Source organism: Carassius carassius, chromosome 48 (assembly GCF_963082965.1).
Source record: "Carassius carassius chromosome 48, fCarCar2.1, whole genome shotgun sequence".
NCBI classification, from domain to species: Eukaryota; Metazoa; Chordata; class Actinopteri; order Cypriniformes; family Cyprinidae; genus Carassius; species Carassius carassius.
Window position 1 is genome coordinate 22,834,918 of NC_081802.1, and position 72,089 is coordinate 22,907,006.

The window sequence follows — 72,089 nt, forward strand, 5'->3', positions numbered from 1 at the left end:
ACAGTGTTTCATGGGCGATCCCTCACCGTAGTATGTCTATGGGGCAACTTTGGGGGGCTCTAGCGCCCCAGGGGTACAACTTATACCCCACTGCGAGGTATGATCTCGCACAGCCTGATAGCCTCTTCAAATGTGGTGATTCACGTGTTTCTGCGAAATTCTCTCTCGAAGCTACGATCCGTCAAAATTTTCCGTAATGCATTGTCTATGCGTTTTTTTCGGCTGATTTTTCGCCCGCTGTACGAACATCGTACACCCGATCGCTTATAAAAGTCATAGCACACCATTCCCGATTAGGCCGCACGATTTGACGCCACTTTTGTAGGTCTGTGACAAAAACTGCGGGACGAGTTACGCGCCGAAGTTTTGTACGGAAGAAAAAGAATAATAAGAATAATAATAATAAGTATGGAGAATAGTAATAGTGATGCCTTGCCTCCGGCAAGCACCACTAACTAGAATGTACATTTCCTGAAGAAAATGTGAGTGGTGCTTGCAGTGGCAAAACTCGCCCCTCTGATGCTAGGATACTCTTGATAGTTGCTAAGGTGTTACTATGCGGTTGCTATGGTACACTTTGTGATGCTATGGTGGTTGCTAGGGTATTTGGGGTGGTTTCTAGGGTGTTGCTATTGCTTTTTTTTGTGGTTTTCAAGGACAGAAATATCACTTACCAAACTATTTTATTTTATTTTAATAAAATAAATAATAAAACAAAATGTTACAAATAAAGTACAGCACAAGCAAATCATGCAATGACTGTGGCAACTTTAATATTTAAAAGAATACCTCATCAAATGTATTGCTATCCATGTTCAAACTGATTGTATTTGATGAATATATGATTGACCTGAAGAATAAACTATACCATACACTTTTATGAGCTACAATTATGAGCTATGTTTATTATTTTATTATTATGTATTACTATAACAAATAACCACAGAGAGAGCCAACGGCCTGATGATATTTCATTTTACAGCGCGATTCAATGTCGTTTAAAAATGTATTCAGTTTGAATATTTAGATCTAGCTAAAATCAGAGGGACTTTTATTTTGAAATCGCGATGCAGAGGTACGTTGTTTTAGTCTCCCGTGTTTGCAAAGATGATTTACGTTACGAATCTAGTGAGATAACCCACAAACACAGACCCCCACCCCTCCCAGATAAACGATAAGCAAGGTGAAATGGCTATTTAACACGCGCTGCATTGTTCATTTTGCGTGAAAATGTTTTTATCCAAACCAAAAATGAACGGTAATTTCATACATGCCTTTTAAAAATTCAAGTATTTTTCAAGGACCTTTAATATGACTGTCTTCAGGGTTTTTACATGTCAAAAACTCAATATTTTATAAAGTACTAAATTTAAATACTATTTGCCTGAATCAAAAAGACCAACTTTTAGCTGAACTGCTTATATTTTCAGTGAATTGTAAAGCTTTGCCACACAGTAACATACGGTCATACATTTCTGCTTCATTACTGATTTTCATTTACCATAAAGTTTTAACATTTTTTTTGAGAAAGTAGGATTGATTGCCAGCCATAGCTTTGTGAAGTGTACCGAGTTGAGGTCACCTGGGGGTCAAACCTGCAGTGGATCTTCTGAGCTTCATGATGGAGGACCTTTCTGTACTCCAGACACTTACCAACACCACAGTGGTGGACTGTTTATTTACAATAAACAGGTGGGATGGGGTTCATTTGTCAGACCAGAGAAATAAAAAAAAATAAAAAAAACTTGTAAGTACTGTTAGTAAACTATGTAAGTCTATCTACAAAATGTGTTTGTAATTTTTCTGTCAGGTGCATATATAGTTAGTTAAATGTGCATTAACTGTTGATTTTGCACTCACAACGTATTAAGAAATGTACTGTCACTGCAACCAAGTTTTATCAACAATATTCAAATATTTAGGCTGACATTTTAAGTCTTTCTAATGATATGCATACAGATCAAGTAAGAGTGTGATCTTAGCAGGTTTAGAGGTAAAACAAAGTTTGCTTATTGGATTTGCTGAATTATGATGAAAACAACAAATATTTACACACAAAGTGGTCTTCATGTATAGAAGAATACAAACCTTATTTAAAAGTTTAACCATCTTATTGTACCATCTGTGAATATACCATTCAATAAAGACATGCAGGATTAGCAGGATGCAGGATTAGCCAATGAGTAAGCAAGGTTTGGGTCAATCGACTGAGAGTATATGTGACAGTAAGTTAACCTTGCTTTCTGGAAAACCCCCTGGACCTTCTGTGAAGTTCACAAGAACACATTAAATGTGCCACTGAAGAAGATTCAATAAAGACAAAAACACTTGATGTGCCAATTCAACCAAAATGTTTATTAAAAGTTTTAGAAAACGCCTGTTGTGCCAAATCCCACGATTCCCACCCTATAATGTCGCAATAGCTCACGTATAAATATTATTTTAACTTCATATTAAAATTATCGAATTATGAAAATAAAAAACAAATATCTTACGGTTGCAATAATAAAAAAATTAAAATCAAGTTTCTATTTTGGCAGAATAGTGATGAAAGTGTTTGAATTATTGTATTAATAAAGTGAACCTTGTGTATGTTGCATTTAAAGCCATCGTTAAATACTCAATTACCGTCCATGATTGCATCTATTACTGCACAAGTGTTTATAAAGGGCATAAGCCCATACATAAGCCCTGTGATTTCAGAAAACAACAACACCCCTTAGCAGTTCTGAAAGCACTGTTAATCACAGCATCACAGGGCTTACTGCTTTACTGTAAGTGACTAAGCCATAACATGATTTCAGTTTTATTTGTTTAAATGTCTATGATTTAATAAAAAAAATTATGAATTGAGTCGCAAACTGTTGTTTTGGAAACCCTGGTCGGCAGGGATGCGAGAGGGACACAGGATTTGACACAACACCCCCAGTGAGCAAGCCAGTGGCGACGGTGGCAAGGAAAAAACTCTTAAGGAGATAAAAAACCTTGAGAGGAACCAGACTCATCAGGGGGAACCCATCCTCTTCGGGCATGGCGTACACATTATAAAAATCTTATTCAAGCTAATATATGAAATAGTAAACTGAGACCAATTATTTAATATAATAAGATCATTTAAAAATATATATTAAAATTGATTAATCGATCATCTAATGATTAAATGCAATCGGGTATTGAAGCATCTCCCGCCATCTAGCCGCTGGATCTGACATGGCAAACAGGCTGGACACCCTGAGGTAGAGAAGGTAAAACAGATATGATCATGTTAGTGAATTGAAATTTTTAAATCTGCAAGACTTACAGAGCATAAACTTTCAGGTCAGATGTATGTCTTGCAAGAGACATTTCTGCTCTCTCACTTCTGAGAACCATCATACACTTTAAAATCTAAGCATTCACATCAAAGCACATGTCTCTGAACAAACACACTGTATGATAAAATGCACTGAAACACTAGACCTTACCAGTGTTATTGACAAACTTTACCTCAGTGCTGTAATGTGCTTCTTCCGTTGCTTCTTTGGTCTTCAGCATTGTCTTCAACTCCAAACGCATCTGGTCCCGTCCTCTGGCAATGAAATTAATAAATGAATAACAGAATCACTGCATACACATTTACTAATAAACTAAAAAAAAAAAAAAAAATAAAGTAAACTAAAACTTACTGAAAGAAATTAGCACATAAGATGGTATATGTATCCAGCTCATCATCATCAGTGGAGAAGCACACTTGATCTTCTCAGACATTCTGACTCGCCGGTTCCTGAAAAACATCAAGATCAAAATTAGATTACAATAATCCTTTAAATGTGGTTATCATGCAGTAGCAGTGACTGAAGTGACATGTTTTAACACTTACCTTTAGATGGTATATTGCATACTCATATCCACTGCTATGGTCTCCAAAATCTTCCTGCAACTTTACAGAAGAGCACATATCAATATTAGAATAGCAGAGGACTGCAAATAATATATCCAGTACACATTGTACAGACAGAACACAAAGTCATTTGAAACAAATGTTACGTTAAGGTCAAAATCAAATACATCACAACAGTGTCTTACTACTTCTCACTTAACCTTACTGTCTTTTATGACTTACTGCTGCTGTTGCTCTCACTGTCTGTGTCTTCCCTGGAGTTATTACACTAATCCTGACTGCATCCTGTATTCTGCTGCCTTCACTTCCTGTCCTGCCTGGAGCTGCCACACTACTCCTTCATCCTTCCTGCTGCTGTACTCTAGGTAACTCAGGGACACAACACCTTTATATTACCACGGACAACACAATATAACCCCAACGTCACGTCGTCGATGGAGGAGGTTAAATGGAACCCCAGTTCTATATGGCTTAAGGCCAAGACACCACTCATACAAAAGCCACTGGGGAACTAAGGCTGGTGTAGCCCCACTGTTGTCGTTAATGCTGATTCAGTGGCCCCAGTGACCTGGTATAGCGGGCAATTCACCTATGAAAAAAAACGCAATACACAGTACACAGGATTGTGGTAACTGTGGTAGGTCTGTAACACGCCCGATTGATGGCAGAAGTCCGAATTTGAAATGTAGATGTGGTCAAGTAGTGTGTGCTTTTCCGTTGTCGCTGATGTAATCAGTTGCGTGTATCCTCGAGATTGAAACAACTCCAGAATAGGTTTTTTTCCAGGGTGTAGGAGGTCCTCGTTGAAGTCTCCACAGATGATGACGAGATTGTTGTGTGTGAGGTCCAGGTAATCCAGCATACTGTTCAGGTTGGTCAAGAAATCTCCAATACTGTATTGTGGTGGCCTATACACAGCTACGACTGCTGCTTTTATTGGGGAATCCAATTTGATCACAGCAAACTCCAGATCAGTCACATTTTGTATATATTGCCTGGGCTGAGTTGGAATGTGCTCCTTGCAATATATTGCGACTCCACCTCCATTTTTCCTTCCAAGTTCTTGATGTGTGGAGTAGGAGACATGCCTGTTGCGTGTGAACAAGTTGTATCCTTCCAATTGGAGATCTGAAGTAGATGATCCAGTCAGGTGTGTTTCTGTTAAACACAGAACATCGGCGAGTTGTAGCTCATGATGGCATCTGATATCCTCCATGTGAGATGCAAGTCCTTCCGTGTTGTGATGAATGATGGTGAGTGTCTGTTCCTGCCTATTTTCCCTCACGTGCTGCAGAAGTGGCATGATTTCTTCAACTCTGGCTCTTCTCATGCTTTGCAAAGAGGTTGTGATTTCAGGATCAGCATATATCTTCTTGTCATCGAAATCCGTAATGTGTAATCCTTGTAGAGATGTCGTTCTGCTGAGGGCAACGTAGGCCATTCCCGGCTCAAAAATCTTCTTCAATGACACTACTGCAGAGTGCATTGTCATGCCTTGAACTTTGTGGGCTGTGCAGGCGTAAGCTAGCTTGATGGGAAACTGTCGACGAACGGCTCCTTTCCGCAGACTTTCTTCAGATCTCTCAATGTAAACCAAGACGTCTTCTTCACCTCGTACCTTTTTGCGGTGTTTCTGACCGGCGTTCGGATTGTCAAGTTGAAGTCCTAACATTTGTACTGTGGCGATTCCATCTTTTGTTTTGGTGACGATGTTTGCAATCGTGCCAAAACATCCATTGACAATTCCATCTTCTACATCCAGGTTCCTGGTTACCATCACACGAACTCCCACTGCAACTTGCATTGTGTCCAGCAAGTCGTCCTTTTTTCCAGTGACAGGTTTGTTTAATCTCTTCATCCTTCCTGTTTTTGGGTCTTTCCTGTAGTCTTCGGCATCAATTGTTATGATGTCAGTGAAAAGGGCCTGTACAATCTTGGTATTGTACTTGTCAACTTGTTTGTTAGTGGCGAATATGTGCAGAGCATCACGTGGACAGTCTTCGGGCTTCTTCACAGCCTGGAATAACAAAGCTCTATCATCTTCCCTGAGAGCTTCTGTCTTCTGCCTCACTCGTAGTCGGTTCAAAAGTTGAGCAAAAGCGAGGTCTTCCTTCTGCCGCATGATCTCTGTGAGTGTGATGATTTGAAAATGGTCCTTCCAGAAGTCCAGCACATCCTCTTCATACACACAGAGCGGTTTGGCTTTACCAAGCGGTGGCAGTTGATAATAATCCCCTACAACGAGGCAAGATATTCCTCCAAAAGGTTTCTTGCTGCCTTTGATCTGCTGAAATCTCCAGTTTACGTATGTGAACAGATCCTTTGAAACCATGGATATTTCATCGATGATAAGAATCTCCACGTCGCGTAATCCTGCTCTCACTTCATCAAGGGTGTTCCCAAGTCCTTGATAAGGTGGCTTCAGACTCCTTGGCAGTTTTAAAAGGGAATGCAGCGTTTTACCAGAGATGTTGAATGCTGCAGTTCCAGTAAACGCAGACAACAGCACCGTGGGCACGGAGAGATCCCCTTCTTCCCGGAGTCGAGGGAGTTGTCGCAGAATCTTAGTTGCTTCTGAGTGTATGCACTTGATGACGTGCGATTTCCCACAACCTGCACCGCCTGACAAAAAGTAAAAAAACTGCTCTGGATTGTGACCCCACACACGCTTCTGACACCACTGGCGGACAGTGTAAAAAATTGCTGCCTGCGTCTCATTTAGACTCCTAAACATCTTCCTCAGATATTCATAAGTCATCTGTGGTGCCTCAATCTGTGGTACGACTCCGTCTCCATCTTCGCGACGAATCTGGTATTCTGGAACATCATCCTGTTCATTTTCTTCTGGATGGACGTCTTGTTGTTCTGCAATACACTCCATCCGATCAACGTCGATTTCAGGTGCAAAAGCACACCAAGCATTCTCAGATGGTCCTTCCCGCTGCAGCTGTTCATATGCTTCGTCCACTTTTTTGCCGTGCTTTTCAAACTTCTTCTGTTGTGCTTTAACTAAGCCACGGACAGGGAATCGGAGATTGGGGTGTGACGGGAGTTCCACAAGTCCCCTTTTGTAAAACTCCTGATACGTTGGAAACCGTTGAGGTTTCAGCTGTTCGTTGACACGATGTGGCACGTAAAGTTTTACCATTGTTCCGCAAAACTTCTCCGGTTGCTTCTCCTCCGAAAACCGAGCATATCTGATAATTGCAGCCTTACCAACAGTTCTCTTCTGAATGAATCCCATATCATTGAGGAGTGGGAGGACATTCTTTCCTTTAGTTTGCCGACCATACACAACACGGTAATTCGACACAAAGTCTGCAAGGCACATCTTTTCAAACTCCAGTGTTTGAGGCCTTGCTCTGTATTTCTCTATGATACCTGACATCCAGACATCCTCTGAATCAGGATCTTTGCTGTGTAGGACACTACGGGGCAAACTCATCCTCAGGGCATCATCATCCGTCGGTATAAACACAACATTTCGTGAACACTTCTTCATTGGTAAGCTGCATGTTCGTGCCACAGACTCCTGAGCACTCACTTGCCTGTGTTTGGAGTAGGCCTGCATTATCTGCTTCATTTCGTCCTCTTCGTTTACGTTGGTTTCACGAACACCCTTGATCACGGTCTTCAGGTAATCATTCATTTCGTGTTCTGGCTTGGAAATGTAGGACAACATATACATGATGCAGCTGAAAGAGTCAAGTACGAACTGTATGTCCATGTTGGCATTCCATGCCCTCAGCAAATCTGGGTTGTATCCATTCACCCAAGCCTCCTTTGGATCACGCTTCAGCAAAATCACGTTTGAAGTGGACAGTGCCTCAGCGTATTTACAGTAATCATCCATGGACAGATTACATTTGGTCAGCAAGTCTGACAAGTTGTCAAAGGAGGCCTGGGGATCGTTTAACAAGTCCCACACTGGCTTGAGTTTAGTCCTGGCTTCTTTCATTGCTTTTCGAGCAGCATCCTGTCTCCTCTTCTTTCTCTCTTGGTGGTGTTGGTCTTCTTTTTCATCTTCCTCAGGATGTTGTGGAGCGTCCTGTCTTCTCTTCTTTCTCTCTTGGTGGTGTTGGTCTTCATTTTCATCTTCCTCAGGATGTTGTGGAGCGTCCTGTCTTCTCTTCTTTCTCTCTTGGTGGTGTTGGTCTTCATTTTCATCTTCCTCAGGACGTTGTGGTCGTGGACGGGTGATGGTGGTGCTTGACATGGGAAGTTTAGGGAACCCATATCTACACAACACATTTCCTTTCTTGCAAGATTTGGAGTGCTTCCTGCTGTGAAGCTGAACTTCGGTGACAATTTTATGAAGCTCGGGATCGGTGGTAGGGTCCGGCAACTGGCAGGTTATGTAACGGTCAATAAAGTCACACACTACTTGGTCGGACTGATTTTCGAATTCGGGTGCCCCCTTTACCCAGGCCAGCAGATGAATGTGTGGGCTTCCTCTGGCTTGAAACTCCACGCGATAAAAGTAATCCTCAACTTCGCCGATGGGTTGAGCAGGTGACAAAAGCAGATGATTCATTAACGCATCCACTCGTTTCTCAAACATCCGCATGACGGTGACGGGGTTACTTCGGAGGATTTCACATTTAGTCGTCCAGTCAAGCTCTGAAAAGACGACCTCTTCACCTTGCTGAGCCTTGATCGCCGTTATCACTTCTGGCCATCGCATTTCGGCTGCACTGAATGTGCAAAAAAAAGTAGGATTCCCTAACTGCCTGATCATGGCCTGTAGATCTCTCAACGTTTTCTCCCAATAAGATGGAGTGCCTCTCAAGGGTTGCATAAACCTTGTGGCGTCACGGCTGTGGACCAATCTTTCGACCTCAAGATCATCCTGAAGAAGCTTGTTGGAGATTCTACGTCCATCTTTTGTAACGGGCTTGCCTTTTCGCAACTGGATAGACATGCTGTTTCTAGCCATGTGCGTTTCAGTGACAAACTGCGCAAAGAAGAGATAACTCTGGTCTTTGGCAAAACGAGTATCCACGCAGAACAGTCTAGCATTGAAATACATGCTTGGTGATAACGCAACTTGTCGTGCCTCATCAATCGTGTTCTGTCCAGTGGGAAACTGTACGGGGAAGGCCATGGCTTCCAATTTGGGAACCTTGAAAAATCCGACTGGCTTTTTCCCTTGAGCAGGCGCAATGCTGAAGATTCCCTCACCGTACGACAGCAAGTCCTGTCCGATGTCGAGTGGCTGCATGCATGTGTCCAGAGTGAGGCCAGGTCTGAGCTCATCCTTTTCTTCCGTGCTGACATGCTGCTCATCCTGTTCAGAGACAACAACTTCCTGTTTCTCCTCTGTGTCATGCAGCTCATCATCAGGGAGAAATTCAAATGTGGTAGCGTCACTAATCAAGATGTCCCTGTATTCTGAATGCATCGCTTTCAGTCTTGCTAACGCTGCTAGCACATTGTGCATATTCACTGTATGGAAGTGTTGGTATCCTCTGAACTTGATGTGTCTTTTCAGCTTCACCTGTAGGAGCTGGGACTCACTGTTAGGCCTTGGGAGACAGTTGACTGTTTTCTCCACCTCAGAGGGCACACACACAACAGCACCATACACTGATCGCTGCTGTCCTTTGGGCAATGCAACTATTTTTGCGAAAGGAACAATTTTGGCGATAAGCTGACGTTCAAGAACATTCAGCTCAAGCAGTTCTGCAGGGATGGGAGGCAATTCAAGTCTGTTTGCCGCTGCAATAGAAGGCATGGATCCTCTCTTCAGATGGCTGTCACAGGTGTGGCAGATCCACTCCTGTCTTCGCTCTTCTGGAACTGCACAAGGAACTGAGCAGGCACTGTCACAAGCATGAACATATTTCCCAGTTAAGCAAGAGGCTGTAATATGAACATTTTTGCGGTATGGTGTTCTATTACACATCTTAACCTGATTTGGAAACAGAGTCCTGTGACAGACTGTGCAGACGTAAGTTGGACCATGCATAATTTGACACCGAAATGCAGATATGGCCTTTTGCATCAAGCTGTTGGACACAGGCTGGTTTGTCGCATCAGAATTAGGAGTATCCTTGCCAGAACGAATGTATGGCTTGTATTTTGTCTTGATCCTTGATGCACAACTCAACTTGTGAAGAATCTGGAATCCAGCATCGGTGAGACATTTCTGTTTCTTCTGCAGAGTACAACGTAAAATGTGACGTGACCTAAATTCTGAATCATTTGCGTATCTTCTGGACATGTGGTCCTTCATTTTCTTCTGGAAAAGATCATCCGTCTTGTACCTAGTGACCATGTAGTTCTTCATTTTCCTCTGGAACAGAGCATCCGTCTTGTACCTTGTGACCATGTAGTTCTTCATTTTCCTCTGGAACAGAGCATCCGTCTTGTACCTCATGACCATGTAGTTCTTCATTTTCCTCTGGAAAAGAGCATCACTGTGGTACCGCTTAATTATGTACCCCTTCTGCTTTTTTTGGAAGAGCACATCTGTGTTGTACCTCCTGGTAATGTATTCCATCTTTTTGTGTCTGGCAAAAGGATCTTGATCATACTTCTTTTTGGTAATCTCCTTTTTCTTCATCTGAAACTTCAAATTGGTGGCATATTTCTCTCTCTCATATTCTCTTTTTTTTTGTTCCCGGACATCAAAATGTGGAGCAGTTTTCTTAAGTCTTGCTTCTTGCTTTTTTCTCACAAGTTTACGCACTTCTTTTCTTCTTCGCTGTTTGTTTGTTTTTAAAACATTTATGACGCATTGGTTTTTGTCATCTGTCACAACGAGATTTGTAGGGATTCTGATGTCAGCAGTTGTTGGTGTTTTTGACACAGGTGAAGTTATTTCTGATTGTGTCACACATGCTGCTGATGAGCATGGTTCCTCAGACTGTTGCTCCATTTCAAATGAAACAGCCATGAATTCATAGCAAGCTTGAGGACCACGATTCCAAAAAAGCTCAAGTAATCTGTTGATCATGTCATGCAGATTGGTGAAAGTTAGCATAACTGCGGTTCCATCACCAGTAGGATGTGGCAAACCCTCAGCAGTTCTGGAATGTGAATCAAAATATCCATATCTTCCAGATCTGTCTCTGAACACAGCAAAGCACTCTGGAGAAACAATAAGCAGTGCATGGCTGACATCTGTTGAGAGACACTGAAGTCTTTCATCAAGAGGAATCCACCACGCGTCCATTTCCTGAGTTCCTCTGTCTCTCAGATACCCCATCACCACTTCTGACTTTTGGACGCTGTAGTTGTGGTTAGAAGTTGAGATGCTCAGAGGTACTTCAGCCATGCTTAGAAGATTCTGTCGGAATCTTCCTTCGGCAATAAGCTGCATTTTAATGCCCACATACAAAGCATCCCCTTCCTCTAGCACCCTGTCCAGATCAGGCTGTTCGAACGAAGTTCCCTCACTGTGGTACGCAAGGAATGTCAGAGCTACACACGTGCACTGACTGTTTCGTGAGAAAACATCATACCTTGCATCATCCTGGCAATGAGACGCCTGCAGGGATATAACTCTAGATGTGTCGTCGCCAGCTTCGTACTGCTGTCCATCAGAAACCGGAGCAACACCTTTACTGATGCTCGTCTGTCCTGTCAGGTCTAACTTTGTCCAACGAACTTTTTGAGCCTGGGATCTCCTACCTTTCCGAGGCATCCTTCAAAAGAACAAAAGACAAAATATGAGAAAACAGACCAAAGACATGAGATAAAATAATCCCTGACATACCTGACTAGCCTATTAATTTGAAAAAGAAATAACTTGGCCAAAGAGTTGGGAATTCTACAACTCCACAAGCATATACAGAAAAGGAAATTCTATAAATGTGATGGTTTCTCTGTAGAGATGCTCTGAAAACACCATAACATGCTGCATGTATGTAAACAATAACAGCAGGTGTTCATCACTAGTGCACAATCATCATTTAATTAGTCTCTTAATTGTCTCATTAATTTTAACCCTTTGAATAAGTGCTTAATTTTCAAACATACTTCATTTCATTTCATATTTTATTTCATTCTTTTAAAAAGAAAAAGAAATGAAAAGGAGCAGAAAGAAGATAAACTTGTAATTTTACTTATGTTGATAAGGGGCAGATATTATAATTCCAAAGAGTTGCGCTTACAACACACTTCACATTAGAACAATTTAATTTACTGTGGTTAAATTACAGCCTTTGGCAATCTTATAATTTATAATAAATAGTCCTGATCATCTGTTATGATTGTTTTTTGATAATAATAATAATAAGCAGATGATTTCACATTGGCTCATAAATAAATGTTAAGCAAATAACGGTCACCTTATCTTTATAATGAGTGTGAACAGATCTCTATTTAAAATTACTGTAAAATGGTTTTAATGCTACAGTCAAATAGTAATGTATTTAATAAGCATTTTTACAATATATTTTCAATCACTTACTTCACGAAATGCTGAAGTGCTACAACCTGCAAAGTATTCTCAAGAAAAAAACAAGTTAGTTAATTGACAAGAAAAAGAACGTCCTACAAATACAGCTAATAAACTTTTCAATAAAAGAAACAGTAGCAGATAAAACTAAATATGAATCTAATATTAATAGAAACAAACTTTTTTTCCAAAGAAAAAAAAAATAGCGGATTAAACACAAATTATTAACCTAGTATTAAAAGGACTGAACTTAAAAGAACAGTAGTATTTGAACACAAATAATCAACTTAGTATTAAAATATATATATATTTTTTTGGGTGGGAGTTTGTGGAGGGGAGGGGAGGGGAGGGGAGGGGAGGGGAGGGGAGGGGAGGGGAGGGGAGGGAATGGTGGGTTGGGGTTGATTGGTGGGAAGGACAATTCAGGAGAACTGCTGGTAAGAGAAAACCCAAAACCTGGAAAAGAAACACAAATTAGGCGACTATGATGATAATAATATTGAAAAGAAATCGACATAGCACCATTTAGGCATTTTGCACACTAACCAGGCGTTCAGCTGCAGTGAAAAATGCAGGTTCTACTCTGAATAGATGGTCTGCAAAACAACAAACACACACACAATTAAAGATTGCCTATGTATGTGAAATAAGATCAATATTAACATAAAAAGTATATGCAAAGGCATCCATAAAGGTTTTTCCATACAGTCAGATTTTCAATATAAATTATGTTCCAAATCTAAAGCTACTGTAAGTGATTGGCCAAAGAGGTTCCTCAGTGTAGGAAAACACAAAAGTAGCAAAATATAACATTGTCAATATAATATACTGACTGTCAAACAATATGACAAAACCTAAATGATTGACAGGCAGAAAACTTTTTTTTATTCTGATTGGTTGTTCAACAAATGATGTTTTTACCTGGTTTTAAAGTTCTAGGGCATTATCTGAACTTGCATATTTCTCTACTATATAGTAGGGTGAAAGGCAGTAGATGAAAAGTACCTGGATGACCTACCACTTCTATTGAGATTCTTTAGTTTAGTCTATCCCATGAGTCCACAGTAGCATAATTACGGTAACTCACATGACAGTGATAACATGACAAATGTAGTACATCTGCATACATACCACACATATTAGACTATTTTTGTATTGCTTGCAAAATTACTTATTCATAAGTAGAATCTACTCCGAGAGAATGCAACTTCGAATGCAGCCGATAGCTATAACATAAGCTGGTTCTATCTTGCAGGAGGGAAAACTGTTTATCTATAACTTACAACAAAGGAATGGTTCCCCACCAAATTAATATCATTTAATCACTCTCTTTTCGACTTTTTGACATGAAAAATTACAAGCAAGGAGAGTCATTGAGGCCTAAAACATTCCCCAGTGAATTTCACAAAACTCCACAAGCTAGTCACAGGTTCTGAAGTGCTATACTGCATCAATGACAGTAGTATTTCATTAATATTAATTAGTTAATATAGCTTCATCTGATCATATTTTATCCATATCAAAAAAATGTATAAAAAAAATACTTACTGGATATTGTGCAGTGGAGAGTTTGTAGTGCTCGTAATGCTGTAATTTGAAAATAAAAAATAAAATGTCAGACATAATTGTTCAAATCGGTCAACCCCATAAACTACAACGTCTCTGATTTACAAGATTTCACATTTTCTTAATCCTCCATAGTGCACCTTTAAATATACAACCAAAAAATGCAAACAAACCTCAAGAATTGCTCAGGAGATAAAGCTCAAAGATCAATCTAAACAAAGAAAGAATGAACAAAAAATGTATACATTAATGCTTGACAGCACACAACAGACACGGTTGATAACAAAAAGCACAGGTCTACGACTTTCATTATACATCTTATTACTTAAACCCCCCCAAAAAATCTAATTTTATTCTTAATATAAACATTGAATATGCAGTCTATGTCCAAATATATTGTTATGGTACATTTTAAATATACTTCACAGATAACAGGCATATGACAAATATATTAGGACACAGAAAACACATTAGATCAGAGATATAACATGTGGATGTCAACCATATCTACACAAAACAGAGGAAACCGACATTAAGGCAACTACAAAAATAAATTACATGCTGGAAGCTAAAACGATTCTGTTATTCCATTTATTTTCAAAAAAGACTTTTATACCCTCCAAAGCTGATAAATTCATTAAAAACAGTAATATCGTCAATTATTATTACAGCTGAAATGTATTTTGGTTAAGGCAAACTGAATTATCATAGTTTCCTCCATTTGTCAGTGTCATGTTATCATCAACATAAAAAAACAGTTGTGCTGCCCCATATTTTTGTGGAAACTGTGAATTATAACTACCTGTATTACGTTATGGTTCAATAATTGTTTTAATACTTTTCCTAAGCAGACATGAACTGATCAAAAGTGACAGTATTTAACAATTTTACATAAGATTTTGAATTTTTTTTTACTTTTTGAAATTTGTTTTGAAAGAATGCTGAAAAAATTCATCAGGTTATTACAAAACTTTAAAATGCATAAGTTTATCACAAAAAAATTCAAACAATAATAAGCAGCACAACCTTTTTCAACAGTGATAATATAAGTTCATTCGTAATAATTACATTAATTTCTGATCTATAATTTATATATCGATTATGTTAAGAAAGGAAATACTTATTTTAATGGGAAATATATCTTACAATATCACTGTTTTAACGGTTTCTCATCAAATGAATGCAGCATTGGTCACCGACAAACAAAACAACTTCAGCTTGCTCTTTCTCTGCATTCGGTGCACATGAAAAGAGTCGTTTTTAAGCTTCTAACACCGTCTCTCCTCCCTGACGCATTCATTACTCAAAATAAATAAATGTATAAATAAATTGTTAGCACAAATCGTCCACGATTCAAACTTCGAGTTCTCACGAGTTCTCACTTACCTACTGTTCTCACAACCTACTGACTTAAAACCATTATACCTTTATAAAGTACTCTAATTATATTCCGATCACAAATTAAGAAATAAAATACATAAAAAGTGTAGCTGACACCGCATCTAAACTGTAACTCAACATTTTCTGTGGCATATCGCGCTCATTTACGATCAAAGCGGGAAGCCGCCGGCACCCGTTAATATCTACGTTACCTCACGCGGACGCCGTGTGTGGATCTGAGTCGATTCGCCATCACTAAGCGTGTCAGACACGGCGGTCTGTGTGTCAGAGCTCTGTCTATTTTTACCTCGTGGATCAGTGGAAAACTATATAGACGCTTATGGAACAGCAGAAAATACTTGCATTAATCACGCTCACCACGCAGCATTAATCAGGCCTCACGGATTTATAATGCATCACAGTCACCTCAAACAAAAGTAATGTTTTAATGGAAGGTTAATAATAAGAATCACTGTGCTAAAAACACATTCAAGCAGGAAACCAGCCACCCCCCCCCCCCCTCCAAAAAAAAAAGAACAGATTTCGCGCTCATTTACGATCAAAGCAGGAAGCCGCCCCCCCCCCCCCCCGCGACTGAGACGAAAAGGAGAAGTCCCGTTAATATCTAACGTTACCTCACGCGAACGCCGTGTGTGAATCTGAGCCGATTCGCCATCACTAGCGTGTCAGACACGGCGGTCTGTGTGTAGTTTCAGAGCTCTGTCTATTTCTACCTCGTGGATCAGTGAAAGACCACTATATAGACGCTTATAGAACAGCAGAAAATACTTGCATTAATCACCTCGCATGCAGCATTAATCAGGCCTCACTGATATACAATTCCTCACAGTGACCTCACACAACATTATTTCTTAAATAGGCGGTTAATATTAGGAAATATCCCAATACTGTCCTAAAAAATGCACTCGTCCATGCAATATTGCGGTAATATTCAGAATTAGCTAATGTATTCACAAACTTCAGTCAACAATAGTAGTATACACCACCTGGTAAACATATTTCATTTCTCAAAATTCGTAATTAAAGGCAGACGTTAGAAAAGTAAACCAGCCCACTCACCTCAGGGAGATTTCTGGAACATCTGCGTTGTTGTCACTATATCAGGCTATTACTCAGCCAATCAGCACAGCGAACTTCACCTGCGCAGCCAATAGTCATGCAGCGTTACTCTTTCTGTCCATATATAGAAGAGAGAGACCATGGAGACAGTGGATATTTTTTTGAATGTGTGCGCCAAGCCTTCTTATTAAAAATTAAAGATCGATTAAAGCTTCCACTATTAAAAAGTGAAACACGGTTAAATGTAAATAATGTAAAAAAAAAAAAAAAAAGATTTTTAAGATCACCATGAGTCATATAATATATAATTTTTTAATAATGAGCACTTTAAAATACAGAGAAAGACACATTGAATTCATCTGATTAACTTGTATATATATTATAATTTTAAGGAATAAGAATCATTACAACCAGAAATATTAAATTATTTAAATGTTAAATATTAAAATATTAAATTCCCAACTCTAATGGAGATGAAACCAAGGAACTTTAAAATATGGATTGATGGATATACATTGATGTGATATAATGATATACATATGCAATGCAATGGTACAGACATAAATATAATATATACACATCACTTAGAAGGATTTTTTTAAAGGTTTTTGTAGATTTATTTAAGATGTTTTATACTAGTAACATGCCACATTATAAATATTTAATATATAATTTCCCTTGTCCAATAAATGAACCCCTTCATGTCCTCATCATAATCAGTAAGCAAAATTCATTTGTGTACTGGTCCATAATGTTGCTGATAAACTTTCTTGTCTTGTTAAGCTTCCATCAACACTGCTCAGCGATGCTGTATAATATGTTGTATCCTTGCTGTTGTTTCTATGTGGTTTTTATGGGTGATTGGCAGCTTTTTGCTATTGTGTTATTACTCAGTTGCTAATGTAATATGGGTAGTTGCTGAACAGTTACCATGTTGTTGCTAGGGTACTTTGTGTGATTGTTAGGAAGTTATTAGGGTGTTCTGAGTAGTTGCCAGTGTTGGGAAGGTTACTTTGGAAATGTAATAGGTTACAGATTACAAGTTACCCTGTTTAAAATGTAATAGTAGTGTAACTTTTTCAATTACTTTATTAAAGTAATGTAACTAATTACTTTTGAGTACTTTTTGATTACTTTTCTAAATATGTGAAAATTAAAGAATAATAAATAAAAGCATATACATCAACTTAAATACAGTTATCTAATAAGCATGTGACGTATTCTGTGTAATAAACTCCTGAAACATTGGTGTTTTTTTGAAACTGCTGTCTCTGTATATGATGATAGTTTTCTCAAAATAAGTAAAATGCACATGAAGTGACACAGAGCAGTTCTAGAAATTATGTTTATGTGCTCATGTACTCCTATATTGAGACAGCAGAGGTTGAAAACACTGCGAGCTTCAGTAGGCCTATGTGTAGAAAATGAAACCATGTCTTTGCCATTAATTTACAGGAGGGGCGGACTGGGAAAAAAAATCAGACTGGAAAATTCAAACTCATACAAACAAATTCATGGACAAAACTATTTTTTTGTATGGACCTGACATAAAAAAGGTTTAAATCTTTTATTTGGGGACATGCAAAATAATTAAAAGTTCTCTCCTGAACAGCACCTTCACTTCCATTTTTCTCTTCAGTCTCTTTATTTTGCCCTGTTATCCATCTCTCTCATGACTTTAATACTCAAGATTGAACAAAACTATACTTTACAATACAATACTCTACAATACAACAATATCTTTATAGAAAAATCCTAATACTGTACACGAGTCATGTTTTTCCCTTACCAAAAATTACCATGCTTTTATTAGCCTATATAAAAGTAAAATAACCTTGTTTTTTTTACAAATGGATTTGTATTTATTTTTAAATAAATACATTTGTAAAATAAATTTAAATTTTTGGTTTCCACATTTAAACAATAGTAACCATTTTCTCTGGATTTATAGTTAAATATTAAAATGTTAATTTTCGTAAGGGTTGTGTTGTTGTCTGTCGTAGTTCCCCCTAAACCTATAAAAAAAATCGAGATTTTAAATTACTACTGTAACATTACAACAGATAATAATGATTCCTTTATATAGTATTTTGAGTGATGACTGATGAGCAACGTGCTGCTGCTTGATTAAATAAATAAAAAAAAACAAAGACAAAAAAAGCATCTTTACAGATGAAACTGACCTGAAACTCTGAACAAAAGTTCTGCTTCTCTGCTCCAGCAGTCCACTCTATTTTCTCTCTCTGTCTCTCTCTCTCGCATTGATTACTCGGAGTCTGATCCAAACCGTTTGGCGGAAGCGCGGAGAGCGCGCGAGTCATGACTAACACTTCATGACTTATTAGAGATTTAATTATCAAATGGCGGATTCGCAAATGATCGCTTTAGTACATTCGCCAGGCAATTATACAATAATGATATTAAATAGTGGGGCAAAATCGGCTGCCATGCCACCGGGAATTGTCCCGGTTCTCCCGGTGTCCAGTCCGCGCCTGATTTCCACAGACACGCAGAATGTGCAAGTCATATATTGCATTTTTGGGGCTTTATATTCACAGACACTAGTCGATGTCATGTTTTGATTCAAGTGTACTGACCTACTTTTGATTTAGTCATCCAAAATGTGGCATATTCCGTCCGCATTTCTACGAAGCAGACTGTATTTCCGCATCCCGGAAATTATTAGGGCGGTATGTCTCAGAATAGTCAGTGCAATTAGGGAAAGAAATCAGTTAAATCTGTATGCGGATGTGTGTAAATATTCAAATGTAATCCCCTTTGTGGAATTTCATAAGTAACTGTAATGTAATTACTCATTTTTTTTAGTAACTGGGTACCCAGGGTGGATGCTGGGGTAACCGGGGCTGTTGCTAGGGTGTTGCTATGTGGTTGCTAGGGTACCCCAGGTGGTTGCTAGGACGGTTGCTAGGGTCCGCATGATGGTTGCTAAGGCCGTTGCTAGGGTACCCACGGTGGTTGCTAGGGTAATCAGAGTGGTTTCTAGGGTGTTGCTATGTGGTTGCTAGGGTACTCGGGGTGGTTGCTAGGGCGGTTGCTAGGGTCCCCATGATGGTTGCTAGGGCCGTTGCTAGGGTACCCAGGGTGGTTGCTAGGGTAATCGGGGCGGTTGCTAGGGTGTTGCTATGTGGTTGCTAGGGTACCCGGGGTGGTTGCTAGGGCGGTTGCTAGGGTCCCCATGATGGTTGCTAGGGCCGTTGCTAGGGTACCCTGAGTGGTTGCTATGGTAATCGGGGTGGTTGCTAGGGTGTTGCTATGTGGTTGCTAGGGTACTCAGGGTGGTTGCTAGGGTCCCCATGATGGTTGCTAGGGCCGTTGCTAGGGTACCCAGGGTGGTTGCTAGGGTAATCGGGGTGGTTGCTAGGGTGTTGCTATGTGGTTGCTAGGGTACCTGGGGTGGTTGCTAGGTCGGTTGCTAGGGTCCCAGTGTGGTTGCTAAGGTAATCGGGGTGGTTGCTAGGGTGTTGCTATGTGGTTGCTAGGGTACCCCGGGTGGTTGCTAGGGCGGTTGCTAGGGTCCCCATGATGGTTGCTAGGGCAGTTGCTAGGGTACCCAGGGTGGTTGCTAGGGTAATCGGGGTGGTTGCTAGGGTGTTGCTATGTGGTTGCTAGGGTACCTGGGGTGGTTGCTAGGTCAGTTGCTAGGGTCCCCATGATGGTTGCTAGGGCCATTGCTAAGGTACCCATGGTGGTTGCTAGGGTAATCAGGGTGGTTGCTAGGATGTTTCTATGCGGTTGCTAGGGTACCCGGGGTGGTTGCTAGGGTGGTTGCTAGGGTCCCCATGATGGTTGCTAGGGCCGTTGCTAAGGTACCCAGGGTCGTTGCTATGGTAATCGGGGTGGTTGCTAGGGTGTTGCTATGTGGTTGCTAGGGTAACCTGGGTGGTTGTTAGGCGGTTGCTAGGCAGTTGCTAGGATAATTTTGGTGGTTGCTAAGGTGTTGCTAGGGTGCTCTTGGTGGTTGCTAGGCGGTTGCTATGGTAACCCGGGTGGTTGTTATGATGTTACTAGGTGGTTGGTAGTTGTCACAGTTGGTAACTATGTAGTTATTATATAGTTCTTAGCCCATTTAAGCACTTAGCTAATCACTATTAGCATGTAGCTATTAACTGCTAGCATGACTAGCACGCTGGATTTTCTGTTTTCTAGCATGAGTCAAAAGAGCCAACCGCCATGTCGATACGATTTTCTGTTAAAAAGATATAAGACCTACTAGTTGGTTGCTAGGCTACTCTCTTTGGTTGCTATGGAGTGGCCCGGCAGCTGCCAATGATGATACTCCAAAGGCTGCTCGCCAATATAATCCAACCCCCACGTCTGTATGATGTTCTGATGCAGAGATATAGATCTTGAAAAATGGTTGCTAGGGTACGCTGTTTGGTTGCTAGGGAGGGGCCTGGATGATACTCCAAAGACTGCTTGCCAGTATGAATGATATAAACCAACCCCCATGCCTTTATGACATTCAGATTGGAAGATATCCCTTCCTGCTTTGGGTTGCTAGGGTGCTCTTAATGGTTGCTAGGGCGTGGCTATAATGTATTGAAGGTGACTCGGGATTGGCTGTTTGCTGCCCCGAGTCAAACAAGCCCACCCTCATGTTTCTATGACACTTCTTTCCAAAGTTATTATTTTAATGTTTTTCAATAGAAGTCAATGGAGCTTGTTGCTATGGTGCTCTACATGGTTGCTAGGGCGTGGCTTGATAGCTTCATAATGATCCTGAGAAACTGATTGGTTGCCTGATTCAAATGAGCCCACCCCCTTGTCTCTATGACACTGTGATCCTGAGTTATGTTCAATACAAAATCCCTGTGTAATTTCCCATAGTAGGAAAAACACACTGTTTCATGGGCGATCCCTCACCATAGTATGTCTATGGGGCAACTTTGGGGGTCTCTAGCACCCCAGGGGTACAACTTGTACCCCTCTGCGAGGTATGTTCTCGCACAGCCTGATAGCCTCTCCAAATGTGGTGATTCACATGTTTCTGCGAAATTCTCTCTCGGAGCTACGATCCGTCAAAGTTGGCCGTAATGCGTTGTCTATGCGATTTTTCGGCCGATATTTCGCCCGGTGTACGAACATCGTACGCCCGATCGCTTATAAAAGTCATAGCACACCATTCCCGAATAGGCCGCACGATTTGACGCCTGTTTCGTTGGTCTGTGACGAAAACTGCGGGACTAGTTACGCGCCGAAATTTGTACGGAAGAATAATAATAATAATAATAAGTATGTGAGATAATAATAGTGATGCCTTGCCTCCGGCAAGCACCACTAACTAGAATGTACATTTCCTGAAGAAAATGTGAGTGGTGCTTGCAGTGGCAAAACTCTGCGCCCTGTTGCTAGGGTGTGGTTACTAGGGCCGTTGCTAGGGTACCCAGGGTGGTTGCTAGGGTAATCGGGGTGGTTGCTAGGGTGTTGCTGTGTGGTTGCTAGGGTACCCGGGGTGGTTGCTAGGGCGTTTGCTAGGGTCCCCATGATGGTTGCTAGGGCCGTTGCTAAGGTACCCAGGGTGGTTGCTAGGGTAATTGGGGAGGTTGCTAGGGTGTTGCTATGTGGTTGCTAGGGTACCCAGGGTGGTTGCTAAGGTAATCGGGGTGGTTGCTAGGGTGTTGCTATGTGGTTGCTAGGGTACCCGGGGTGGTTGCTAGGGCGGTTGGTAGGGTCCCCATGATGGTTGCTAGGGCCGTTGCTAAGGTACCCAGGGTCGTTGCTAGGGTAATCAGGGTGGTTGCTAGGGTGTTGCTATGTGGTTGCTAGGGTAACCTGGGTGGTTGCTAGGCGGTTGCTAGGCAGTTGCTAGGATAATTTTGGTGGTTGCTAAGGTGTTGCTAGGGTGCTCTTGGTGGTTGCTAGGTGGTTGCTATGGTAACCCGGGTGGTTGTTATGATGTTACTAGGTGGTTGGTAGTTGTCACAGTTGGTAACTATGTAGTTATTATATAGTTCTTAGCCCATTTAAGCACTTAGCTAATCACTATTAGCATGTAGCTATTAACTGCTAGCATGACTAGCACACTGGATTTTCTGTTTTCTAGCATGAGTCAAAAGAGCCAACCGCCATGTCGATACGATTTTCTGTTAAAAAGATATAAGACCTACTAGTTGGTTGCTAGGCTACTCTATTTGGTTGCTATGGAGTGGCCCGGCAGCTGCCAATGATGATACTCCAAAGGCTGCTCGCCAATATAATCCAACCCCCACGTCTGTATGATGTTCTGATGCAGAGATATAGATCTTGAAAAATGGTTGCTAGGGTACGCTGTTTGGTTGCTAGGGAGGGGCCTGGATGATACTCCAAAGACTGCTTGCCAGTATGAATGATATAAACCAACCCCCATGCCTTTATGACATTCAGATTGGAAGATATCCCTTCCTGCTTTGGGTTGCTAGGGTGCTCTTAATGGTTGCTAGGGCGTGGCTATAATGTATTGAAGGTGACTCGGGATTGGCTGTTTGCTGCCCCGAGTCAAACAAGCCCACCCTCATGTTTCTATGACACTTCTTTCCAAAGTTATTAATTTAATGTTTTTCAATAGAAGTCAATGGAGCTTGTTGCTTTGGTGCTCTATATGGTTGCTAGGGCGTGGCTTGATAGCTTCATAATGATCCTGAGAAACTGATTGGTTGCCTGATTCAAATGAGCCCACCCCCTTGTCTCTATGACACTGTGATCCTGAGTTATGTTCAATACAAAATCCCTGTGTAATTTCCCATAGTAGGAAAAACACACTGTTTCATGGGCGATCCCTCACCATAGTATGTCTATGGGGCAACTTTGGGGGTCTCTAGCACCCCAGGGGTACAACTTGTACCCCTCTGCGAGGTATGTTCTCGCACAGCCTGATAGCCTCTCCAAATGTGGTGATTCACATGTTTCTGCGAAATTCTCGCTCGGAGCTACGATCCGTCAAAGTTGGCCGTAATGCATTGTCTATGCGATTTTTCGGCCGTTATTTCGCCCGCTGTACGAACATCGTACACCCGATCGCTTATAAAAGTCATAGCACACTATTCCCGATTAGGCCGCACGATTTGACGCCTGTTTCGTTGGTCTGTGACCAAAACTCTGGGACTAGTTACGAACCGAAAAGTGTACGGAAGAATAATAATAATAATAAGTATGTGAGATAATAATAGTGATGCCTTGCCTCTGGCAAGCACCACTAACTAGAATGTACATTTCCTGAAGAAAATGTGAGTGGTGCTTGCAGTGGCAAAACTCGGCGCCCTGTAGCCACCCATGATGCCTGTGTGATGTTGTGGAGCCGAGATATAAGTACTTTATATTGCTATATGGTTGCTATGGTGCTCTATATGGTTGCTATAGTGTGGCTATATAGTTTATGGGGTGATATTTAAAGACTATTGGCCAGCCTGATTCCAAAAAGCCAGAGCTAGTGTTTCTATATAGTAATTTTGCTGACATATAGCTTTTATATGTTGTTAAACAGTTGCTAGGGAGCTTAAAGTGGTTGCTAGGGCATATATATGAAGTTGTTATGTCACTCATTATGGACTGCTTGATAGGCCGAGTCAAAAGAGCCCTCTCCCAAGCCTCTATGACTTTCTGATCCAAAGATATGTTGTCAGATCATTTTTCCAATGTTTAGTCTATGGGATATTGTCACACATTTTCTTCGCCCGCTGTACGAATATCGTAAGTCTGATTGCTTAGAAAAGTCATAGCACACCTCTCCTCAATATGCTGCACGATTTGACACCTCATTCAGGGGTCTGCGACAAAAAATGCGGGAGGAGTAGCGTGCCAAAAGTTTTGTCAAAGCGAATAGTAATAGTAACACTAGAATGTACATTTCCTGAAGAAAATGTGAGTGGTGCTTGCAGTGGCAAAACTCTGCTCCCGGTAGCCACACATGAAGCCTGTGTGATGTTGTGGATCCAAGATATATGCTCTTTATATTCCTATATGGTTGCTAGGGTACTCTACATGGTTGCTATGATGTGGCTATATAGTTTATGGGGTGATATTTAAAGACTATTTGCCAGCCTGAATCCAAAAAGCCAGATCTAGTGTTTCTATATAGTTATTTTGCTGACAAATGGCTTTTATATGTTGTTAAACAGTTGCTAGGGTGCTAAAAGTGGTTGCTAGGGCGTGGCTATGAAGTTGTTATGTCACTACTTATGGACTGCTTGATAGGCCGAGTCAAAAGAGCCCTCTGCCAAGCCTCTATGACTTTCTGATCCAAAGATATGATGTCAGATAGTTTTTCCAATGTTAAGTCAATGGAATATTTTTGCACATTTTCTTCGCCCGCTGTACGATTACCGTAAGTCCGATTGCTTAGAAAAGTCATAGCACACCTCTCCTCAATAAGCCGCACGTTTTGACATCTCATTCATGGGTCTGCGACAAAAAATGCGGGAGGAGTAGCGTGCCAAAGTTTTGTCAAGGCGAATAGTAATAGTAACACTAGAATGTACATTTCCTGAAGAAAATGTGAGTGGTGCTTGCAGTGGCAAAACTCGCCCCTCTGATGCTAAGGTGTGGTTGCTAGCGTCCCCATGATGGTTGCTAGGGCCATTGCTAGGGTAATCAAGGTGGTTGCTAGGGTGTTGCTATGTGGTTGCTAGGGTACTCTGGGTGGTTGCAAGGGTTGTTGCTGGGTTACCCAGTGTGGTTGCTAAGGTAATCGGGGTGGTTGCTAGGGTGTTGCCATGTGGTTGCTAGGGTACTCGGGGTGGTTGCTAGGGTCCCCATGATGGTTGCTAGGGCCGTTGCTAGGGTACCCAGGGTGGTTGCTAGGGTAATTGGGGCGGTTGCTAGGGTGTTGCCATGTGGTTGCTAGGGTACTCAGGGTGGTTGCTAGGGCGGTTGCTATGGTCCCCATAATGGTTGCTAGGGCCGTTGCTAGGGTACCCAGGGTGGTTGCTAGGGTAGTCGGGGCGGTTGCTAGGGTGTTGCTATGTGGTTGCTAGGGTACCCGGGGTGGTTGCTAGGGCGGTTGCTAGGGTCCCCATGATGGTTGCTAGGGCCGTTGCTAGGGTACCCTGGGTGGTTGCTATGGTAATCGGGGTGGTTGCTAGGGTGTTGCTATGTGGTTGCTAGGGTACCCGGGGTGGTTGCTAGGGCGGTTGCTAGGGTCCCCATGATGGTTGCTAGGGCCGTTGCTAGGGTACCATGGGTGGTTGCTAGGGTAATTGGGGCGGTTGGTAAGGTGTTGCTATGTGGTTGCTAGGGTACCCCGGGTGGTTGCTAGGGTCCAAATGATGGTTGCTAGGGTGGTTGCTATGGTAACTCGGGTGGTTGCTATGGTAACCTGGGTGGTTGCTAGGCAGTTGCTAAGGTGCTTGGGTTGGTTGCTAAGGTGTTGCTAGGCAGTTGCTAGGGAGTTTTGGCTGGTTGCTAGGCAGTTGCTATGGTATCCTGGGTGGTTGCTATGATGTTACTAGGTTGATGGTAGTTGTCACAGATGGTCACCATGTAGTTGTTATAGAGCCTTAGCCCATTTGAGCACTTAGCTAATCACTATTAGCATGTAGCTAATCACTGCTAGCATGACTAGCATGTTGGAAGTCCAGTTTGGTACCATGAGTGAAAAAATCCAACCGCCATGTCTGTATGATGTTCTGATGCAGAGATATAGGTCATGCAATTCGGTTGCTAGGGTAATCCATTTGGTTGCTAGGGAGTGGCTTGGCAGCTGCCAATGATGATACTCCAAAGGCTGCTTGCCAATATAAACCAACTCCCATGTCTGTACAATGTTCTGATGCAGAGATATAGGTCTTGAAAAATGGTTGCTAGGGTACTCTGGTTGGTTGCTAGGTAGTGGCCTAACAGCTGCCAATGATTATACTCCAAGGTGTGCTAGCCTATATGAATGATATAAACCAACCCCCATGCCTTTATGATATTCAGATTTGAAGATATCTCTCTATAATTTGGGTCGCTAGGGTGCTCCAAATGGTTGCTAGGGCGTGGCTATGAAGAGTTGAAGGTGATTCGTGATTGGCCGTTTGCTGCCCCGACTCAAACGAGCCCACCCTCATGTTTCTATGACACTTCTATCCAAAGTTATTCATTTGATCTTTTTCAATGGAAGTCTATGGAGCTTGTTGCTATGGCGCTCTATATGGTTGCTAGGGCGTGGCTTGATAGATTCATAGTGATCCTGAGAGACTGATTGGTTGCCTGATTCAAATGAGCCCACCCCCTTGTCTCTATGACACTGTGACCCTGAGTTATGTTCAATACAAAATCCCTATGTAATTTCCCATAGTAGGAAAAACACACTGTTTCATGGGCGATCCCTCACCATAGTATGTCTATGGGGCAACTTTGGGGGTCTCTAGCGCCCCAGGGGTACAACTTGTACCCCTCTGCGAGGTATGCTCTCGCACAGCCTGATAGCCTCTCCAAATGTGGTGATTCACATGTTTCTGCGAAATTCTCTCTCGGAGCTACGATCCGTCAAAGTTGGCCGTAATGCGTTGTCTATGCGATTTTTCGGCCGATATTTCGCCCGGTGTACGAACATCGTACGCCCGAACGCTTATAAAAGTCATAGCACACCATTCCCGAATAGGCCGCACGATTTGACGCCTGTTTCGTTGGTCTGTGACGAAAACTGCGGGACAAGTTACGCGCCGAAATTTGTACGGAAGAATAATAATAAGAACTAGAATGTACATTTCCTGAAGAAAATGTGAGTGGTGCTTGCAGTGGCAAAACTCTGCGCCCTGTAGCCACCCATGATGCCTGTGTGATGTTTTGGAGCAGTGATATAAGTTCTTTATATTGCTATATGGTTTCTAGGGTGCACTATATGGTTGCTATGGAGTGGCTATATAGTTTATGGGGTGATATTTAAAGACTATTTGCCAGCCTGAATCCAAAAAGCCAGATCTAGTGTTTCTATTTAGTTATTTTGCTGAGATACAGCTTTTAAATATAGTTTAACAGTTGCTAGGGTGCTAAAAGTGGTTGCTAGGGCGTGGTTATGAAGTAGTTATGTCACTACATATGGACTGATTGATAGGCCGAGTCAAAAGAGCCCACTCCCAAGCCTCTATGCCTTCCTGATCCAAAGATATGATGTCAGATAATTTTTCCAATGTTAAGTCTATGGGATATTTTTACACATTTTCTTCGTCCGCTGTACGAATATTGTACTTCCGATTGCTTAGAAAAGTCATAGCACACCTCTCCTCAATAAGCCGCACATTTTGACATCTCATTCATGGGTCTGTGACAAAAAATGCGGGAGGAGTAGCGCGCCAAAGTTTTGTCAAGGCGAATAGTAATAGTGATGCCTTGCCTCCGGCAAGCACCACTAATAATAAGTATGTGAGATAATAATAGTGATGCCATGCCTCCGGCAAGCACCACTAACTAGAATGTACATTTCCTGAAGAAAATGTGAGTGGTGCTTGCAGTGGCAAAACTCGCCCCTCTGTTGCTAGGGTGTTAAAATGAGGTTGCTAGGGTACCCGGGGTGGTTGCTAGGGCGGTTGCTAGGTTACCAAGGATGGTTGCTAGGGCCGTTGCTAGGGTACCTAGGGTGGTTGGTAGGGTAATCTGGATTGTTGCTAGGGCGGTTGCTAGGGTCCCCATGATGGTTACTATGGCCGTTGCTAGGGTACCCAGGGTGGTTGCTAAGGTAATCGGGGTGGTTGCTAGGGTGTTGCTATGTGGTTGCTAGGGTACCCCGGGTGGTTGCTAGGGCGGTTGCTAGGGTCCCCATGATGGTTGCTAGGGCCGTTGCTAGGGTACCCAGGGTGGTTGCTAGGGTAATCGGGGTGGTTGCTAGGTCGGTTGCTAGGGTCCCCATGATGGTTGCTAGGGCGGTTGCTAGGGTACCTAGGGTGGTTGCTATGGTAATCGGGGTGGTTGCTAGGGTATTGCTATGTGGTTGCTAGGGTTCCTGGGGTGGTTGCTAGGTCGGTTGCTAGGGTCCCCATGATGGTTGCTAGGGCCGTTGCTAAGGTACCCATGGTGGTTGCTAGGGTAATCTGGGTGGTTGCTAGGGTGTTGCTATGTGGTTGCTAGGGTACCCGGGGTGGTTGTTAGGGCGGTTGCTAGGGTCCCCATAATGGTTGCTAGGGCCGTTGCTAAGGTACCCAGGGTCGTTGCTAGGGTAATCGGGGTGGTTGCTAGGGTGTTGCTATGTGGTTGCTAGGGTAACCTGGGTGGTTGCTAGGCGGTTGCTAGGCAGTTGCTAGGATAATTTTGGTGGTTGCTAAGGTGTTGCTAGGGTGCTCTTGGTGGTTGCTAGGTGGTTGCTATGGTAACCCGGGTGGTTGTTATGATGTTACTAGGTGGTTGGTAGTTGTCACAGTTGGTAACTATGTAGTTATTATATAGTTCTTAGCCCATTTAAGCACTTAGCTAATCACTATTAGCATGTAGCTATTAACTGCTAGCATGACTAGCACACTGGATTTTCTGTTTTCTAGCATGAGTCAAAAGAGCCAACCGCCATGTCGATACGATTTTCTGTTAAAAAGATATAAGACCTACTAGTTGGTTGCTAGGCTACTCTATTTGGTTGCTATGGAGTGGCCCGGCAGCTGCCAATGATGATACTCCAAAGGCTGCTCGCCAATATAATCCAACCCCCACGTCTGTATGATGTTCTGATGCAGAGATATAGATCTTGAAAAATGGTTGCTAGGGTACGCTGTTTGGTTGCTAGGGAGGGGCCTGGATGATACTCCAAAGACTGCTTGCCAGTATGAATGATATAAACCAACCCCCATGCCTTTATGACATTCAGATTGGAAGATATCCCTTCCTGCTTTGGGTTGCTAGGGTGCTCTTAATGGTTGCTAGGGCGTGGCTATAATGTATTGAAGGTGACTCGGGATTGGCTGTTTGCTGCCCCGAGTCAAACAAGCCCACCCTCATGTTTCTATGACACTTCTTTCCAAAGTTATTAAATTAATGTTTTTCAATAGAAGTCAATGGAGCTTGTTGCTATGGTGCTCTATATGGTTGCTAGGGCGTGGCTTGATAGCTTCATAATGATCCTGAGAAACTGATTGGTTGCCTGATTCAAATGAGCCCACCCCCTTGTCTCTATGACACTGTGATCCTGAGTTATGTTCAATACAAAATCCCTGTGTAATTTCCCATAGTAGGAAAAACACACTGTTTCATGGGCGATCCCTCACCATAGTATGTCTATGGGGCAACTTTGGGGGTCTCTAGCACCCCAGGGGTACAACTTGTACCCCTCTGCGAGGTATGTTCTCGCACAGCCTGATAGCCTCTCCAAATGTGGTGATTCACATGTTTCTGCGAAATTCTCACTCGGAGCTACGATCCGTCAAAGTTGGCCGTAATGCATTGTCTATGCGATTTTTCGGCCGTTATTTCGCCCGCTGTACGAACATCGTACACCCGATCGCTTATAAAAGTCATAGCACACTATTCCCGATTAGGCCGCACGATTTGACGCCTGTTTCGTTGGTCTGTGACCAAAACTCTGGGACTAGTTACGAACCGAAAAGTGTACGGAAGAATAATAATAATAATAAGTATGTGAGATAATAATAGTGATGCCTTGCCTCCGGCAAGCACCACTAACTAGAATGTACATTTCCTGAAGAAAATGTGAGTGGTGCTTGCAGTGGCAAAACTCGGCGCCCTGTAGCCACCCATGATGCCTGTGTGATGTTGTGGAGCCGAGATATAAGTACTTTATATTGCTATATGGTTGCTATGGTGCTCTATATGGTTGCTATAGTGTGGCTATATAGTTTATGGGGTGATATTTAAAGACTATTGGCCAGCCTGATTCCAAAAAGCCAGAGCTAGTGTTTCTATATAGTAGTTTTGCTGACATATAGCTTTTATATGTTGTTAAACAGTTGCTAGGGAGCTTAAAGTGGTTGCTAGGGCATATATATGAAGTTGTTATGTCACTCATTATGGACTGCTTGATAGGCCGAGTCAAAAGAGCCCTCTCCCAAGCCTCTATGACTTTCTGATCCAAAGATATGTTGTCAGATCATTTTTCCAATGTTTAGTCTATGGGATATTGTCACACATTTTCTTCGCCCGCTGTACGAATATCGTAAGTCCGATTGCTTAGAAAAGTCATAGCACACCTCTCCTCAATATGCTGCACGATTTGACACCTCATTCAGGGGTCTGCGACAAAAAATGCGGGAGGAGTAGCGTGCCAAAAGTTTTGTCAAAGCGAATAGTAATAGTAACACTAGAATGTACATTTCCTGAAGAAAATGTGAGTGGTGCTTGCAGTGGCAAAACTCACCCCTCTGTTGCTAGGGTGTTGCAATGAGGTTGCTAGGGTGGTTGCTAGGGTACCCAGTGTGGTTGCTAGGGTAATCTGGGTGGTTGCTATGGTGGTTGCTAGTGTACTCAGGACGGTTGCTAAGGCCATTGCTAGGGTTCTCAGGGTGGTTTATATGGTAATCAGGGAGGTTGCTAGGGTGTTGTTTTGTGGTTGCTAAGGTACCCTGGGTGGTTGCTAGGGCCGTTGCTAGGTTACCCAGGTTGGTTGCTAGGGTAATCGGTATGGTTGCTAGGGTGTTGCTATGTGGTTGCTAGGGTACCTGGGGTGGTTGCTAGGGCAGTTGCTATTGTCCCCATGATGGTTGCTAGGGCCGTTGCTAGGGTACCCAGGGTGGTTGCTAGGGTAATTGGGGCGGTTGCTAGGGTGTTGCTATGTGGTTGCTAGGGTACTCGGGGTGGTTGCTAGGGCGGTTGCTAGGGTCCCCATGATGGTTGCTAGGGCCGTTGCTAGGGTACCCTGGGTGGTTGCTATGGTAATCGGGGTGGTTGCTAGGGTGTTGCTATGTGGTTGCTAGGGTACCCGGGGTGGTTGCTAGGGCGGTTGCTAGGGTCCCAATGATGGTTGCTAGGGCCGTTGCTAAGGTACCCAGGGTGGTTGCTAGGGTAATCGGGGCGGTTGCTAGGGTACCCGAGGTGGTTGCTAGGGCGGTTGCTAGGGTCACCATGATGGTTGCTAGGGCCGTTGCTAAGGTACCCAGGGTGGTTGCTAGGGTAATTGGGGCGGTTGCTAAGGTGTTGCTATGTGGTTGCTAGGGTACCCCGGGTGGTTGCTAGGGTCCAAATGATGGTTGCTAGGGCGGTTGCTATGGTAACTCGGGTGGTTGCTATGGTAACCTGGGTGGTTGCTAGGCAGTTGCTAAGGTACTTGGGTTGGTTGCTAAGGTGTTGCTAGGCAGTTGCTAGGGAGTTTTGGCTGGTTGCTAGGCAGTTGCTATGGTATCCTGGGTGGTTGCTATGATGTTACTAGGTTGATGGTAGTTGTCACAGATGGTCACTATGTATTTGTTATAGAGTCCTTAGCCCATTTGAGCACTTAGCTAATCACTATTAGCATGTAGCTAATCACTGCTAGCATGACTAGCATGTTGGAAGTCCAGTTTGGTACCATGAGTGAAAAAATCCAACCGCCATGTCTGTACGATGTTCTGATGCAGAGATATAGGTCATGCAATTCGGTTGCTAGGGTAATCCATTTGGTTGCTAGGGAGTGGCTTGGCAGCTGCCAGTGATGATACTCCAAAGGCTGCTTGCCAATATAAACCAACTCCCATGTCTGTACAATGTTCTGATGCAGAGATATAGGTCTTGAAAAATGGTTGCTAGGGTACTCTGGTTGGTTGCTAGGTAGTGGCCTAACAGCTGCCAATGATTATACTCCAAAGTGTGCTAGCCTATATGAATGATATAAACCAACCCCCATGCCTTTATGATATTCAGATTTGAAGATATCTCTCTATGCTTTGGGTCGCTAGGGTGCTCCAAATGGTTGCTAGGGCTTGGCTATGAAGTGTTGAAGGTGATTCGTGATTGGCCATTTGCTGCCTCGAGTCAAACGAGCCCACCCTCATGTTTCTATGACACTTCTATCCAAAGTTATTCTTTTGATCTTTTTCAATGGAAGTCTATGGAGCTTGTTGCTATGGCGCTCTCCATGGTTGCTAGGGCGTGGCTTGATAGATTCACAGTGATCCTGAGAGACTGATTGGTTGCCTGATTCAAATGAGCCCACCCCCTTGTCTCTATGACACTGTGACCCTGAGTTATGTTCAATACAAAATCCCTATGTAATTTCCCATAGTAGGAAAAACACAGTGTTTCATGGGCGATCCCTCACCATAGTATGTCTATGGGGCAACTTTGGGGGTCTCTAGCGCCCCAGGGGTACAACTTGTACCCCTCTGCGAGGTATGCTCTCGCACAGCCTGATAGCCTCTCCAAATGTGGTGATTCACATGTTTCTGCGAAATTCTCTCTCGGAGCTACGATCCGTCAAAGTTGGCCGTAATGCGTTGTCTATGCGATTTTTCGGCCGATATTTCGCCCGGTGTACGAACATCGTACGCCCGAACGCTTATAAAAGTCATAGCACACCATTCCCGAATAGGCCGCACGATTTGACGCCTGTTTCGTTGGTCTGTGACGAAAACTGCGGGACAAGTTACGCGCCGAAATTTGTACGGAAGAATAATAATAAGAATAATAAGTATGTGAGATAATAATAGTGATGCCTTGCCTCCGGCAAGCACCACTAACTAGAATGTACATTTCCTGAAGAAAATGTGAGTGGTGCTTGCAGTGGCAAAACTCGGCGCCCTGTAGCCACCCATGACGCCTGTGTGATGTTGTGGATCCAAGATATACAGTGGGGCTCGAAAGTTTGGGCACCCCTTGCAGAATCTGTGAAAATGTGAGTAATTTTCAAAAAATAAGAGAGATCATACTAAATGCATGTTATTTTTTATTTAGTACTGTCCTGAGTAAGATATTGTACATAAAAGATGTTAACATTTAGTCCACCATACAAAACAATTGCAGAAATTATTAAAATAACCCCACTCAAAAGTTTGGGAACCCTTGGTTCTCAATACTGTGTGCTGTTACCTGATGATCCACGACTGTCTTTCTGGTTTGTGATGGTTGTGCATGAGTCCCTTGTTTGCTCTGAACAGTTAAACTGAGCAGCGTTCTTCAGAAAAATCTTTAAGGTCGTGCAGATTCTTCAGTTTTCCAGCATCTTTGCATATTTGAACCCTTTCCAGCAGTGACTGTATGATTTTGAGATACAAATTTTCACACTGAGGATATTTGAGGCACTCAAACACAACTATTAAAAAAGGGTCAAACATTCACTGATGCTCCAGAAGGAAACACGATGCATTAAGAGCTGGGGGTGAAAACATTTGCAATTTGAAGATCAAGGTAAATTGTACTTAATTTGCGTACCGGGAAACGTACAAGTCTTCTGCTGCTTATGAAGGGCAGAACTAAATGGGAAAAAAATCATATTCAACAAAATAAGACAAATTTGGCCATCTTCATCATGTTCAAAAGTTTTCACTCCCCAAATCTTAATGCATCTTGTTTCCTTCTGGAGCATCAGTGAATGTTTGAAACTTTTTTAATAGTTGTGTTTGAGTGCCTCAATTGTCCTTAGTGTGAAAAGATGTATCTCAAAATCATAAAGTCACTGCTGGAAAGGGTTCAAATATGCAAAGATGCTGGAAAACTGAAGAATCTGCACGACCTTAAAGATTATTCTGAAGAACGCTGCAGAAAGACAGTCGTGGATCATCAGGTAACAGCACACAGTATTAAGAACCAAGGGTTCCCAAACTTTTGAGTGGGGTTATTTTAATAATTTCAGCATTTTTTTTGTCTTAAGGACTAAATGTTAACATCTTTTATGTACAATATCTTACTCAGGACAGTACTAAATAAAATATAACATGCATTTAGTATGATCTCTCTTATTTTTTGAAAATTACTCACATTTTCACAGATTCTTCAAGGGGTGCCCAAACTTTCGAGCCCCACTGTATGCTCTTTATATTCCTATATGGTTGCTAGGGTACTCTATATGGTTGGTATGATGTGGCTATATAGTTTATGGGGTGACATTTAAAGACTATTTGCCAGCCTAAATCCAAAAAGCCAGAGCCAGTGTTTCTATATTGTTATATTGCTGAGATACAGCTTTTAAATATTGTTAAACAGTTGCTAGGTTGCTAAAAGTGGTTGCTAGGGCGTGGCATTGAAGTTGTTTTGTCACTAAATATGGACTGCTTGATAGGCCGAGTCAAAAGAGCCCACTCTTAAGCATTTATGCCTTCCTGAGCCAAAGATATTATGTCAGATAGTTTTTCCAATGTTAAGTCTATGGGATATTTTTACACATTTTCTTCGTCCGCTGTACGAATATCGTACATCTGATTGCTTAGAAAAGTCATAGCACACCTCTCCACAATAAGCCGCACGTTTTGACATCTCATTCATGGGTCTGTGACAAAAAATGCGGGAGGAGTAGCGCGCCAAACTTTTGTCAAGGCGAATAGTAATAGTAACACTAGAATGTACATTTCCTGAAGAAAATGTGAGTGGTGCTTGCAGTGGCAAAACTCGCCCCTCTGATGCTAAGGTGTGGTTGCTAGGGTCCCCATGATGGTTGCTAGGGCCATTGCTAGGGTAATCAAGGTGGTTGCTAGGGTGTTGCAATGTGGTTGCTAGGGTACTCTGGGTGGTTGCAAGGGTCGTGGCTGGGTTACCCAGTGTGGTTGCTAAGGTAATCGGTGTGGTTGCTAGGGTGTTGCCATGTGGTTGCTAGGGTACTCGGGGTGGTTGCTAGGGTCCCCATGATGGTTGCTAGGGCCGTTGCTAGGGTACCCAGGGTGGTTGCTAGGGTAATTGGGGCGGTTGCTAGGGTGTTGCCATGTGGTTGCTAGGGTACTCGGGGTGGTTGCTAGGGCGGTTGCTAGGGTCCCCATAATGGTTGCTAGGGCCGTTGCTAGGGTACCCAGGGTGGTTGCTAGGGTAATTGGGGCGGTTGCTAGGGTGTTGCCATGTGGTTGCTAGGGTACTCGGGGTGGTTGCTAGGGCGGTTGCTAGGGTCCCCATAATGGTTGCTAGGGCCGTTGCTAGGGTACCCAGGGTGGTTGCTAGGGTAGTCGGGGCGGTTGCTAGGGTGTTGCTATGTGGTTGCTAGGGTACCCGGGGTGGTTGCTAGGGCGGTTGCTAGGGTCCCCATGATGGTTGCTAGGGCCGTTGCTAGGGTACCCTGGGTGGTTGCTATGGTAATCGGGGTGGTTGCTAGGGTGTTGCTATGTGGTTGCTAGGGTACCCGGGGTGGTTGCTAGGGCGGTTGCTAGGGTCCCCATGATGGTTGCTAGGGCCGTTGCTAAGGTACCCAGGGTGGTTGCTAGGGTAATTGGGGCGGTTGCTAAGGTGTTGCTATGTGGTTGCTAGGGTACCCCGGGTGGTTGCTAGGGTCCAAATGATGGTTGCTAGGGCGGTTGCTATGGTAACTCGGGTGGTTGCTATGGTAACCTGGGTGGTTGCTAGGCAGTTGCTAAGGTACTTGGGTTGGTTGCTAAGGTGTTGCTAGGCAGTTGCTAGGGAGTTTTGGCTGGTTGCTAGGCAGTTGCTATGGTATCCTGGGTGGTTGCTATGATGTTACTAGGTGGTTGGTAGTTGTCACAGATGGTCACTATGTAGTTGTTATAGAGTCCTTAGCCCATTTGAGCACTAAGCTAATCACTATTAGCATGTAGCTAATCACTGCTAGCATGACTAGCATGTTGGAAGTCCAGTTTGGTACCATGAGTGAAAAAATCCAACCGCCATGTCTGTACGATGTTCTGATGCAGAGATATAGGTCATGCAATTCGGTTGCTAGGGTAATCCATTTGGTTGCTAGGGAGTGGCTTGGCAGCTGCCAATGATGATAGTCCAAAGGCTGCTTGCCAATATAAACCAACTCCCATGTCTGTACAATGTTCTGATGCAGAGATATAGGTCCTGAAAAATGGTTGCTAGGGTACTCTGGTTGGTTGCTAGGTAGTGGCCTAACAGCTGCCAATGATTATACTCCAAAGTCTGCTAGCCTATATGAATGATATAAACCAACCCCGATGCCTTTATGATATTCAGATTTGAAGATATCTCTCTATAATTTGGGTCGCTAGGGTGCTCCAAATGGTTGCTAGGGCGTGGCTATGAAGTGTTGAAGGTGATTCGGGATTGGCCGTTTGCTGCCCCGACTCAAACGAGCCCACCCTCATGTTTCTATGACACTTCTGTCCAAAGTTATTCATTTTATCTTTTTCAATGGAAGTCTATGGAGCTTGTTGCTATGGCGCTCTATATGGTTGCTAGGGCGTGGCTTGATAGATTCACAGTGATCCTGAGAGACTGATTGGTTGCCTGATTCAAATGAGCCCACCCCCTTGTCTCTATGACACTGTGACCCTGAGTTATGTTCAATACAAAATCCCTATGTAATTTCCCATAGTAGGAAAAACACACTGTTTCATGGGCGATCCCTCACCATAGTATGTCTATGGGGCAACTTTGGGGGTCTCTAGCGCCCCAGGGGTACAACTTGTACCCCTCTGCGAGGTATGCTCTCGCACAGCTTGATAGCCTCTCCAAATGTGGTGATTCACATGTTTCTGCGAAATTCTCTCTCGGAGCTACGATCCGTCAAAGTTGGCCGTAATGCGTTGTCTATGCGATTTTTCGGCCGATATTTCGCCCGGTGTACGAACATCGTACGCCCGAACGCTTATAAAAGTCATAGCACACCATTCCCGAATAGGCCGCACGATTTGACGCCTGTTTCGTTGGTCTGTGACGAAAACTGCGGGACTAGTTACGCGCCGAAATTTGTACGGAAGAATAATAATAAGAATAATAAGTATGTGAGATAATAATAGTGATGCCTTGCCTCCGGCAAGCACCACTAACTAGAATGTACATTTCCTGAAGAAAATGTGAGTGGTGCTTGCAGTGGCAAAACTCACCCCTCTGTTGCTAGGGTGTTGCAATGAGGTTGCTAGGGTGGTTGCTAGGGTACCCAGTGTGGTTGCTAGGGTAATCTGGGTGGTTGCTATGGTGGTTGCTAGTGTACTTAGGACGGTTGCTAAGGCCATTGCTAGGGTTCTCAGGGTGGTTTATATAGTAATCAGGGAGGTTGCTAGGGTGTTGGTATGTGGTTGCTAGGGTACCCTGGGTGGTTGCTAGGGCGGTTGCTAGGGTCCCCATGATGGTTGCTAGGGCCGTTGCTAGGGTACCCAGGGTGGTTGCTAGGGTAATTGGGGCGGTTGCTAGGGTGTTGCTATGTGGTTGCTAGGGTACCCGGGGTGGTTGCCAGGGCGGTTGCTAGGGTCCCCATGATGGTTGCTAGGGCCGTTGCTAGGGTACCCTGGGTGGTTGCTATGGTAATCGGGGTGGTTGCTAGGGTGTTGCTATGTGGTTGCTAGGGTACCCGCGGTGGTTGCTAGGGCGGTTGCTAGGGTCCCCATGATGGTTGCTAGAGCCGTTGCTAAGGTACCCAGGGTGGTTGCTAGGGCAATTAGGGTGGTTGCTAAGGTGTTGCTATATGGTTGCTAGGGTACCCCGGGTGGTTGCTAGGGTCCAAATGATGGTTGCTAGGGCGGTTGCTATGGTAACTCGGGTGGTTGCTATGGTAACCTGGGTGGTTGCTAGGCAGTTGCTAAGGTACTTGGGTTGGTTGCTAAGGTGTTGCTAGGCAGTTGCTAGGGAGTTTTGGCTGGTTGCTAGGCAGTTGCTATGGTATCCTGGGTGGTTGCTATGATGTTACTAGGTGGTTGTTAGTTGTCACAGATGGTCACTATGTAGTTGTTATAAAGTCCTTGGCCAATTTGAGCACTTAGCTAATCACTATTAGCATGTAGCTAATCACTGCTAGCATGACTAGCATGTTGGAAGTCCAGTTTGGTACCATGAGTCAAAAAATCCAACCGCCATGTCTGTACGATGTTCTGATGCAGAGATATAGGTCATGCAAAACGGTTGCTAGGGTAATCCGTTTGGTTGCTAGGGAGTGGCTTGGCAGCTGCCAATGATGATACTCTAAAGGCTGCTTGCAATATAAACCAACCCCCATGTCTGTACAATGTTCTGATGCAGAGATATAGGTCTTGACAAATGGTTGCTAGGGTACTCTGTTTGGTTGCTAGGGAGTGGCCTTGCAGCTGCCAATGCTGATACTTGAAAGGCTGCTTGACAATATAAACCAACCCCCATGCTTCTATGTCTTTCAGATGTTAAGATATCTATCTTTGGATTTAGGTTGCTAGGTAGCTCTTAATGGTTGCTAGGGCGTGGCTATGAAGTGTTGAAGGTGATTCGTGATTGGCCATTTGCTGCCCCGAGTCAAACGAGCCCACCCTCATGTTTCTATGACTCTTCTATCCAAAGTTATTCATTTTATCTTTTTCAATGGAAGTCTATGGAGCTTGTTGCTATGGCGCTCTATATGGTTGCTAAGGCGTGGCTTGATAGATTCACAGTGATCCTGAGAGACTGATTGGTTGCCTGATTCAAATGAGCCCACCCCCTTGTCTCTATGACACTGTGATCCTGAGTTATGTTCAATACAAAATCCCTATGTAATTTCCCATAGTAGCCCTCCCTATACTTTGTATTAGGGGCAAATTTGGGGGGCTCTTGCGCCCCAGGGGTACAACTTATACCCCAATGCTGGGTATGTTCTCGCACAGCCTGATAGCCTCTCCAAATGTGGTGATTTGCGTGTTTCTGCGAAATTGTCTCTCGTAGGTACGATCCATCAAAGTTGACCCCAATGTTAAGTCTATGGGTTTGATCGCCCGATTTTTCGCCCGCTGGACGAACATCGTACGCCCGATCGCTTATAAAAGTCATAGCACACCATTCCCGAATAGGCCGCACGATTTGACGGCTGTTTCGTTGGTCTGTGACAAAAATTGCGGGACTAGTTACGCGCCGAAATTTGTACGGATCTAGAAGAATAATAAGAAGAATAATAAGTATGTGAGATAATAATAGTGATGCCTTGCCTCCGGCAAGCACCACTAATAATAAGTATGGAGAATAGTAATAGTGATGCCTTGCCTCCGGCAAGCACCACTAACTAGAATGTACATTTCCTGAAGAAAATGTGAGTGGTGCTTGCAGTGGCAAAACTCGCCCCTCTGTTGCTAAGGTGTGGTTTCTAGGGTCCCCATGATGGTTGCTAGGGCCGTTGCTAGGGTAATCGGGGTGGTTGCTAGGGTGTTGCTATGTGGTTGCTAGGGTACCCCGGGTGGTTGCTAGGGCGGTTGCCCATGATGGTTGCTAGGGACATTGCTAGGGTACCCAGGGTGGTTGCTAGGGTAATCGGGGTGGTTGCTAGGGTGTTGCTATGCGGTTGCTATGGTACATGGGATGGTTGCTAGGGCCATTGCTATGGTAACCTCGTTGTTTGCTAGGGTGTTGCTAGGCAGTTGCTAAGGTACTTGGGGTGGTTGCTAGGGTGTTTTGGCTGGTTGCTAGGCAGTTGCTATGGTAACCGGGGTGGTTGCTATGATGTTACTAGGTGGTTGGTAGTTGTCACAGATGGTCACTATGTAGTTGTTATAGAGTTCTTGGCCCATTTGAGCACTTAGCTAATCACTATTAGCATGTAGCTAATCACTGCTAGCATGACTAGCATGTTGGAAGTCCAGTTTGGTACCATGAGTCAAAAAATCCAACCGCCATGTCTGTACGATGTTCTGATGCAGAGATATAGGTCATGCAAAACGGTTGCTAGGGTAATCAGTTTGGTTGCTAGGGAGTGGCTTGGCAGCTGCCAATGATGATACTCTAAAGGCTGCTTGCAATATAAACCAACCCCCATGTCTGTACAATGTTCTGATGCAGAGATATAGGTCTTGACAAATGGTTGCTAGGGTACTCTGTTTGGTTGCTAGGGAGTGGCCTTGCAGCTGCCAATGCTAATACTTCAAAGGCTGCTTGACAATATAAACCAACCCCCATGCTTCTATGTCTTTCAGATGTTAAGATATCTATCATTGGATTAGGTTGCTAGGTAGCTCTTAATGGTTGCTAGGGCGTGGCTATGAAGTGTTGAAGGGGATTCGTGATTGGCCATTTGCTGCCCCGAGTCAAACGAGCCCACCCTCATGTTTATATGACACTTCTATCCAAAGTTATTCATTTTATCTTTTTCAATGGAAGTCTATGGAGCTTGTTGCTATGGCGCTCTATATGGTTGCTAGGGCGTGGCTTGATAGATTCACAGTGATCCTGAGAGAATGATTGGTTGCCTGATTCAAATGAGCCCACCCCCTTGTCTCTATGACACTGTGATTCTGAGTTATGTTCAATGCAAAATCCCTATGTAATTTTTTCCCAAAGTAGCCCTCCCTATACTTTGTATTAGGGGCAAATTTGGGGGGCTCTTGCGCCCCAGGGGTACAACTTATACCCCAATGCGGGGTATGTTCTTGCACAGCCTGATAGCCTCTCCAAATGTAGTGATTCACGTGTTTCTGCGAAATTGTCTCTTGGAGCTATGATCCGTCAAAGTTGGCCGCAATGCATTGTCTATGGGATTTATCGCCCGATTTTTCGCCCGCCGGACGAACATCGTACGCCCGATCGCTTATAAAAGTCATAGCACACCATTCCCGATTAAGCCGCACGATTTGACGCCTGTTTCGTTGGTCTGTGACAAAAACTGCGGGACTAGTTACGCGCCGAAATTTGTACGGATCTAGAAGAAGAAGAAGAAGAAGAAGAAGAAGAATAAGTATGTGAGATAATAATAGTGATGCCTTGCCTCCGGCAAGCACCACTAATAATAAGTATGGAGAATAGTAATAGTGATGCCTTGCCTCCGGCAAGCACCACTAACTAGAATGTACATTTCCTGAAGAAAATGTGAGTGGTGCTTGCAGTGGCAAAACTCACCCCTCTGTTGCTAGGGTGTTGCAATGAGGTTGCTAGGGTGGTTGCTAGGGTAATCTGGGTGGTTGCTATGGTGGTTGCTAGTGTACTCAGGACGGTTGCTAAGGCCATTGCAAGGGTTCTCAGGGTGGTTTATATGGTAATCAGGGAGGTTGCTAGGGTGTTGTTATGTGGTTGCTATGGTACCCTGGGTGGTTGCTAGGGCGGTTGCTAGGGTCCCCATGATGGTTGCTAGGGCCGTTGCTAGGGTACCCAGGGTGGTTGCTAGGGTAATCGGTATGGTTGCTAGGGTGTTGCTATGTGGTTGCTAGGGTACCCGGGGTGGTTGCTAGGGCAGTTGCTATGGACCCCATGATGGTTGCTAGGGCCGTTGCTAGGGTACCCAGGGTGGTTGCTAGGGTAATTGGGGCGGTTGCTAGGGTGTTGCTATGTGGTTGCTAGGGTACTCGGGTTGGTTGCTAGGGCGGTTGCAAGGGTCCCCATGATGGTTGCTAGGGCCGTTGCTAGGGTACCCAGGGTGGTTGCTAGGGTAATCGGGGCGGTTGCTAGGGTGTTGCTATGTGGTTGCTAGGGTACCCGGGGTGGTTGCTAGGGCGGTTGCTAGGGTCCCCATGATGGTTGCTAGGGCCGTTGCTAGGGTACCATGGGTGGTTGCTATGGTAATCGGGGTGGTTGCTAGGGTGTTGCTATGTGGTTGCTAGGGTACCCGGGGTGGTTGCTAGGGCGGTTGCTAGGGTCCCCATGATGGTTGCTAGGGCCGTTGCTAGGGTACCCAGGGTGGTTGCTAGGGTAATCGGTATGGTTGCTAGGGTGTTGCTATGTGGTTGCTAGGGTACCCGGGGTGGTTGCTAGGGCAGTTGCTATGGACCCCATGATGGTTGCTAGGGCCGTTGCTAGGGTACCCAGGGTGGTTGCTAGGGTAATTGGGGCGGTTGCTAGGGTGTTGCTATGTGGTTGCTAGGGTACCCGGGGTGGTTGCTAGGGCAGTTGCTATGGACCCCATGATGGTTGCTAGGGCCGTTGCTAGGGTACCCAGGGTGGTTGCTAGGGTAATCAGGGCGGTTGCTAGGGTGTTGCTATGTGGTTGCTAGGGTACCCGGGGTGGTTGCTAGGGCGGTTGCTAGGGTCCCCATGATGGTTGCTAGGGCCGTTGCTAGGGTACCATGGGTGGTTGCTATGGTAATCGGGGTGGTTGCTAGGGTGTTGCTATGTGGTTGCTAGGGTACCCGGGGTGGTTGCTAGGGCGGTTGCTAGGGTCCCCATGATGGTTGCTAGGGCCGTTGCTAAGGTACCCAGGGTGGTTGCTAGGGTAATTGGGGCGGTTGCTAAGGTGTTGCTATGTGGTTGCTAGGGTACCCCGGGTGGTTGCTAGGGTCCAAATGATGGTTGCTAGGGCGGTTGCTATGGTAACTCGGGTGGTTGCTATGGTAACCTGGGTGGTTGCTAGGCAGTTGCTAAGGTACTTGGGTTGGTTGCTAAGGTGTTGCTAGGCAGTTGCAAGGGAGTTTTGGCTGGTTGCTAGGCAGTTGCTATGGTATCCTGGGTGGTTGCTATGATGTTACTAGGTTGTTGGTAGTTGTCACAGATGGCCACTATGTAGTTTTTATAGAGTCCTTAGCCCATTTGAGCACTTAGCTAATCACTATTAGCATGTAGCTAATCACTGCTAGCATGACTAGCATGTTGGAAGTCCAGTTTGGTACCATGAGTGAAAAAATCCAACCGCCATGACTGTACGATGTTCTGATGCAGAGATATAGGTCATGCAATTCGGTTGCTAGGGTATTCCATTTGGTTGCTAGGGAGTGGCTTGGCAGCTGCCAATGATGATACTCCAAAGGCTGCTTGCCAATATAAACCAACTCCCATGTCTGTACTATGTTCTGATGCAGAGATATAGGTCTTGAAAAATGGTTGCTAGGGTACTCTGGTTGGTTGCTAGGTAATGGCCTAACAGCTGCCAATGATTATACTCCAACGTCTGCTAGCCTATATAAATGATATAAACCAACCCCCATGCCTTTATGATATTCAGATTTGAAGATATCTCTCTATAATTTGGGTCACTAGGGTGCTCCAAATGGTTGCTAGGGCGTGGCTATGAAGTGTTGAAGGTGAATCGTGATTGGCCGTTTGCTGCCCCGACTCAAACGAGCCCACCCTCATGTTTATATGACACTTCTATCCAAAGTTATTCATTTTATCTTTTTCAATGGAAGTCTATGGAGCTTGTTGCTATGGCGCTCTATATGGTTGCTAGGGCGTGGCTTGATAGATTCACAGTGATCCTGAGAGACTGATTGGTTGCCTGATTCAAATGAGCCCACCCCCTTGTCTCTATGACACTGTGATCCTGAGTTATGTTCAATACAAAATCCCTATGTAATTTCCCATAGTAGCCCTTCCTATACTTTGTATTAGGGGCAAATTTGGGGGGCTCTTGCACCCCAGGGGTACAACTTATACCCCAATGCGGGGTATGTTCTTGCACAGCCTGATAGCCTCTCCAAATGTAGTGATTCACGTGTTTCTGCGAAATTGTCTCTTGGAGCTATGATCCGTCAAAGTTGGCCGCAATGCATTGTCTATGGGATTTATCGCCCGATTTTTCGCCCGCCGAACGAACATCGTACACCCGATCGCTTATAAAAGTCATAGCACACCATTCCCGATTAGGCCGCACGATTTGACGCCTGTTTCGTTGGTCTGTGACAAAAACTGCGGGACTAGTTACGCGCCGAAATTTGTACGGATCTAGAAGAAGAAGAAGAAGAAGAAGAAGAAGAAGAAGAAGAAGTATGTGAGATAATAATAGTGATGCCTTGCCTCCGGCAAGCACCACTAACTAGAATGTACATTTCCTGAAGAAAATGTGAGTGGTGCTTGCAGTGGCAAAACTCTGCTCCCGGTAGCCACACATGAAGCCTGTGTGATGTTGTGGATCCAAGATATATGCTCTTTATATTCCTATATGGTTGCTAGGGTAGTCTACATGGTTGCTATGATGTGGCTATATAGTTTATGGGGTGTTATTTAAAGACTATTTGCCAGCCTGAATCCAAAAAGCCAGAGCCAGTGTTTTATATATTGTTATATTGCTGAGATACAGCTTTTAAATATTGTTAAACAGTTGGTAGGTTGCTAAAAGTGGTTGCTAGGGTACCCGGGATGGTTGCTAGGGCAGTTGCTATGGTCCCCATAATGGTTGCTAGGGCCGTTGCTAGGGTACCCAGGGTGGTTGCTAGGGTAATTGGGGCGGTTGCTAGGGTGTTGCTATGTGGTTGCTAGGGTACTCGGGGTGGTTGCTAGGGCGGTTGCTAGGGTCCCCATGATGGTTGCTAGGGCCGTTGCTAGGGTACCCTGGGTGGTTGCTATGGTAATCGGGGGTGGTTGCTAGGGTGTTGCTATGTGGTTGCTAGGGTAACCGTGGTGGTTGCTAGGGTCCCAATGATGGTTGCTAGGACGGTTGCTATGATAAACTGGGTGGTTGCTAGGCAGTTGCTAAGGTACTTGGGATGGTTGCTAAGGTGTTGCTAGGGGGTTAATAGTTGTCACAGATGGTGACTATGTAGTTTTTATATAGTTCTTAGCCCATTTGAGCACTTAGCTAATCACTATTAGCATGTAGCTTCTCACTGCTAGCATGACTAGCATGTTGGAAGTCCAGTTTGCTAGCATGAGTCAAAAAAAAACCAACCGCCATGTCTGTACGATGTTCTGATGCAGAGATATAGCTCATGCAAAACGGTTGCTAGGGTACTCCGTTTAGTTGCTAGGGAGTGACTTGGCAGCTGCCAATGATGATACTCCAAAGGCTGCTTGCCAATATAAACCAACCCCCATGTCTGTACAATGTTCTGATGCAGAGATATAGGTCTTGACAAATGGTTGCTAGGGTACTCTGGTTGGTTGCTAGGGAGTGGCCTGGCAGCTGCCAATGATGATACTCCAAAGGTTGCTTGACAATATAAACCAACCCCCATGCTTCTATGTCTTTCAGATGTTAAGATATCTCTCTTTGGATTTAGGTTGCTAGGTAGCACTTAATGGTTGCTAGGGCGTGGCTATGAAGTGTTGAAGGTGATTCGTGATTGGCCATTTGCTGCCCCGAGTCAAACGAGCCCACCCTCATGTTTCTATGACACTTCTATCCAAAGTTATTCATTTTATCTTTTTCAATGGAAGTCTATGGAGCTTGTTGCTATGGCGCTCTATATGGTTGCTAGGGCGTGGCTTGATAGATTCACAGTGATCCTGAGAGACTGATTGGTTGCCTGATTCAAATGAGCCCACCCCCTTGTCTCTATGACACTGTGATCCTGAGTTATGTTCAATACAAAATCCCTATGTAATTTCCCATAGTAGCCCTCCCTATACTTTGTATTAGGGGCAAATTTGGGGGGCTCTTGCGCCCCAGGGGTACAATTTATACCCCAATGCGGGGTATATTCTCGCACAGCCTGATAGCCTCTCCAAATGTGGTGATTCACGTGTTTCTGCGAAATTCTCTCTCGGAGCTACGATACGTCAAAGTTGGCCTCAATGCATTGTCTATGGGATTTGTCTCCCGATTATTCGCCCGCCGGACGAACATCGTACGCCCGATCGCTTATAAAAGTCATAGCACACCATTCCCGATTAGGCCGCACGATTTGACGCCTGTTTCGTTGGTCTGTGACAAAAACTGCGGGACTAGTTACGCGCCGAAATTTGTACGGATCTAGAAGAAGAAGAAGAAGAAGAAGAAGAATAAGTATGTGAGATAATAATAGTGATGCCTTGCCTCCGGCAAGCACCACTAACTAGAATGTACATTTCCTGAAGAAAATGTGAGTGGTGCTTGCAGTGGCAAAACTCGCCCCTCTGATGCTAAGGTGTGGTTGCTAGGGTCCCCATGATGGTTGCTAGGGCCATTGCTAGGGTAATCAAGGTGGTTGCTAGGGTGTTGCTATGTGGTTGCTAGGGTACTCTGGGTGGTTGCAAGGGTCGTTGCTGGGTTACCCAGTGTGGTTGCTAAGGTAATCGGGGTGGTTGCTAGGGTGTTGCCATGTGGTTGCTAGGGTACTCGGGGTGGTTGCTAGGGTCCCCATGATGGTTGCTAGGGCGGTTGCTAGGGTACCCAGGGTGGTTGCTAGGGTAATTGGGGCAGTTGCTAGGGTGTTGCCATGTGGTTGCTAGGGTACTCGGGGTGGTTGCTAGGGCGGTTGCTAGGGTCCCCATAATGGTTGCTAGGGCCGTTGCTAGGGTACCCAGGGTGGTTGCTAGGGTAGTCGGGGCGGTTGCTAGGGTGTTGCTATGTGGTTGCTAGGGTACCCGGGGTGGTTGCTAGGGCGGTTGCTAGGGTCCCCATGATGGTTGCTAGGGCCGTTGCTAGGGTACCCTGGGTGGTTGCTATGGTAATCGGGGTGGTTGCTAGGGTGTTGCTATGTGGTTGCTAGGGTACCCGGGGTGGTTGCTAGGGCGGTTGCTAGGGTCCCCATGATGGTTGCTAGGGCCGTTGCTAAGGTACCCAGGGTGGTTGCTAGGGTAATTGGGGTGGTTGCTAAGGTGTTGCTATGTGGTTGCTAGGGTACCCCGGGTGGTTGCTAGGGTCCAAATGATGGTTGCTAGGGCGGTTGCTATGGTAACCTGGGTGGTTGCTAGGCAGTTGCTAAGGTACTTGGGTTGGTTGCTAAGGTGTTGCTAGGCAGTTGCTAGGGAGTTTTGGCTGGTTGCTAGGCAGTTGCTATGGTATCCTGGGTGGTTGCTATGATGTTACTAGGTTGATGGTAGTTGTCACAGATGGTCACTATGTAGTTGTTATAGAGTCCTTAGCCCATTTGAGCACTTAGCTAATCACTATTAGCATGTAGCTAATCACTGCTAGCATGACTAGCATGTTGGAAGTCCAGTTTGGTACCATGAGTGAAAAAATCCAACCGCCATGTCTGTACGATGTTCTGATGCAGAGATATAGGTCATGCAATTCGGTTGCTAGGGTAATCCATTTGGTTGCTAGGGAGTGGCTTGGCAGCTGCCAATGATGATACTCCAAAGGCTGCTTGCCAATATAAACCAACTCCCATGTCTGTACAATGTTCTGATGCAGAGATATAGGTCTTGAAAAATGGTTGCTAGGGTACTCTGGTTGGTTGCTAGGTAGTGGCCTAACAGCTGCCAATGATTATACTCCAAAGTCTGCTAGCCTATATAAATGATATAAACCAACCCCCATGCCTTTATGATATTCAGATTTGAAGATATCTCTCTATAATTTGGGTCGCTAGGGTGCTCCAAATGGTTGCTAGGGCGTGGCTATGAAGTGTTGAAGGTGATTCGTGATTGGCCGTTTGCTGCCCCGACTCAAACGAGCCCACCCTCATGTTTCTATGACACTTCTGTCCAAAGTTATTCATTTTATCTTTTTCAATGGAAGTCTATGGAGCTTGTTGCTATGGCGCTCTATATGGTTGCTAGGGCGTGGCTTGATAGATTCACAGTGATCCTGAGAGACTGATTGGTTGCCTGATTCAAATGAGCCCACCCCCTTGTCTCTATGACACTGTGACCCTGAGTTATGTTCAATACAAAATCCCTATGTAATTTCCCATAGTAGGAAAAACACAGTGTTTCATGGGCGATCCCTCACCATAGTATGTCTATGGGGCAACTTTGGGGGTCTCTAGCGCCCCAGGGGTACAACTTGTACCCCTCTGCGAGGTATGCTCTCGCACAGCTTGATAGCCTCTCCAAATGTGGTGATTCACATGTTTCTGCGAAATTCTCTCTCGGAGCTACGATCCGTCAAAGTTGGCCGTAATGCGTTGCCTATGCGATTTTTCGGCCGATATTTCGCCGGGTGTACGAACATCGTACGCCCGAACGCTTATAAAAGTCATAGCACACCATTCCCGAATAGGCCGCACGATTTGACGCCTGTTTCGTTGGTCTGTGACGAAAACTGCGGGACTAGTTACGCGCCGAAATTTGTACGGAAGAATAATAATAAGAACTAGAATGTACATTTCCTGAAGAAAATGTGAGTGGTGCTTGCAGTGGCAAAACTCGCCCCTCTGTTGCAAGGGTACTCTTGATAGTCGCTAAGGTGTTACTATGCGGTTGCTATGGTACACTTTGTGATGCTATGGTGGTTGCTAGGGTATTTGGGGTGGTTTCTAGGGTGTTGCTATGCGGTTGCTATTGCTTTTTTTTTGGTTTTCAAGGACAGAAATATCACTTACCAAACTATTTTTTTTTTTATTTTAATAAAATAAATAATAAAACAAAATGTTACAAATAAAGTACAGCACAAGCTAATCATGCAATGACTGTGGCAACTTTAATATTTAAAAGAATACCTCAGCAAATTTATTGCTATCCATGTTCAAACTGATTGTATTTGATGAATATATGATTGACCTGAAGAATAAACTATACCATACACTTGAACAATTATGAGCTATGTTTATTATTTTATTATTATGTATTATAACTATAACAAATACCCGCAGAGAGAGCCAACGGCCTGGTGATATTTCATTTTACAGCGCGATTCAATGTCGTTTAAAAATGTATTAAGGTTGAATATTTAGATCTAGGTAAAATCAGAGGGACTTTTATTTTGAAATCGCGATGCATAGAGGTACGTTGTTTTATTCTCCCGTGTTTGCAAAGATGATTTACGTTACGAATCTAGTGAGATAACCCACAAACACAGACCCCCACCACTCCCAGATAAACAATAAGCAGCCCCACAGTACAGTATATGCAAGTTTGTGGACCGAGCTGCAGAGATGGAGACGCGCTCTTCGCTTGTAAATTATAATAACAACGAGAGTCAAAATTTGCGTGCGTTCCCAAATGAAACCCTAACAAACAGCACACGCAATAAAAGACTAAACAATGTAATGTAAGCAAAGGTTTTACCACAAACTCAACTTCATACCAATATCGCGAGACTGCTACTCTGTATGAGTAATATCGTGAGATCTCGTGAGCTCCCAAAAGCCAGGTGAAACGGCTATGTAACACGCGCTGCATTGTTCATTTTGCGTGAAAATGTTTTTATCCAAACCAAAAATGAACCGTAATTTCATACATGCCTTTTTAAAAATTCAAGTATTTTTCAAGGACCTTTAATATGGCTGTTTTCAGGGTTTTTACATGTCACAAACTCAATATTTTATAAAGTACTAAATTTAAATACTATTTGCCTGAATCAAAAAGACCAACTTTTAGCTGAACTGCTTATATTTTCAGTGAATTGTAAAGCTTTGCCACACAGTAACATACGGTCATACATTTCTGCTTCATTACCGATTTTCATTTACCATGAAGTTTTAACATTTTTTTTTGAGAAAGTAGGATCGATTGCCAGCCACAGCTTTGTTAAGTGTACTGAGAGTTGAGGTCACCTGGGGGTCAAACCTGCAGTGGATCTTCTGAGCTAAATGATGGAGGACCTTTCTGTACTCCAGACACTTACCAACACCACAGTGGTGGACTGTTTATTTACAATAAACAGGTGGGATGGGGTTCATTTGTCAGACCAGAGAAATTAAAAAAAAAAAAAACAACAACAACAACTTGTAAGTACTGTTAGTAAACTATGTACGTCTATCTACAAAATGTGTTTGTAATTTTTTCTGTCAGGTGCATATATAGTTAGTTAAATGTGCATTAACTGTTGATTTTGCACTCCTAACATATTAAGAAATTTAATGTCACTGCAACCAAGTTTTATCAACAATATTCAAATATTTAGGCTGACATTTTAAGTTTTTCTAATGATATTCATCCAGATCAAGTAAGAGTGTGATCTTAGCAGGTTTAGAGGTAAAACAAAGTTTGCTTATTGGATTTGCTGAATTATGATGAAAACAACAAATATTTACACACAAAGTGGTCTTCATGTATAGAAGAATACAAACCTTATTTAAAAGTTTAACCATCTTATTGTACCATCTGTGAATATACTATTCAATAAAGACATGCAGGATTAGCCAAGGAGTAAGCAAGGTTTGGGTCAATCGACTGAGAGTATACGTGACAGTAAGTTAACCTTGCTTTCTGGAAAACCTCCTGGACCTTCTGTGAAGTTCACAAGAACACATTAAATGTGCCACTGAAGAAGATTCAATAAAGACAAAAACACTTGATGTGCCAATTCAACCAAAATGTTTATTAAAAGTTTTAGAAAAAGCGCCGGTTGTGCCAAATCCCACCCTTATAATGTTACACTAGCTCACGTATATTATTTTAACTTCATATTAAAATTGAATTATGAAAATAAAAAAATATCTTACTGTTGCAATAATAAAAAAATTAAAATCAAGTTTCTATTTTGGCAGAATAGTGACGAAAGTGTTTGAATTATTGTATTAATAAAGTGAACCTTGTGCATGTTGCATTTAAAGCCATTGTTAAATACTCAATTACCGTCCATGATTCCGTCTATTACTGCACAAATGTTTATAAAGGGCATAAGCCCATACATAAGCTCTGTGATTTCAGAAAACAACAACACCCCTTAGCATTTCTGAAAGCACTGTTAATCATAGCATCACAGGGCTTACTGCTTTATAGTGACTAAGCCATAACATGATTTCAGTTTTATGTTTAAATTTCTATGATTTAATAAAAAAAAAATTATTGAGTCGCAAACTGTTGTTTTGGAAACCCTGGTCGGCAGGGACGCAAGAGGGACACAGGATTTGACACAACACCCCCAGTGAGCAAGCCAGTGGCGACGGTGGCAAGGAAAAAACTCTTAAGGAGATAAAAAACCTTGAGAGGAACCAGACTCATCAGGGGGAACCCATCCTCTTCGGGCATGGCGTACACATTATAAGAACATTCTTATTCAAGCTAATATATGAAATAGTAAACAGACCAATTATTTAATATAATAAGATAATTTAAAAATATATATTAAAATTAATTAATCAATCATCTAATGATTAAATGCAATCGGGTATTGAAGCATCTCCCGCCATCTAGCCGCTGGATCTGACATGGCAAACAGGCTGGACACCCTGAGGTAGAGGAGGTAAAACAGATATGATCATGTTAGTGAATTGAATTTTTTCATTCTACAAGACTTACAGAGAATAAACTTTCAGGTCAGATGTATGTCTTGCATAGAGAGACATTTCTGCTCTCTCACTTCTGAGAACCATCATACACTTTAAAATCTAAGCGTTCACATCAAAGCACATGTCTCTGAACAAACACACTGTATGATAAAATGCACTGAAACACTAGACCTTACCAGTATTATTGACAAACTTTACCTCAGTGCTTTAATGTGCTTCTTCCGTTGCTTCTTTGGTCTTCAGCATTGTCTTCAACTCCAAACACATCTGGTCCCGTCCTCTGGCAATGAAATTAATAAATGAATAACAGGATTACTGCATACACATTTACTAATAAACTAAAAAAATATATATAATAATAATAAAAGTAAACTAAAACTTACTGAAAGAAATTAGCACATAAGGTGGTATCCAGACACTTCTCAGACATTCTGACTCGCCGGTCCTGAAAAACATCAAAATCAAAATTAGATTAAAATAATCCTTTAAATGTGGTTATCACATGCAGTAGCACAGTGACTGAAGTGACATCTTTTAACACTTACCTTTAGATGGTATATTGCACACTCATATCCAGTGTTGCAGAGGACTGCTATGGTCTCCAAAATCTTCCTGCAACTTTACAGAAGAGCACATCTCAATATTAGAATAGCAGAGGACTGCAAATATTATATCCAGTACACATTGTACAGACTGAACAAAAAATCATTTGAAACAAATGTTACGTTAAGGTAAAAATCAAATACATCACAACAGTGTCTTACTACTTCTCACTTAACCTTACTGTCTTTTCTGACTTACTGCTGCTGTTGCTCTCACTGTCTGTGTCTTCCCTGGAGTTATTACACTAATCCTGACTGCGTCCTATATTCTGCTGCCTTCACTTCCTGTCCTGCCTGGAGCTGCCACACTACTCCTTCGTCTTTCCTGCTGCTGTACTCTAGATAACTCAGTGACACAACACCTTCATATTACCACGGACAACACAATAAAAGCACAACGTCACTGTCGTCGATGGAGGAGGTTAAGTGGAACCCCAGTTCCGTATGGCTTAAGGCCAAGACACCACTCATACAAAAGCCACTGGGGAACTAAGGCTGGTGTTGCCCCACTGTTGTCGTTAATGCTGATTCAGTGGCCCCAGTGACCTGGTATAGCGGGCAATTCACCTATGAAAAAAAACGCAATACACAGTACACAGGATTGTGGTAACTGTGGTAGGTCTGTAACACGCCCGATTGATGGCAGAAGTCCGGATTTGAAATGTAGATGTGGTCAAGTAGTGTGTGCTTTTCCGTTGTCGCTGATGTAATCAGTTGCGTGTATCCTCGAGATTGAAACAACTCCAGAATTGGTTTTTTTCCAGGGTGTAGGAGGTCCTCGTTGAAGTCTCCACAGATGATGACGAGATCGTTGTGTGTGAGGTCCAGATAATCCAGCATACTGTTCAGGTTGGTCAAGAAATCTCCAATACTGTATTGTGGTGGCCTATACACAGCTACGACTGCTGCTTTTATTGGGGAATCCAATTTGATCACAGCAAACTCCAGATCAGTCACATTTTGTATATATTGCCTGGGCTGAGTTGGAATGTGCTCCTTGCAATATATTGCGACTCCACCTCCATTTTTCCTTCCAAGTTCTTGATGTGTGGAGTAAGAGACATGCCTGTTGCGTGTGAACAAGTTGTATCCTTCCAATTGGAGATCTGAAGTAGACGATCCAGTCAGGTGTGTTTCTGTTAAACACAGAACATCGGCGAGTTGTACCTCATGATGGCATCTGATATCCTCCATGTGAGATGCCAGTCCTTCTGTGTTGTGATGAATGATGGTGAGTGTCTGTTCCTGCCTATTTTCCCTCACGTGCTGCAGAAGTGGCATGATTTCTTCAACTCTGGCTCTTTTCATGCTTTGCAAAGAGGTTGTGATTTCAGGATCAGCATATATCTTCTTATCGTCGAAATCCGTAATGTGTAATCCTTGCAGAGATGTTGTTCTGCTGAGGGCAACGTAGGCCATTCCTGGCTCAAAAATCTTCTTCAATGACACTACTGCAGAGTGCATTGTCATGCCTTGAACTTTGTGGGCTGTGCAGGCGTAAGCTAGCTTAATGGGAAACTGTCGACGAACGGCTCCTTTCCGCAGACTTTCTTCAGATCTCTCAATGTAAACCAAGACGTCTTCTTCACCTCGTACCTTTTTGCGGTGTTTCTGACCGGCGTTCGGATTGTCAAGTTGAAGTCCTAACATTTGTACTGTGGCGATTCCATCTTTTGTTTTGGTGACGATGTTTGCAATCGTGCCAAAACATCCATTGACAATTCCGTCTTCTACGTCCAGATTCCTGGTTACCATCACACGAACTCCCACTGCAACTTGCATTGTGTCCAGCAAGTCGTCCTTTTTTCCGGTGACAGGTTTGTTTAATCTCTTCATCCTTCCTGTTCTTGGGTCTTTTCTATAGTCTTCGGCATCAATTGTTATGATGTCAGTGAAAAGGGCCTGTACAATCTCGGTATTGTACTGGTCAACTTGTTTGTTAGTGGCGAATATGTGCAGAGCATCACGTGGACAGTCTTCTGGCTTCTTCACAGCCTGGAATAACAAAGCTCTATCATCTTCCCTGAGAGCTTCTGTCTTCTGCCTCACTCGTAGTCGGTTCAAAAGTTGAGCGAAAGCGAGGTCTTCTTTCTGCCGCATGATCTCTGTGAGTATGATGATTTGAAAATGGTCCTTCCAGAAGTCCAGCATATCCTCTTCATACACACAGAGCGGTTTGGCTTTACCAAGCGGTGGCAGTTGATAATAATCCCCTACGACAAGGCAAGATATTCCTCCAAAAGGTTTCTTGTTGCCTTTGATCTGTTGAAATCTCCAGTTTACATAAGTAAACAGGTCCTTTGAGACCATGGATATTTCGTCGATGATAAGAATCTCCACGTCGCGTAATCCTGCTCTCACTTCATCAAGGGTGTTCCCAAGTCCTTGATAAGGTGGCTTCAGACTCCTTGGCAGTTTTAAAAGGGAATGCAGCGTTTTACCAGAGATGTTGAATGCTGCCGTTCCAGTAAACGCAGACAACAGCACCGTGGGCACGGAGAGATCCCCTTCTTCCCGGAGGCGAGGGAGTCGTCGCAGAATCTTAGTTGCTTCCGAGTGTATGCACTTGATGACGTGCGATTTCCCACAACCTGCACCGCCCGACAAAAAGTAGAAAAACTGCTCTGGATTGTGACCCCACACACGCTTCTGACACCACTGGCAGACAGTGTAAAAAATTGCTGCCTGCGTCTCATTTAGACTCCTAAACATCTTCCTCAGATATTCATTAGTCATCTGTGGTGCCTCAATCTGTGGTACGACTCCGTCTCCATCTTCACGACGAATCTTGTATTCTGGAACATCATCCGGTTCATCTTCTTCTCGATGGACGTCTTGTTGTTCTGCAATACACTCCATCCGATCAACGTCAATTTCAGGTGCAAAAGCACACCAAGCATTCTCAGATGGTCCTTCCCGCTGCAGCTGTTCATATGCTTCGTCCACTTTTTTGCCGTGCTTTTCAAACTTCTTCTGTTGTGCTTTAACTAAGCCACGGACAGGGAATCGGAGATTGGGGTGTGACGGGAGTTCCACAAGTCCCCTTTTGTAAAACTCCTGATACGTTGGAAACCGTTGAGGTTTCAGCTGTTCGTTGACACGATGTGGCACGTAAAGTTTTACCATTGTTCCGCAAAACTTCTCCGGTTGCTTCTCCTCTGAAAACCGAGCATACCTGATAATTGCAGCCTTACCAACAGTTCTCTTCTGAATGAATCCCATGTCATTGAGGAGTGGGAGGACATTCTTTCCTTTAGTTTGCCGACCATACACAACACGGTAATTGGACACAAAGTCTGCAAGGCACATCTTTTCAAACTCCAGTGTTTGAGGCCTTGCTCTGTATTTCTCTATAATACCTGACATCCAGACATCCTCTGAATCAGGATCTTTGCTGTGTAGGACACTACGGGGCAAACTCATCCTCAGGGCATCATCATCCGTCGGTATAAACACAACATTTCGTGAACACTTCTTCAATGGTAAGCTGCATGTTCGTGCCACAGACTCCTGAGCACTCACTTGCCTGTGTTTGGAGTAGGCCTGCATTATCTGCTTCATTTCGTCCTCTTCGTTTACGTTGGTTTCACGAACACCCTTGATCACCGTCTTCAGGTAATCATTCATTTCGTGTTCTGGCTTGGAAATGTAGGACAACATATACATGATGCAGCTGAAAGAGTCAAGGACGAACTGTATGTCCATGTTGGCGTTCCATGCCCTCAGCAAATCTGGGTTGTATCCATTCACCCAAGCTTCCTTCGGATCACGCTTCAGCAAAATCACGTTTGAAGTGGACAGTGCCTCAGCATATTTACAGTAATCATCCATGGACAGATTACATTTGGTCAGCAAGTCTGACAAGTTGTCAAAGGAGGCCTGGGGATCATTTAGCAAGTCCCACACCGGCTTGAGTTTAGTCCTGGCTTCGTTCATTGCTTTTCGAGCAGCGTCCTGTCTCCTCTTCTTTCTCTCTTGGTGGTGTTGGTCTTTGTTTTCATCTTCCTCAGGACGTTGTGGAGCTTCCTGTCTCCTCTTCTTTCTCTCTTGGTGGTGTTGGTCTTCGTTTTCATCTTCCTCAGGACGTTGCGGTCGTGGACGGGTGATGGTGGTGCTTGACATGGGAAGTTTAGGGAACCCATATCTACACAACACATTTCCTTTCTTGCAAGATTTGGAGTGCTTCCTGCTGTGAAGCTGAACTTCGGTGACAATTTTATGAAGCTCGGGATCGGTGGTAGGGTCCGGCAACTGGCAGGTTATGTAACGGTCAATAAAATCACACACTACTTGGTCGGACTGATTTTCAAATTCGGGTGCCCCCTTTACCCAGGCCAGCAGATGAATGTGTGGGCTTCCTCTGGCTTGAAACTCCACGCGATAAAAGTAATCCTCGACTTCGCCGATGGGTTGAGCAGGTGACAAAAGCAGATGATTCATTAACGCATCCACTCGTTTCTCAAACATCCGCATGACGGTGACGGGGTTACTTCGGAGGATTTCACATTTCGTCGTCCAGTCAAGCTCTGAAAAGACGACCTCTTCACCTTGCTGAGCCTTGATTGCAGTTATCACTTCTGGCCATCGCATTTCGGCTGCACTGAATGTGCAAAAAAAAGTAGGATTCCCTAACTGCCTGATCATGGCCTGTAGATCTCTCAACGTTTTCTCCCAATAAGCCGGAGTGCCTCTCAAGGGTTGCATAAACCTTGTGGCGTCACGGCTGTGGACCAGTCTTTCAACCTCAAGATCATCCTGAAGCAGCTTGTTGGAGATTCTACGTCCATCTTTTGTAACGGGTTTGCCCTTTCGCAACTGGATAGACATGCTGTTTCTAGCCATGTGCGTTTCAGTGACAAACTGCGCAAAGAAGAGATAACTCTGGTCTTTGGCAAAACGAGTATCCACGCAGAACAGTCTAGCATTGAAATACATGCTTGGTGATAATGCAACATGTCGTGCCTCATCAATTGTGTTCTGTCCAGTGGGAAACTGTACGGGGAAGGCCATGGCTTCCAATTTGGGAACCTTGAAAAATCCGACTGGCTTTTTCCCTTGAGCAGGCGCAATGCTGAAGATTCCCTCACCGTACGACAGCAAGTCCTGTCCGATGTCGAGTGGCTGCATGCATGTGTCCAGAGTGAGGCCAGGCCTGAGCTCATCCTTTTCTTCTGTGCTGACATGCTGCTCATCTTGTTCAGGGACAACAACTTCCTGTTTCTCCTCTGTGGCATTCAGCTCATCATCAGGGAGAAATTCAAATGTGGTAACGTCACTAATCAAGATGTCCCTGTACTCTGAATGCATCGCTTTCAGTCTTGCTAACGCTGCTAGCACATTGTGCATATTCACTGTATGGAAGTGTTGGTATCCTCTGAACTTGATGTGTCTTTTCAGCTTCACCTGTAGGAGCTGGGACTCACTGTTAGGCCTTGGGAGACAGTTAACTGTTTTCTCCACCTCAGAGGGCACACACACAACAGCACCATACACTGATCGCTGCTGTCCTTTGGGCAATGCAACTATTTTTGCAAAAGGAACAATTTTGGCGATAAGCTGTCGTTCAAGTACGTTCAGCTCAAGCAGTTCTGCAGGGATGGGTGGCAATTCAAGTCTGTTTGCCGCTGCAATAGAAGGCATGGATCCTCTCTTCAGATGGCTGTCACAGGTGTGGCAGATCCACTCCTGTCTTCGCTCTTCTGGAACTGCACAAGGAACTGAGCAGGCACTGTCACAAGCATGAACATATTTCCCGGTTAAGCAAGAGGCTGCAATATGAACATTTTTGACATATCGTGTTCTATTACACATCTTGACTTGATTTGGAAAAAGCGCCCTGTGACAGACTGTGCAGATGTAAGTTGGACCATGCAGAATTTGATGCCGAAATGCAGATATGGCCTTTTGAATCAAGATGTTGGACACAGGCTGGTTTGTCGCATCAGAAATGGGTGTTTTCTGGCTGAAACGAATGTATGGCTTGTATTTTCTTTTGATCCTTAATGCACATCTCAACTTGTGAAGAATGTGGAATCCAGGATCGGTGAGACACTTCTGTTTCTTCTGGAGAGTACAACGAAGAATGTGATGTGACCTAAACTCTGAATCACTTACGTATCTTCTGGCCATGTAGTCCTTCTTTTTCTTCTGGAAAACATCATCAGTGTGGTACCTCCTGTCCATGTAGTCCTTCTTTTTCTTCTGGAAAACATCATCAGTGTGGTACCTCCTGTCCATGTAGTCCTTCTTTTTCTTCTGGAAAACATCATCAGTGTGGTACCTCCTGTCCATGTAGTCCTTCTTTTTCTTCTGGAAAACATCATCAGTGTGGTACCTCCTGTCCATGTAGTCCTTCTTTTTCTTCTGGAAAACATCATCAGTGTGGTACCTCCTGTCCATGTAGTCCTTCTTTTTCTTCTGGAAAACATCATCAGTGTGGTACCTCCTGTCCATGTAGTCCTTCTTTTTCTTCTGGAAAACATCATCAGTGTGGTACCTCCTGTCCATGTAGTCCTTCTTCTTCTTCTGGAAAAGATCATTAGTGTAATACCTCCTGACAAAGTACTCCCTCTTTTTGTTTCTGACAAAAGGATCTTGATTAAACTTCCTTTTATTAATTCGAAACTGCAAACTGGAGGCATACTTTTCTTTCTCATATTGCCCTCTTTTTCGTTCTCGAATTTCAAAATGTGAAGTTTTGTCCTCAGTTCCTGCACACTTTTTTGCCATTTTACGCATTTCTTTTCTTCTTCGCTGCTTGTTTGTTTTTAAAACATTTATGACACCTTGTTTTTTGTCATCTGTAAGAACAAGATTTTCAGGGATTCTGATGTCAGCAGTTGTTTGTGTTTGTGTCAGTGGTGAAGTTACTGTTGATGGTGACACACATGCTGCTGATGAGTATGGCTCCTCAGACTGTTGCTCCATTTCAAATGAAACAGCCATGAATTCATAGCAAGCTTGAGGACCACGATTCCAAAAAAGCTCAAGTAATCGGTTGGTCATGTCATGCAGGTTGGTGAAAGTAAGCATAACTGCCGCTCCGTCACCAGTAGGATGTGGCCAACCTTCAGCAGTTCTGGAATGTGAATCAAAATATCCATATCTTCCAGATCTGTCTCTGAACACAGCAAAGCACTCTGGAGAAACAATAAGCAGTGCATGACTGACATCTGTTGAGAGACACTGAAGTCTTTCATCAAGAGGAATCCACCATGCGTCCATTTCAGTGGTTCCTCTGTCTCTTAGATATCCCATCAACACTTCTGACTTTTGGACGCTGTAGTTGTGGTTAGAAGTTGAGATGCTCACAGGTACTTCAGCCATGCTTAGAAGATCCTGTCGGAATCTTCCTTCAGCAATAAGTTGCATTTTAATGCCAACATACAAAGCATCCCCTTCCTCTAGCACCCTGTCAAGATCAGGCTGTTCGAAAGAAGTTCCCTCACTGTGGTACGCAAGGAATGTCAGAGCTACACAAGTGCACTGACTATTTTGTGAAAAAACATCATACCTTGCATCACTCTGGCAGTGAGACGCCTGCACGGATAGAATTCTATCTATGTTGTCACCATCTTCATACTGCTGTCCATCAGAAACCGGAGCAACACCTTTACTGACGCTCGTCTGTCCTGTCAGGTCTAACTTTGTCCAACGAACTTTTTGAGCCCGGGATCTCCTACCTTTCCGAGGCATCCTTCAGAAGAACAAAAGACAAAATATGAGAAAACAGACCAAAGACATGAGAAAATAATCCATGACGTATCTGACTAGTCCATTAATTAGAAAGAAATAACTTGGTCAAAGAGTTGTGAATTCTACAACTCCTCAAGCATATACAGACACGGAAATTGTGTAAATCTGATGCTCTCACTGTTGAGATGCTCTGAAAACACCATCACATACTGCATGCATGTAAACAAATTAGTGCTTAATTTTCAAACATACTTTCCATTAGAGTAAGATAATTTAGATAAATTACAGCCTTTTGCAATTTTATGATCATAATATTCAACCTTTTTGTAGGTAAATGGGATTAAATGATCCAAGTTTAACTTCCTAATTATCTGTTCTGATTATTTTTCAGTAATAATAATAACCCGATGATTTCACATCATCAGTTAAATAAGCAAACTGTCTTAAAATGTTTAGCAAACTGTCATCTTTTCTTCATTATGCGTTTGAACAGAAAATTACAGTAAAAAGAATGGTTTTAATGCTACAATCAAATAGTACTGTATTCAATAAGCATTTTTTACAGGATATTTTCAGTCACTTACTTAACGAAATGCTGAAGTGATACAACCTGCAAAGTATTCTCGAGAAGAAAACAAGTTAGTTAATTGACAAGAAAAACAACGACTTACAAACACAGATAATAAACTTTTTTTCAATAGAAAGAACAGTAACAAATAAAACAAATTATGAATCTAGTGTTGATAGGAACAAACTTTTTTTTCCAAAGAAAAGAACAATAGCAGATTGTTTAGGTAAAAATTATTAACCTAGTATTAAAGGACAGAACTTTTAAAAGAACAGTAGTAACTGAACACTAATTAGTATTAAAATGAAGAATTTTTTTTTTTTTTTTTTTTTTTTTTGGTGGGTGGGGGGTTGGGAAGAGGTGGGGTGGGAAGAACAAAACAGAAGAACTGCTGCTTGGAGAAAGCGCAAAACCTGGAAAAGAAGGACCTATTAGGCAACTATAATTATAATAATATTGAAAAGAAAACAACATAGCATCATTCAGGCATTTTGCACACTAACCAAACGTTCAGCTGCAGAGAAAAATGCAGGTCGTGCTCTGAATAGATGGTCTGCAAAAAAACAAACAAACAAACAAAAAAACAATTGAAGACAGCCTATTTATGTAAAATAAGATCAATGTTCACATTTAATAAAAAATTAAATAAACACTTAATATGGCTCATTGGTAGAGCATTGCGTTAGCAACACAAAAGGTTGTGGGTTTGATTCCCAGGGAACACACGGTAAAAAAATAAATAATAATAAAAATGTCAAAATCTGAATGACAGGCAGAAAGTATTTTTTTCTGATTGGTTGTTCAACAAATTATCATTTACCTGGGTTTTAAATCTCTATGGCATTTTCAGAATTTACATACTTCTTTACTATATAGTAGGGTGAAAAGCATTAAATGAAAAGTACTTGGATGACCTACCACTTCTATTGATATTCTTTAGTTTAGTCTACCCCATGAGCCCACAGTAGCTAAATTGTGAATTGCACTGTAACTGATGCTGTAGCTCACATGACAGTGATAACGTGACAAAGGTAGTACATCTGCATACATACCACACATATCAGACTATTTTTAATGATTGCAAAATTATTACTTATTCTTAAGACGTATCTACTCAGAGTATGCAACTTCTGATGCAGCCCATGGCTATAACATAAACTGGTTCTTTCTTTAAGGAAGTAAAAAGTGTTTATCTATAACTTAGAGCAACTTAAAAGCAATCTTTCCCCACCAAATGAATAATTTCATCAATCTCTCATTGACTTTATGTGAAAAATTACAAGCAAGGAAAAATCATTGAGGCCTACAACATTCTCCAGTGAATTTCACAAAACTCCAGTCACAGGTTCTGAAGTGCTATAGTGCATCAATGACTCAGTAGTATCTCATCAGTATTGCTTTGTCAACTATTAATTTTATCCATGTCAAATAAATAAATAAAATTACTTACTGGATATTGTGCAGTGGGGAGTCAGTAGTGCTCGTAATGCTGTAATTGAAAATAAAAGTAAAATGTCAGAAAAAAAAATGTTAAACCTGTAAGCTAAACTTTTTTGATCCTCCATAGTGCACCTTTAAATGAACAACAACCAAAAAATGCAAACAAACCTTAAGAATTGCTCAGGAGATAAAGCTCAATGATCAATCTAAACAAAGAAAAGAACAAAAAATTAATAAAATGAATGCTTGACAGCAGAACAAGGACAGTTGATAACAATAAAACACAGGTCTTTGACTTTCAATATACCTTTTATGACTTAAACCAGAGAAGTTAAAAAATAATATTCTTACTATAAACACTGAATATGCGATCTATGTCCAAATATACGTTTATGGTAAATTTTTTATTATACTTACAATCACAGATATTTATAGGCATATGACAAATATATCAGGAAACGGAAAACAAATTAGATCAGAGATATAACATGTGTATTTCAACCATATCTACACAAAACAGGAAACTGGAGCAATAATTACCAACATTAAGACAACTTCAACAAAATACACACTTTTTTGTTTTATTTTATTTATTTATTTAAGTCTTTTATACTCACCAAAACTCATCAATTCAGTATAAACAGTAATATTGTCAATTACTATTGTAGCTTAAATTTATTTAATTATATTTTTACATTTAATTTATTTTGGTGATGGTAAACTGAATTTAATGGTAAGTTTACCCCATTTGTCAGTGTCATTATTATTAAGTTTGGGTTCAGTAATTTCTTTAATACTTTTACTAAGCAGACATTAACTGATCAAAAGTGACAGAACTTAATGTTACATACGATTTTGGACTTTAAAATTTTAACTTTGTATTCAAAGAATACTGAAAAAAAATGCATCACAGTTTATCACAAAAATATATTTTTAACACAATATTAAGCAGCACAACCTTTTTCAACACTGATAAAAATAGAAGTTTAATCGTAATAATTACATTATATAATTAATTTCTGATTTATATACAAATTATCTTAAAAAAGGAAAAGATATCTTACAATACCACTGTTTTAACTGTTTCTAATCAAATGAATGCAGCATTGGACAATGACAAACAAAACTTCAGCTTGCTCTTTCGGTGCCCATGAACAGATCTAGTCTCTCCTCCTTGACGCATTCATCACTCAAAATAAATGCATGGATAAATAAATTGTTAGCAAAAATCGTCCACGATTAAAATTTAAATTCTCACTTCAACTGCTGACTTAAACAATTAAACATTACCATTATAATTATATTCAGACCATAAATTATGAAAAAAGTACACAAAAGTGCAGCTGACACCGCGCCTAAACTGTAACTCGACAACATTTTCTGTGGCCAAGAAAAAAAAAAAAAGATTTCGCGCTCATTTACGATCAAAGCGGGAAGCCGTCCGGCGCCCACGAGCGAGAAGAGACCGATAAGTCCCGTTAACATCACCTCACACGGACTGAATCTGAGCCAATTCGCCATCACTAACGTGTCAGACACGGAGGTCTGTGTGTAGTTTCAGTGCGCTGTTTATTCTTACCTCGTGGATCAGTGAAAAAACACTTTATAGACGTTTATGAAACAGCACAAAATACTTGCATTATCAACGCCCTACACGTAGCATTAATCAGGCCTCACAGATTTCTAAAGTCATCTCAAACAAAAGTAATTCTTAAATAGACGATTAACAGTAAGAATTACTGTCCTAAAAAGCACATTCAAGCAAGAAACCAGCGGCCAAAAAAAAAAAAAAAAAAAAGATCTCGGCCTCATTTACAATCAAAGCGGGAAGCCGCCCGCACCCCGCGACCGAGATGAAACGGTTAAAGTCCCGTTAATATCTACGTTACCTCACACGGACTCCGTGTGTGATTTTGAGCCGGTTCGCCATCACTACCATTTCAGACACGGTGGTCTGTGTGTAGTTTCAGAGCTCTGTCTATTTTTACCCCGTGGATCAGTGTAAAAACACAATATAGACGTTTATTGAACAGCAGAAAATACACCCAACACGCAGCATTAATCAGGCCTCACGGATTACTGCCTCACAGTCACCTCAAACAAATGTATTTCTTAAATAGACGGTTAATATTAGGAAATACTGGCCTAAAAGCGCATGCAAGCAGGAAAAAATGCCATCGATCACCAGCGGCCTAACATCAAACACTAACCTCTGCTAAAATACCTTAAAAAATGCACACTTGTTCATGCAATATTCAGAATTACGTATTCTCAACTTCAAGCTAATAGTATACACCACTTGTGCAACATCTTTAATTTCTTAAAATTCGTTATTAAAGGCAGACGTTAGAAAAAATAAACCATCTGTACTCACCTCAGGGAGATTTCTGGAACATCTTACGTTGGTCTCCCGCTATCACAGTATTACTCAGCCAATCAGCACGCGAACTCCAGCTGCGCAGCCAATACTCATGCAGCGTTACTCTTCTATCCATGTATGGGAGAGAGCATCCATGGAGACAGTGGATTTTTTTTGTTATGTGTGCACCAAGCCTTGTTATAAAATATTAAAGGTTACACATATTTAAAAGTTAAACACAGTTAAATTAAAATATGTCTGTCTTTGTTTTTAAGATCACCATGAGTCATATAATAGAATTATTTAATAATGAGCACTTTCAATCAATACTTTCAAATTGTTATAGCCATTAAAATGCAGAGAAAGAGACATTATGTAATGAATGTAGTGATTAACTCTGTCTATATATATATATATATATATATATATATATATATATATATATATATATATATATATATATATATATGTGTGTGTGTGTGTGTGTGTGTGTGTGTGTGTGTGTGTGTGTGTGTGTGTGTGTGTATGTGTGTGTGTGTGGAACAAGAATCATTACAACCAGAAATATTAAATATTAAATAAAAATAATTAGCCACACACGCTGCTCAGTGATGCAGGAGAATATGTTGTGTAGTTGCTGCTAAGGTGTTTTAGTAGGTTAATAGGGTGTTGCTAGGAAGTTGCTATTTACTATTGATGGTTAAAATGGTTTCTAGCATGTTTTAGCACATGCTATGTGATGGTTGCCTGGGCCGTTGCTAGGGTACCCAGGGTGGTTGCTTTGGTAATCAGGGTTGTTGCTAAGGTGTTGCTAAGTGGTTGCTAGGGTACCCTGGGTAGTTGCTAGGGCGGTTGCTAGGGTCCCCATGATGGTTGCTAGTGCTGTTGCTAGGGTATCCAGGATGGTTGCTAGGGTCCCCATGATGGTTGCTAGGGCCGTTGCTAAGGTACCCAGGGTGGTTGCTAGGGTGTTTCTATGTGGTTGCTAGGGTACCCAGGGTGGTTGCTCGGGTAAACGGGGTGGTTGCTAGGGTGTTGCTAGGGTACCCAGGGTGGTTGCTAGGGTAATCTGGGCAGTTGCTAGGGTGATGTATCTGGTTGCTAGGGCCGTTGCTAGGGTCCCCATGATGGTTGCTAGGGCCGTTGCTAGGGTACCCAGGGTGGTTGCTAGGGTAATCGGGGTGGTTGCTAGGGTGTTGCTATGTGGTTGCTAGGGTACCTGGGGTGGTTGCTAGGTTGGTTGCTAGGGTCCCCATGATGGTTGCTAGGGCCGTTGCTAAGGTACCCATGGTGGTTGCTAGGGTAATCGGGGTGGTTGCTAGGGTGTTGCTATGCGGTTGCTATGGTACATGGGATGGTTGCTAGGGCCATTGCTATGGTAACCTGGGTGGTTGCTAGGGTGTTGCTAGGCAGTTGCTAAGGTTCTTGGGGTGGTTGCTAGGGTGTTGCTAGGCAGTTGCTAAGGTACTTGAGGTGGTTGCTAAGGTGTTGCTAGGCGGTTGCTAGGGTGTTTTGGCTGGTTGCTAGGCAGTTGCTATGGTAACCGGGGTGGTTGCTATGATGTTACTAGGTGGTTGGTAGTTGTCACAGATGGTCACTATGTAGTTTTTATAGAGTTCTTAGCCCATTTGAGTACTTAGCTAATCACTATTAGCATGTAGCTAATCACTACTAGCATGACTAGCATGTTGGAAGTCCGGTGTGTTTGCATGAGTCAAAAAACCGACCGCCATGTCTGTACGATGTTCTGATGCAGAGATATAGGTCATGCAAAACGGTTGCTAGGGTACTCCGTTTGGTTGCTAGGGAGTGGCTTGGCAGCTGCCAATGATGATACTCCAACGGCTGCTTGCCAATATAAACCAACCCCCATGTCTGTACAATGTTCTGATGCAGAGATATAGGTCTTGAAAAATGGTTGCTAGGGTACTCTGGTTGGTTGCTAGGGAGTGGCCTTGCAGCGGCCAATGCTGATACTTCAAAGGCTGCTTGACAATATAAACCAACCCCCATGCTTCTATGTCTTTCAGATGTTAAGATATCTATTTTTGGATTTAGGTTGCTAGGTAGCTCTTAATGGTTGCTAGGGCGTGGCTATGAAGTGTTGAAGGTGATTCGTGATTGGCCATTTGCTGCCCCGAGTCAAATGAGCACACCCTCATGTTTCTATGACACTTCTATCCAAAGTTATTCATTTTATCTTTTTCAATGGAAGTCTATGGAGCTTGTTGCTATGGCTCTCTCTATGGTTGCTAGGGCGTGGCTTGATAGATTCACAGTGATCCTGAGAGACTGATTGGTTGCCTGATTCAAATGAGCCCACCCCCTTGTCTCTATGACACTGTGATCCTGAGTTATGTTCAATACAAAATCCCTATGTAATTTCCCATAGTAGCCCTCCCTATACTTTGTATTAGGGGCAAATTTGGGGGGCTCTTGCGCCCCAGGGGTACAACTTATACCCCAATGCGGGGTATGTTCTTGCACAGCCTGATAGCCTCTCCAAATGTGGTGATTCATGTGTTTCTGCGAAATTCTCTCTCGGAGCTACGATACGTCAAAGTTGGCCGCAATGCATTGTCTATGGGATTTGTCGCCCGATTTTTCGCCCGCCGGACGAACATCGTACGCCCGATCGCTTATAAAAGTCATAGCACACCATTCCCGAATAGGCCGCACGATTTGACGCCTGTTTCGTTGGTCTGTGACAAAAACTGCGGGACTAGTTACGCGCCGAAATTTGTACGGATCTAGAAGAAGAAGAAGAAGAAGAAGAATAAGTATGTGAGATAATAATAGTGATGCCTTGCCTCCGGCAAGCACCACTAACTAGAATGTACATTTCCTGAAGAAAATGTGAGTGGTGCTTGCAGTGGCAAAACTCTGCTCCCGGTAGCCACACATGAAGCCTGTGTGATGTTGTGGATCCAAGATATATGCTCTTTATATTCCTATATGGTTGCTAGGGTACTCTACATGGTTGCTATGATGTGGCTATATAGTTTATGGGGTGATATTTAAAGACTATTTGCCAGCCTGAATCCAAAAAGCCAGATCTAGTGTTTCTATATAGTTATTTTGCTGACAAATAGCTTTTATATGTTGTTAAACAGTTGCTAGGGTGCTAAAAGTGGTTGCTAGGGCGTGGCTATGAAGTTGTTATGTCACTACTTATGGACTGCTTGATAGGCCGAGTCAAAAGAGCCCTCTGCCAAGCCTCTATGACTTTCTGATCCAAAGATATGATGTCAGATAGTTTTTCCAATGTTAAGTCAATGGAATATTTTTACACATTTTCTTCGTCCGCTGTACGAATATTGTACTTCCGATTGCTTAGAAAAGTCATAGCACACCTCTCCTCAATAAGCCGCACGTTTTGACATCTCATTCATGGGTCTGTGACAAAAAATGCGGGAGGAGTAGCGCGCCAAAGTTTTGTCAAGGCGAATAGTAATAGTGATGCCTTGCCTCCGGCAAGCACCACTAATAAGTATGTGAGATAATAATAGTGATGCCTTGCCTCCGGCAAGCACCACTAACTAGAATGTACATTTCCTGAAGAAAATGTGAGTGGTGCTTGCAGTGGCAAAACTCTGCGCCCTGTAGCCACCCATGATGCCTGTGTGATGTTGTGGATCCAAGATATATGCTTTTATATTGCTTTATGGTTGCTAGGGTACACTACATGGTTGCTATGGTGTGGCTATATAGTTTATGGGGTGATTTTTTTAAGACTATTTGCCAGCCTGAATCCAAAAAGCCAGAGCCAGTGTTTCTATATTGTTATGTTGCTGAGATACCGCTTTAAATTTAGTGAAACAGTTGCTAGGTTGCTAAAAGTGGTTGCTAGGGCGTGGCATTGAAGTTGTTTTGTCACTACATATGGACTGCTTGATAGGCCGAGTCAAAAGAGCCCACTCTTAAGCATTTATGCCTTCCTGAGCCAAAGATATTATGTCAGATAGTTTTTCCAATGTTAAGTCTATGGGATATTTTTACACATTTTCTTCGTCCGCTGTACGAATATTGTACTTCCGATTGCTTAGAAAAGTCATAGCACACCTCTCCTCAATAAGCCGCACGTTTTGACATCTCATTCATGGGTCTGTGACAAAAAATGCGGGAGGAGTAGCGCGCCAAAGTTTTGTCAAGGCGAATAGTAATAGTGATGCCTTGCCTCCGGCAAGCACCACTAACTAGAATGTACATTTCCTGAAGAAAATGTGAGTGGTGCTTGCAGTGGCAAAACTCTGCTCCCGGTAGCCACACATGAAGCCTGTGTGATGTTGTGGATCCAAGATATATGCTCTTTATATTCCTATATGGTTGCTAGGGTACTCTACATGGTTGCTATGATGTGGCTATATAGTTTATGGGGTGATATTTAAAGACTATTTGCCAGCCTGAATCCAAAAAAGCCAGATCTAGTGTTTCTATATAGTTATTTTGCTGACAAATAGCTTTTATATGTTGTTAAACAGTTGCTAGGGTGCTAAAAGTGGTTGCTAGGGCGTGGCTATGAAGTTGTTATGTCACTACTTATGGACTGCTTGATAGGCCGAGTCAAAAGAGCCCTCTGCCAAGCCTCTATGACTTTCTGATCCAAAGATATGATGTCAGATAGTTTTTCCAATGTTAAGTCAATGGAATATTTTTGCACATTTTCTTTGCCCGCTGTACGATTACCGTAAGTCCGATTGCTTTGAAAAGTCATAGCACACCTCTCCTCAATAAGCCGCACGTTTTGACATCTCATTCATGGGTCTGCGACAAAAAATGCGGGAGGAGTAGCGTGCCAAAGTTTTGTCAAGGCGAATAGTAATAGTAACACTAGAATGTACATTTCCTGAAGAAAATGTGAGTGGTGCTTGCAGTGGCAAAACTCTGCGCCCTGTAGCCACCCATGACGCCTGTGTGATGTTGTGGAGCTGTGTGGATGTTTATGGGGTGATATTTAACGACTATTTGCCAGCCTGAATCCAAAAAGACAGATCCAGTGATTCTATATTGTTATATTGCTGAGATCTAGCTTTTAAACAGTTGCTAGGTTGCTAAAAGTGGTTGCTAGGGCGTGGCATTGAAGTTGTTTTGTCACTGCATATGGACTGCTTGATAGGTCGAGTCAAAAGAGCCCACTCCCAAGCTTCTATGCCTTCCTGATCCAAAGATATGATGTCAGATAATTTTTCCAATGTTAAGTCTATGGGATATTTTTACACATTTTCTTTGACCACTGTACGAATATCGTAAGTCTGATTGCTTAGAAAAGTCATAGCACACCTCTCCACAATAAGCCGCACGTTTTGACATCTCATTCATGGGTCTGCGACAAAAAATGCGGGAGGAGTAGCGTGCCAAAGTTTTGTGAAGACGAATAGTAATAGTAACACTAGAATGTACATTTCCTGAAGAAAATGTGAGTGGTGCTTGCAGTGGCAAAACTCGCCCCTCTGTTGCTAAGGTGTGGTTGCTGGGGCCATTGCTTGGGTACCCAGGGTGGTTGCTAGGGTACCTAGTGTGGTTGCTAGGGCCATTGCTAGGGTACCCAGTGTGGTTGCTAAGGTACTCAGGGTGGTTGCTAGGGCCGTTGCTAGGGTACCCACGGTGGTTGCTAGAGTAACCAGGGTGGTTGCTAGGGTGTTGCTATGTGGTTGCTAGGGTACCTGGGGTGGTTGCTAGGTCGGTTGCTAGGGTCCCAGTGTGGTTGCTAAGGTAATCGGGGTGGTTGCTAGGGTGTTGCTATGTGGTTGCTAGGGTACCCCGGGTGGTTGCTAGGGCGGTTGCTAGGGTCCCCATGATGGTTGCTAGGGCCGTTGCTAGGGTACCCACGGTGGTTGCTAGGGTAATCGGGGTGGTTGCTAGGTCGGTTGCTAGGGTCCCCATGATGGTTGCTAGGGCCGTTGCTAAGTTACCCATGGTGGTTGCTAGGGTAATCGGGGTGGTTGCTAGGGTGTTGCTATGTGGTTGCTAGGGTACCCTGGTTGGTTGCTAGGGCGGTTGCTAGGGTACCTAGGGTGGTTGCTATGGTAATCGGGGTGGTTGCTAGGGTGTTGCTATGTGGTTGCTAGGGTACCCGGGGTGGTTGCTAGGGCGGTTGCTAGGGCCCCCATGATGGTTTCTTGGGCCGTTGCTAGGGTACCCAGGGTGGTTGCTATGGTAATCAGGGCGGTTGCTAGGGTGTTGCTATGTGGTTGCCAGGGTACCCCAGGTGGTTGCTAGGGCGGTTGCTATGGTAACTGGGGTGGTTGCTAGGGTGTTGCTATGGGGTTGCTAGGGTAACCTGGGTGGTTGCTAGGCAGTTGCTAGGATAATTTTGGTGGTTGCTAAGGTGTTGCTAGGTTGCTCTGGGTGGTTGCTAGGCAGTTGCTATGGTAACCGGGGTGGTTGTTATGATGTTACTTGGTGGTTGGTAGTTGTCACAGATGGTCACTATGTAGTTATTATAGAGTTCTTAGCCCATTTGAGCAGTTAGCTAATCACTATTAGCATGTAGCTAATCACTGCTAGCATGACTAGCATGTTGGAAGTCCGGTTTGGTACCATGAGTCAAAAAATCCAACCGCCATGTCTGTACGATGTTCTGATGCAGAGACAAAAATCATGCAAAACTGTTGCTAGGGTAATCCGTTTGGTTGCTAGGGAGTGGCTTGGCAGCTGCCAATGATGATACTCCAAAGGCTGCTTGCCAATATAAACCAACCCCCATGTCTGTACAATGTTCTGATGCAGAGATATAGGTCTTGACAAATGGTTGCTAGGGTACTTTGGTTGGTTGCTAGGGAGTGTCCTTGCAGCTGCCAATGATGATACTCCTAAGGATGCTTGATAATATAAACCAAACCCCATGCTTCTATGTCTTTCAGATGTTAAGATATCCCTCTATGCTTTGGGTTGCTAGGGTGCTCTAAATGGTTGCTAGGGCGTGGCTATGAAGTGTTGAAGGTGATTCGTGATTGGCCATTTGCTGCCCCGAGTCAAACGAGCCCACCCTCATATTTCTATGACACTTCTATCCAAAGTTATTCATTTGATCTTTTTCAATGGAAGTCTATGGATCTTGTTGCTATGGCGCTCTCTATGGTTGCTAGGGCGTGGCTTGATAGCTTCATAATGATCCTGAGAGTCTGATTGGTTGCCTGATTGAAATGAGCCCACCCGCTTGTCTCTATGACACTGTGATGCAGAATTATGTTCAATACAAAATCCCTATGTAATTTCCCATAGTAGGAAAAACACAGTGTTTCATGGGCGATCTCGCACCATAGTATGTCTATGGGGCAACTTTGGGGGTCTCTAGCGCCCCAGGGGTACAACTTGTACCCCTCTGCGAGGTATGCTCTCGCACAGCCTGATAGCCTCTCCAAATGTGGTGATTCACATGTTTCTGCGAAATTCTCTCTCGGAGCTACGATCCGTCAAAGTTGGCCGTAATGCGTTGTCTATGCGATTTTTCGGCCGATATTTCGCCCGGTGTACGAACATCGTACGCCCGATCGCTTATAAAAGTCATAGCACACCATTCCCGAATAGGCCGCACGATTTGACGCCTCTTTTGCGGGTCTGTGACCAAATATGCGGGACTAGTTACGCGCCGAAATTTTGGCGGAAGAAGAATAATAAGAATAATAATAATAAGTATGGAGAATAGTTATAGTGATGCCTTGCCTCCGGCAAGCACCACTAACTAGAATGTACATTTCCTGAAGAAAATGTGAGTGGTGCTTGCAGTGGCAAAACTCGCCCCTTGACTGCTAGGGTGTTGCTAGAGCGGTCGCTAGGGTCACCAGGATGGTTGTTAGGGCCGTTGCTAGGGTACCCGGAGTTGTTGCTGTGTGGTTGCTAGGGTACATGGGATGGTTTCTAGGGCGGTTGCTAGGGTCCCCATGATGGTTGCTAGGGCCATTGCTATGGTACCCAGGATGGTTGCTAGGGTGTTGCTATGTGGTTGCTAAGGTACCCGGGTTGGTTGCTAGGGTCACCATGATGGTTGCTAGGGCCGTTGCTAGGGTACACAGGGTGGTTGCTAGGGTAAACGGGACGGTTGCTACGGTGTTGCTATGTGGTTGCTAGGGTACCTGGGGTGGTTGCTAGGGCGGTTGCTATGGTCTCCATGATGGTTGCTAGGGCCGTTGCTATGGTACCCAGGATGGTTGCTAGGGTGTTGCTATGTGGTTGCTAAGGTACCCGGGTTGGTTGCTAGGGTCACCATGATGGTTGCTAGGGCCGTTGCTAGGGTACACAGGGTGGTTGCTAGGGTAAACGGGACGGTTGCTACGGTGT

General features: G+C 43.3%; 1 protein-coding gene and 1 long non-coding RNA gene across 2 annotated transcripts; both read right to left on the reverse strand.

The window, feature by feature from the left end:
• Window positions 1–2,334: 2,334 nt before the first annotated feature.
• Window positions 2,335–58,476, reverse strand: LOC132131315 (uncharacterized). The gene is made up of 5 exons (XM_059543340.1): window positions 51,947–58,476; window positions 51,691–51,763; window positions 3,666–3,763; window positions 3,487–3,568; window positions 2,335–3,231 (listed from the first exon to the last, which is right to left on the reverse strand). The coding sequence occupies exon 1, from the start codon at window positions 58,474–58,476 to the stop codon at window positions 52,315–52,317; it is 6,162 nt and encodes a 2,053-aa protein (XP_059399323.1). The 3' UTR covers window positions 2,335–3,231; window positions 3,487–3,568; window positions 3,666–3,763; window positions 51,691–51,763; window positions 51,947–52,314.
• Window positions 50,683–51,485, reverse strand: LOC132131220 (uncharacterized). Its single transcript, XR_009428856.1, has 2 exons — window positions 51,344–51,485; window positions 50,683–51,085 (listed from the first exon to the last, which is right to left on the reverse strand). It is a non-coding gene; the product is annotated as an uncharacterized LOC132131220 (long non-coding RNA).
• Window positions 58,477–72,089: the final 13,613 nt, after the last annotated feature.

What these genes read in the sequence shown, in the direction of transcription:
- LOC132131315 (XM_059543340.1), bottom strand. Translation starts at nt 58,476, where the DNA reads ATGGCAAAAAAGTGTGCAGGAACTGAGGACAAAACTTCACATTTTGAA.